The sequence below is a fragment of the Panthera pardus genome, unplaced genomic scaffold, assembly GCF_024362965.1.
Source record: "Panthera pardus isolate Hobbes unplaced genomic scaffold, ASM2436296v1 HiC_scaffold_26, whole genome shotgun sequence".
NCBI classification, from domain to species: domain Eukaryota; kingdom Metazoa; phylum Chordata; class Mammalia; order Carnivora; family Felidae; genus Panthera; species Panthera pardus.
The window spans coordinates 29,889,657-29,961,745 of NW_026526832.1; the positions used below are offsets into that span (position 1 = coordinate 29,889,657).

At 41.4% G+C, this 72,089-nt stretch overlaps 1 pseudogene; it reads left to right on the plus strand.

Moving 5' to 3' along the window:
- Positions 1 to 10,621: 10,621 nt before the first annotated feature.
- Positions 10,622 to 10,802, plus strand: LOC128773707 (U2 spliceosomal RNA; annotated as a pseudogene).
- The last annotated feature ends 61,287 nt before the right edge of the window (positions 10,803 to 72,089 follow it).

Genomic DNA, 72,089 nt, shown 5'->3' on the forward strand with positions numbered 1-72,089 from the left:
GCAACAGGGAGCATTATACTAAATGCGTGTAATAATGGCGATCACCTCTTCCCAACAAACTTTACTGAAACAAAGCAATTAAAATATTCATAAAGAACACATGTCCAGGATTTTAATAGCACACAGTAAACTTTAACAGCAAGTAATAAACTAAAAATATTCCTAGGGAAGAAAGAATACCTAGCTTTATCCTGTTTGTTCATTTTCCTTTGCCTTTGATTCTATTGTTCCTGTTTTGTGGTTTGAAGCTTCTTTTTTGTGTGTGTCAATGAAGCTCGTATGATGCTTTGAAAGCCCTGGATACATTTTAAATTCTATTTTTTTTCTCAGCTGCTTTACCTATGTCTGTCAAAAGCATATTTTGAATCAGACGAATGCACACATTCAAAGCCAGTTTTTAAATTCCTTCCTAAAATAAAATCAAATCAATTTTACGTCTTAAGGTATTCCCAAGTTGTCATCCCTTTGATTGTAGAGGCTTATTTTATGTAATAATTTTATGTACCATAATTCAAAAGCAGTCACATAGGTCCAAGTCTATTTGATGCAGCAGGTCTTCTAACTTTTTGGGACTAGATGTCCATCAATAGGTGGCCATTTCATGACCTCTGGGAAGGTTTTAGCTTATCCTTGATCTTCACATGTAGACACCAGGGTCATTGATGCTTCTGAAATTCACACATCAAGGCCTGAGATACCTTGCAGCTAAAACCTTTATGTAGCCACTGATAGCTCCATGGGACCACAATACCCGAGACTGGGTTAAGAAAGAGTGTCATGAGAATACTAAAGGGGTAGACTGAGCCCTGGTGAAGGGTGTGGAGAAAGGGACCATCTTAAGGGAAAGGCCCTTTCCCCATCATGCATTCAATGGTTATAGCCAAGTATTATTTACAATTATCATTTGTCAGACATCACTTCTGATTTCAAAAACACTTGATGACTCAGCATATCCCAGCCCTGGGGACAGCTGAGGGCTTAGATGACAGCCAGAATGGTCTTTTACTTTGGCCTCTTATCAGTTTGGGATGCTAGAAATATAGCCCCCTCTGCCATCTCCTGTTTCCCTCTTCTTTGAAGGTTCTTTCCACATGCTTTCTCTGAGGGGCAGCCCTTCCTTCAGACTTCTGGAGACCTAGACTTAACATCTGGTTCCACAGCTTACTAGCTGTGTGACCCAAGGAAATCACTTAACTTCTTTTAGCCTGCATAAAATATCATCATGTGTATGAAGGTTTGGTCCATATTAGGTATCTAATACTGTTTGGATTAATTTCATTAGTGTGGTGAATGAATTTTAATTTTAGAAGCCTCTATTTTTTATCTGCTTTCTTTAATGGAGCATAGCATTTGACAAGCATTGATTGACATTTTACATTTTTTTTCCTGTGTACAGATCTCTGTTAGGCATTGGGAGAATTGCAGAGTTGAACTAGAAATGTCCCTATGCTTCTTTAGATACTCCATCATGGGCATCATTGTGAACACTGGTGGTTGATGTGTCTAGTTGATGGAGATGCAAGAGCCATAGGGATGGACACTTAGCTTATCACAGTGAGATTTTATGCAATAGTGTCTTGGTATTTGACGATTTTTGTGCTCATGGTTTTGACGATCCATGACCCATGTAAATCCCATGACCTGTATAGTCATTTATAATCTGATGCAAATATGAATTTCATGAATCCGTGAAGTGGTGAGTAACCTTGGCTGGCTGTTCAGCATCCACATCTCATTGTGGTGTCGCTGTTTCATATTCATTGTTAGTAAGCAGTCAGGTTTGTGATGGGTGAAATGTTCTTTGTGGCACGTACCAGGAAGAAGGCCAACAGGTTGCTGGTGGTGGTGGAAGAAAAGAGAAAGTGAAAGGATTTAAGAAACAATGGCTCTGGCATTTTCACATCAATAAAATGATCAAATTATGATTGATCTACTACATTATATTAATGAGTTGAACCAAATTTTATGTAGAAATAAGAAAACAATTCAAGACATTGGTTCAGCAAGAGCTAAAATTTATAGCTATGAGAGAAACAAATAACATTTAAACCCACATTTTTTGACAATAAAGAGAGAATAGGAGGGGGCTAGTTGATCTTGCTATAATTCTTCCTGGAGATTCACTTTCCCTCGGAATGTTGTACCAGTCACTGTCACCACCCTGCTGGCCCCCGGGGGGCATTGCTCCCTCTTCAAGGATGATACTGAATAGGAGGCAACAGAACCTTGCTTTAATATCCCATAACATGGCTGTGTTGAAGCTGTATGAAATTTTATTAAGAGCTGATGGTGGCAGGCTGGAAATGAATGGCTCTCTATCTGGTCTCACAAGGGATAGCTGACATGTCTTCAAGTTTGGGGTCACCTAGCAGAGGTCTTCCAATCTGGCTCCCAAACTACCTTCATCTGGCCCAGTTCAGCTTTTAACTCCACTTGGAATGCTTCCAAGAGTATCAGATTCCTCAAATCCAGGCCCAAGACACCAAGGTCCAGAGAAGACTTCTACTCTGCCTGTCTGAGATTTGCCTACTCTAGTTTTCTACTAGAGAACCTGTCTCTTGGTGGTTTAAGCCAGGAATACCTGTGCTCTTTAGGGGAGAGCCTTACCTTTACCTTCGGGAGTAGGGTTTTGTTGATGGGATAAATTTCATTACAATATTTTCATGTTAACATAGGTTTTTTTAATAGTAGCAAACTTATTTTATTATTTTATTATGACCCAGGACTTGTTTCCACTCCTTGGAGCCTGTGCCCATACCTGGAGCTTCCCACTATGTCAACCCTGTCAACAGAGTATTACTTTCATGTTCCCCTTAAAGACTAGATGTTCAGAAAAGCTTTAGTGATCAATTTAGAGTTCTTATGGGAGAGACAGAGGAGTAAGTTTATGTCATAATTTCCCAGCAAAATGTAAAACTATATACTAGACATTTCTGTTTCTCAGAGTCCCTTCTTGGATGGACTATTCTCCAGGCATGAGGGAAATGGGGGATTGGATTACCTTTGCCCCTTTTCAGCCATGTTTGGTCTGGGCCGTCTCTTTATAATTTCTCACCCCTTTATTATGAAGAATTTATCACTAACATACCTGAACTGATCAAAGGGGTTTGCAGAGCTGATGGGGGTTCCATCATTGTTAGAAGGCAATGCCAGTTAAAACAGAATTTGGGGAGAAGGTTTTGTTGTTCTATGATCATGATATGAGCTCCGGTTTATGGAAAGTTTGCTGCTCATTAGACACGGTGCTAAATGCTTTTCATGGAGATGTTTTTCCATTCATTCCTCATGAGCATGTTGGATGCTTTTATTAGTCCCATCTTGTTGATGAAGATAGATTTAAATTGTCCACTGGCGGAGCATGGGTATGAATTCTAGCAATCCAGCTGAAAAGGTCTGGATTCTTAAACACTTTACTGTATAGCCTTTCATATTACAAATGAGTTTTATACTGTACATTGGAATCACTAAAGATCCAAATAGGTCATTGAAATTTTTAGTTATATTTTATATTCATTTACAAGCAAAAAAGTATGCATCAGGCAGTATTTCCTAACAATAGGCTCACATGGGATGCATATTAAACTTTCCCATGGAGAATCTGATTCAATAGGGGTCTGAGTTACTGATTTTTTAAAAGCTTATTTTAAGGGGTCTCTCTGGATAATTCTTGTCTTTGTGCAAGTTTCAGAAATTCCACTATTGAGTGTCCCTAGCTCTTATTGTATAAGGGACCCTTCTGTTGCCTTCATTGTCTCAAGAGCTGTTGTCCCCTCCCCAGTCTTGACTTTTCTTTTCTCCTGGTCCTTTGTTGTTGGGACCCGTTTTTAGTTAACTTTTGTATTTGGGACAAAGAACTATAGATTGAATTTCATCTTTTTGCTTACAGATATCTAATTTTCCCAGTACCATTTATTGACACAACTATCCTTTCTCCACTGAATTCCTTTTTTGTTGTTGTTGTTAGAAAGATTTATTTTATTGCGATATAATTTACATACTATAAGGTTCACCCATTTCCATAGTTTTAGTACATTTACAGTTACCCGACTGTCACCACAATCAATTTTAGATCATTTTTGTTAATCCAAAAAGAAATACCCTTCCCACTAAGCAGTCACTTCATGGTACCTACTTCCCTAAGACCCAGGCAAACACTAATTTGCCTATTCTACACATTTCATATAAATGGAATCGTACAGTGAGTGACTTCTTTTGTGACTGGTTTCTTTCACTTAGCTTAATATTTTCAAGGTTCGTCCATGTAGTACCACGTATCTATACGTGATTCTTTTTCATAGTCAAATGGTATTCCATTGTGTGGCTATACCACATTTATTTATCCATTCATTAGTTGATGGGCATTTGAGTCTCCATGTTTTGACTATTTTGAATAACGTTTTTACACACGTTTTTGCATGGGAGTTTGTTTTCATTTTTCTTGGATACATGTCTAGGAGTGGAATTGCTAGGTCATCTGTAACTTTATGTTGAGGTAATTTGAAGAGCTGTCAAACTATTTTCCAAAACAGCCGCACCGTTTTACATTCCCACTGGCAATGTGTAAGGGTTCCATTTTTTTCTCATTCTTGCCAAGACTTGCTATTGTCTATCTCTTTTATTATGTCATCCTGGAGGGTGTGAAGTGGTATTTTATTGTGGTTTTGATTTGCATTTCCCTAATGACTAAATATATTGAACATCTTTCCATGTACTAATTTGCCATTTACGTGTGTTCTTTGGAGAAATGTCTATTTCAATCTCTTGCCAATTTTTAAATTGGGTTATTTATTTTTTATTATCAAGTTGTAAGATTTCTTTATATATTCCGTGTTGTGGTGACACTATAGAAGTGTAATGTACCCCTCATCCCAAATTTGATTTGGATGTCAATACTAATATCACCACACATGCACCAAGAAGGTATGGGAAGCTTTATTACTCACATAATTAGTCTCTTTAGGGGGGAGGAAGTAGCCTTCCCCAACCTCTAAGTGAGTCTACATCTGGTTTGGGAGAGTAAGGAAAGAGATTGACTTGTCTTCTATTGCAGTTGGGGATACAGCTAGGAGGATGGTTCTTGTTAACATGTCGGGGCTTTCTTTGGTTGTTTGAACTCTTGATAGTGCCAAAGGAGGCAAGACCTCAGCTTTTTTTTTTTATCAGCATGCCAAGTGTGTGGCAGAAGGGGAAAGAGGAGTGATGAGGCTCAAGAGCTGTCAAGCACCAGAAGTGGAATCAGTCTTTTTAAACTTCTGGATACAAATCCCTTAGCAGATAAGTGATTTACAGGTATTTTCTTCCATTCTGTGGGTTGGTTTTTTTTTCAGTTTCTTGATGATGTTACTTGCAGCCGAAAAGTTTTTAATTTTCGTTAGGTCTAGTTTTGTTCTTTTGCAGTTGTGCTTTTTACGTTGATTCTAAGAAACCACTTCTTTAAATTTATTCCCATTTTTTTTTCTTCCAGAAAATTTATGGGTTTTGCTTTTACCTTTAGGTACGTGATCAGTTTTAAGTTGTTTTCTTAAATATTCCTCACTTAGATGATGTTGTACCTTTGTCAGAATTTGGTTGTTCATATATCTTCTTTTTTTTTCTTTTTGAATTTTCTATTCTATTTCCTTGATCTATTTGTCTACATGCCAATATCACCTTGTTAGGTTACTGTAGCTTTATAAAACGTCTTGAAATTAGGTACTATCAGCCTTACAACTTTTTTCTTTTTCAAAGCTGTTTTATCTCTTCAAGGTTCTTAGCATTCATGTGAATTTTGAAATTAGCATGTTAATTTCTACAAAAAAATATTACTGGTAGTTTGATTGGTATTGCATGAATTCATAGATCAGTTTGTGGGGGAATCAACACCTTAAAAAACAGTGAGTATCCCAACCCACATACACAGTTTATTTCCTCCAGTTTTTAAGGCTTTAATTGATCTCAGCAGTGTTTTATAGTTTTCACTGTATAGGTCTTGCTCACTTGGGGCAGATTTATTATTAAGTAGTTGACATTTTTTATGTTATTGTAAATAGTATTCTTTTGTTTTAATTTGTGAGTGTTTATTGCTGGAATATAGAAATGCAATTGATTTTTGTATAGTGATTTTGTATCCCATAACCTTGCTAAACTCTTATTAGTTCTAGTAGCTTTGTTATAGATTCCATCAGATTTTTTTTCTGTGTAGATGATCATGTTATTTGTGAAAAAAACATATTTTACTTTTTCCTTTTCAATATGTATGGCTTTTATTTCATTTTCTTAAAATGTTGTGCTGACATGCTCTTCCAATATGATGCTAGACCTTATTTCTAAATAAGGTCACATTCACAGGGTAATGTGGATTAGAACTTGAACATACCCTTTCAGGGAACAGAATTCTACTCACTGCAATCATGATGTACTATTTTTTAAAAAAGGTATTTTGGACTAATACACTAACATTTTGTTTGGAATTTTGCACTTATCTTCATGAGGGATATTGTTAATGTTTTTTTAATGTTTATTTATTTTTGAGCGAGAAGGGGAGACAGAGCATGAGTGGGGGAGGGGCAGAGAGAGAGTGAGACAGAATCTGAAGCAGGCTCCAGGCTCTGAGCTTTAGCACACTGCCCAATGCAGGGCTCGAACCCACAAACCACGAGATCATCACCTGAGCTGAAGTTGGACACTTAACTGACTGAGCCACCCAGTCGCCCTTATTAATGCTTTTTTTAATACTATTTTTTATTGTTTTACTATCAAGGCAATGTTAGACTCACAGAATGGTTTGTAGAGTATTTCCTCCTCTTCTAATTACTGCAATCAATTGTGTAGCATTGGTAATATTACTTCCTTAAATGTTTGACAGACTGCTTCAGTGAAGTCATTTGGCCATGAAGTTTTCTTCTTGTAAAAAGTTTTAAACTACAAATTTACTTAATTTATAGATATTGGGACATTTAGGTTACTTATTTCTTCTTGAGTGGACTTGGTTGTTGTGTCTTCCAAAGACTGTCCATTTTGTCTTACTTGTTGAATTTATTGGCATAAAATTATTTTTAGCATTCTCTTATTATCTTTTTTTTGCTTCTATTTTAATTTAATTTTTTAAAAATTTACATCCAAATTAGTTAGCATATAGTGCAACAATGATTTCAGGAGTAGATTCCTTAGTGCCCCTGACCCAGTTAGCCCATCCCTCCTCTCCCAATCCCTCTAGTAACGCTCTGTTTTTCTCCATATTTATAAGTCTCTTATGTTTTGTCCCCCTCCCTGTTTTTATATTATTTTTGCTTCCCTTCCCTTATGTTCATCTGTTTTGTCTCTTAAAATCCTCATATGAGTGAGGTCATATGATATTTGTCTTTCTCTAACTGACTAACTTCACTTAGCATAATACCCTCCAGTTCCATCCACATAGTTGCAAATGGCAAGATTTCATTCTTTTTGATTGCCAGGTAATACTCTATTGTGTGTGTGTGTGTGTGTGTGTGTGTGTGTGTGTGTGTGTGTGTGTATCACATTTTCTTTATCCATTCATCCATCGATGGACATTTGGGCTTTCTCCATACTTTGGCTATTGTTGATAGTGCTGCTATAGACATGGGGGTGCATGTGTCCCTTCAAAACAGCACACCGGTATCCTTTGGATAAATACCTACTAGTGCAATTGCTGGGTCATAGGGTAGTTCTATTTTTAGTTTTTTGAGGAACCTCCATACTGTTTTCCAGAGTGGCTGCACCAGCTTGCATTCCCATCAACAGTGCAAAAGAGATCCTCTTTCTCTACATCCTTGCCAACATCTGTCGTTGCCTGACTTGTTAATGTTAGCCATTCTGACAGGTGAGGTGGTATCTCATTGTGGTTTTGATTTGTATTTCCCTGATGATGAGTGAAGTTGAGCATTTTTTCATGTGTTGGTTGGCTATCTGGATGTCTTCGTTGGAGAAGTGTCTATTCGTGTTTTTTGCCCATTTCTTCACTGGGTTATTTGTTTTTTTGGGTGTTGAGTTTGATAAATTCTTTATAGATTTTGGATACTAACCCTTTATCTGATATGTTGTTTGCAAATATCTTCTCCCATTCTGTCGGTTGCCTTTTAGTTTTGCGGATTGTTTCCTTCACTGTGCAGAAGCTTTTTGTTTTGATGAGGTCCCAATAGTTCATTTTTGCTTTTGTTTCCCTTGCCTCTGGAGACGTGTTGAGTAAGAAGTTGCTGTGGACAAGATCAAAGAGGTTTTTTCCTGCTTTCTCCTAGAGGATTTTGATGGCTTCCTGTCTTACATTTAGGTCTTTCATCCATGTTGAGTTTATTGTTGTGTGTGGTGTAAGAAAGTGGTCCAGGTTCATTCTTCTGCATGTCGCTGTCCAGTTTTCCCAACACCGCTTGCTGAAGAGACTGTCTTTATTCCATTGGATATTCTTTCCTGCTTTGTCAAAGATTAGTTGGCCGTACGTTTGTGGGTCCGTTTCTGGGTTCTCTATTCTGTTTCATTGATCTGAGTGTCTGTTCTTGTGCCTGTACCATACTGTCTTGATGATTACCGCTTTGTAGTATAGCTTGAAGTCCGGGATTATGATGCCTCCTGCTTTGGTTTTCTTTTTCAAGATTGCTTTGGCTATTCGGGGTCTTTTCTGGTTCCATACAAATTTTAGGATTATTTGTTCTAGCTCTGTGAAGAATGTTGGTGTTATTTTGATAGGGATTACATTGAATATGTAGATTGCTTTGGGTAGTATTGACATTTTAACAATATTTGTTCTTCCTATCCAGAAGCATGGAATCCTTTTACTTTTTTTTTTTTTTTGTCTTCTTCAATTTCTTTCATAAGCTTTCTATAGTTTTCAGTGTATAGATTTTTCACCTGTTTGGTTAGATTTATTCCTAGGTATTTTATGGTTTTTGGTGCAACTGTAAATGGGATTGATTCCTTGATTTCCCTTTCTGTCACTTTATTGTTGGTGTATAGGAATGCAACCAATTTCTCTGAATTGATTTTGTATCCTGCAACTTTGCTGATTTCATGAATCCATTCTAGCAGTTTTTAGGTGGAATCTTTTGGGTTTTCCATATAGAGTATCATGTCATCTGCGAAGAGTGAAAGTTTGACCTCCTTCTGTCTGATTTGGATGCCTTTTATTTCTTTGTGTTGTCTGATTGCAGAGGCTAACACTTCCAATACTATGTTGAATAACAGTGATGAGAATGGAAATCTCTGTCTTGTTCCTGACCTTAGGGGGAAAGCTCTCGGTTTTTTCCCATTGAGGATGATATTAGCGTTGGGTCGTTCATATATGGCTTTTATGATCTCGAGGTATGCTCCTTTTATCCCTACTTTCTGGAGGGTTTTTATCAAGAAAGGATGCTGTATTTTGTCAAATGCTTTGTCTGCGTCTATTGAGAGGATCATATGGTTCTTGTCCTTTCTTTTATTGATGTGATGAGTCACGTTAATTGTTTTGTGGATATTGAACCAGCCCTGCATCCCAGGTATAAATCCCACTTGGTCGTGGTGAATAAATTTTTTAATGTATTGTTGGGTCTGGTTGGCTAATATCTTGTTGAGGATTTTTGCATCCATGTTCATCAGGGAAATTGGTCTATAGTTCTCCTTTTTAGTGGGGTCTCTGTCTGGTTTTGGAATCAAGGTAATGCTAGCTTCATAGAAAGAGTTTGGAAGTTTTCCTTCCATTTCTATTTTTTGGAACAGCTTCAAGAGAATAGGTGTTAACTCTTCCTTAAATATTTGGTAGAATTCCCCTGGGAATCCATCTGGCCCTGGACTCTTGTTTTTTGGGAGATTTTTGATTACTAATTCGATTTCCTTACTGGTTATACATCCGTTCAAATGTTCTATTTCTTCCTGTTTCAGTTTTGGTAGTGTATATGTTTCTAGGAATTTGTCCATTTCTTCCAGATTGCCCATTTTATTGGCATATAATTGCACATAATATTCTCTTATTATTATTTTTATTTCTGCTGTGTTGGTTGTGATCTCTCTTATTCTGATTTTATTTATTTGGGTCCTTTCCTTTTTCATTTTGATCAAACTGGCTAGTGGTTTATCAATTTTGTTAATTCTTTCAAAGAACCAGCTTCTGGTTTCATTGATCTGTTCTACTGTTTTTTTGGTTTCGATAGCATTACTTTCTGCTCTAATCTTTATTATTTCCTGTCTTCTGCTGGTTTTGGGTTTTATTTGCTGTTCTGTTTCCAGCTCTTTAAGGTGTAAGGTTAGGTTGTGTATCTGATGTTATTCTTCCTTCTTTAGGCAGGCCTGGATTGCTGTATACTTTTCTCTTATGAGCGCCTTTGCTGAGTCCCAGAAGTTTTGGGTTGTGGTGTTGTCATTTTCATTGGCTTCCGTATACTTTTTAATATCCTCTTTAACTTCTTGGTTAGCCCATTCATTCTTTAGTAGGATTTTCTTCAGTCTCTAAGTATTTGTTAACTTTCCACATTTTTTCTTGTGGTTGATTTTGAGTTTCATAACATTTTGGTCTGAAAATATGCACAGTATGATCTCGATCTTTTTGAACTTAGTCAGGGCTGATTTGTGTCCCAGTATATGATCTATTCTGGAGAACGTTCCATGTGCACTGGAGAAGAATGTGTATTCTGATGCTTTAGGATGAAATGTTCTGATCGCTTCTCGGCCTTTTGGCTAAGATCAAGTGTAGGATGAAATGTTCTGAATATATCTGTTAAGTCCATCTGGTCCAGTGTGTCATTCAAAGACATTGTTTCCTTGTTGATTTTTTGATTAGATGATCTGCCATTGCTGTGAGTGGGGTTTTGAAGTCTCCTACTATTATGGTATTACTATCAATGAGTTTCTTTATGTTTGTGATGAATTGATTTATATATTTGTGTACTCCCACATTTGGCACATAAATGTTTACAATTGTTAGGTCTTCTTGGTGGATAGACACCTTGATTATGATATAATGCCCTTCTGCATTTCTTGATACAGTCTTTTTTTTGTTTTAAGTTTATTTTATTTTTGAGACAGAGAGAGACAGAGCATGAGTGGGGGAGGGTCAGAGAGAGAGGGAGACAAAGAATCCAAAGCAGGCTCCGGTCTCTGAGCTGCCATTACAGAGCCTGACACGAGGCTCAAACCTACGGACTGTGATATCATGACCTGAGCCGAAGTTGGACGCTCAACTGACTGAGCCCCCTAGGTGCCCCAGATACAGTCTTTATTTTAAAGTCTAGATTGTCTGATATAAGTATGGCTAGTCCAGCTTTCTTTTGTTGACCATTAGCATGATAGATGGTTCTCCATCCCCTTATTTTCAATCTAAAGGTGTCTTTAGGTCTAAAGTGGGTCTCTTGTAAACAGCATATAGATGGATCTTGTTTACTTATCCATTCTGTTACCTTATGTCTTTTGATCAGAGCACTGAGTCCACTGATGTTTAGAGTGAGTACCAAAAGATATGAATTTATTGCCATTATGTAGCTTGTAGAGTTGGAGTTTCTGGTGTTGTTCTCTGGTCCTTTCTAATCTTTGTTGCTTTTGGTATGTATGTATGTATGTATGTATGTATGTATGTATATTTTCATCTTTTCTCCCCTCAGAGAGTTCCCCTTAAAATTTCTTGCAGGGTTGGTTTAGTGGTCATAAACTCCTTTGATTTTTGTTTGTCTGGGAAACTTTTTGTCTTTCCTTCTATTTTGAATGACAGCCTTGGTGGATAAAGAATTCGTGGCTGCATATTTTTCTGATTCAGCACATTGAATATATCCTGCCACTCCTTTCTGGCCTGCCAAGTTTCTGTGGATAGGTCTGCTGCAAACCTGATCTGTCTTCCCTTGTAGGTTAGGGACTTTTTTTTCCCTTGTTGATTTCATGATTCTCTCCTTGCCTGAGTATTTTGTTAATTTGACTATGATATGCCTTGTTGATGGTCAGTTTTGTTGAATCTAATGGGGGTCCTCTGTGCTTCCTGGATTTTGATGTCTGTGTCTTTCCCCAGGTTAGGAAAGTTTTCTGCTATGATTTGCTCACATAACCCTTCTACCCCTATTTCTCTCTCTTCCTTTTCTGGGACCCCTATGATTCTGATGTTGTTCCTTTTTAATGAGTCACTGATTTCTCTAATTCTTAAATCGTGCTATTTTGCCTTAATCTCCCTCTTTTTTTATGCTTCATTGTTTTCTATAAGTTTGTCCTCTATATCGCTGATTCTCTGTTCTGCCTCATCCATCCTTGCCACCGTGGCATCCATCCGTGATTGCAGCTCAGTTATACCGTTTTTTATTTCATCCTATTTTTTACTTCTTTTACCTCTGCAGAAAGGGATTCTAGTCTATGTTTGACTCCAGCTAGTATTCTTATTATCGTGATTCTAAATTCTGGTTCAGACATCTTGCTTGTATCTGTGTTGGTTAAATCCCTGGCTGTCATTTCTTTGTGCTCTTTCTTTTGGGGTGAATTTCTTCGTTTTGTCAGAAGGGAGAAAAGGAATTACTGCTAAATTCTGTGGCTCAGGTTGTGCAGATTGTTGTGTTAATCCTCAAATCAGTTTTCTAGGTGTGCAGGATGGTTTAGTGTTGGTCTGTTTGTATTTCATGGATGCAAGACACACAAAAAACTTCCATGCTATTCCCTCTTATTATCTTTTTAATAACTATGGAATCTATAGTGCTCTTGGTGACTTATGCCTTGTTTTCAGTTTTTTCTACTGACTAGTCTGGCTAAAGGTATCATTTTTATTAGTCTCTTTAAAGTTCATTTATTTATTTTGAAAAAGAAAGTGTGAATGGGGGAGTGAGAGAGAGGGAGACAGAGAATCTCAAACAAGCTCTGTGCTGTTAGTGCAGAGCATGACATGGGGATCAATTGCATGTACCGTGTAATCATGACCTGGGCCAAAATCAAGAGTCAGAGACTCAACCAACTGAGCCACCCAGGTTTCCCTATTAGTCTCTTAAAAGACTAGATTTTGGTTACATTGATTGGCTGTATTGTTTTTCTGTTTCAATTTCATTAATTCCATTATGATCATTATTGTTTCCTTTTTTCTCCTTTCTTTGTATTTATTTATTTGTTTTTTAGTTTCTTAAGATGGAAGCTTAGGCCATTTATTTGAGACTTTATTCTTTTCTAATACAGATGTTTAGTGCTATAAATTTCCCTCTTAGTACTGCTTTATAAGCATACTATGCCATACATTTTGATATCTTGTGTTTCTATTTTCATTCTTTTAAAAATACTTTTCTAATTTCTCTTTTGAATTCTTCTTTGATGTATAGGATATTTAGAAATATGTTGCACAGTTTCCTAATATGTGGGGATTTTTAAAGAGATCTTTTAGTTATCAATCTAATTTAATGTCATTTGATGGAAGAATGTACTTTTATGACTTGAATCCCTTAACCTTTTTGAGATTTGTTTTATGGCTCAGAATGTGGTCTATCCTGATCAGTGTTTCATGTACACTTAAAAAGGATGTGTATTGCACTATTGTTGTGTAGCACATTCCATAAATGCTGATTAGGTCAAGTTGTTTCATGTTATTTTTAACTTATCTATATCCTTCTCGATTTTCTGGTTATTTTTTAATCAGTCATCCACATCAAGTATTAAAACATCCAACTATAAATGTGGAGTTGTCTATTTGTCCTTGTAGTTCTATCACTTTCTCCTTCATGTATTTTGACGTTCTTTTGTCAAGTACATAAACATTTAGGATTGTTACGTGCTCTTGATGAATTTATCCTCTCTTTCCTCGGTGTTTCATTTTGAATAGTTACTGCTGCTGTGTCATTGCAGTTTCTTCTTTAATGCCTAATCTGCCATTAATCCTGTTTTTTAATTCTCAGATATAATTTTCATTATTAGAAGTTTGATCTGGATTTCATTAATATTATCCATGACTTTATTAAACTCTTTGGACATATGGAATAGTTATAATAATAATTACTCTAATGTCCTTGCCTGCTAATTCTAACATCTGTGTCAGTTATGGATGGTTTCAGTTTATTGGTTTATTTTATCTTTGGGTCCTATTTTTTTCCATCTTTGCATGCCTGGTAATTTTTGATTGGAGGCCAGGCATCATGAGTTTTTCCTTGTTTGGTGTTGGATATTGTATACCTATAAATATTCTTGACGTTTGCTGTGAAGATTAGCTAAGTAACTTGGGAACAGTTTGATCCTTTCAGGTCTTGCTTTTAAGATTTGTTTGGTGGAATGAGCAGTGTGTCGTCTAGGGCTAATTATTTTCCAATACTGAACTAAGACTCTTCTGAGTACTCTCTCCAATGTTCCATGAATGATGAGGTGTTCCAGTCTTGTTGATGGGAATGGGTGTTATTTTTGTCCCTTGTGAGGACTGAATACTATTTTATCTTGTCCTTTTTGCTAGCCTGCTGAATACGTGAGAAAGACCTTTGCAACTTTCCAGATATAATTGTGCAGTTCTCTTCTCTCTGAGATTGTATTTTGTGAAGGCTAGCTACTCAGGTTTACCTGGACTCTCAACTCCATCTCCTCAACCAGTAGGTCAGTGAAGTTCTGCCTGGATTGTCCCTTTCTGTGCTACAGCTAGGAACTTTCTCAAGGTAGTAACCTGGGGTAATCATAAGGTTTACCTGCTTTGTTTCCTGTCTCTCATGGACCACTGTCCTTTGTTGCCTAATATCCAGTGCCTTGAAATTGTTGTTTTATGTGTTTTATCCTTTATTGTTGTTTGAGTCAGTAGGGTAAATCTAGTCTCTGTTCATTTTGGCTGGAAGCAGAAGTTCCCATATGCAAAATTTTGTATATGTATGTATATGTGCACTTTTTCTGGAGAGTTATTACAGCTTTCACCAAAGTTTCTCAAGGGTATGTAACCCTCGATAAGATCAAGAAACACTTATTTTAGTAGTCATCATAGCCTTAAATTGTGTTTGTTTACCTATTTTTATAAATCTGTATATTACTTCACATATTTCTAAATTTTATAAATTTCAATCTCAACAAACTATAAATAGTGAGATTTTAAAAATAAACCTTTTATATCACTCTTAAATGTATCCAGTGGGTTCTAAACATCAGTCAAATGGTTACTCATAATTCTCCATTTTAAAAATAGTGAGCAAAATTTTCTTCAATAGTAGAAAATTTTGCCTTACTCCTTTTGCTCTTAGAATTTACCTTCCCCTTTCATTTTTCTCATAGAATGTTATCCTAATGTAATATATTTTATGCTTGAAAGTCTTTTTATTACTCTACTGTGTCTGAGGTCGCCAAGACCACCCCCAGGTTTGATTATTTGCTAGGAATTCTTACAGGACTCACCATATTGTTTGTCATACCCACAGCAAGGATTTATTTCAGGGAGAGCCCACAAAGAAAAACCAGTAAAGGGAAAAAACACACGTGGTGAAGTCTAGAAGAAATGGGGAGCAAGCTTCCAAGAGTCTTCTCTCAGTGGAATCACCCTGGCTGTACTTAGTTCTTTCAGCAATGAGTTGTGACAACACATGTGAAATGTTGTCAGCCAGGGAAGCTCATTAGAGACTCAACATCTGAGGTTTTAACTGGACACTGGTCATGTAGGCACCCTCTTTCTAGCACACACCATAATTCTAGATTCCCAGAATGAAAACATGTTTTCAGTAGAAACCATCATTTTAGTCTCTCTTTTTTTTTTTTGAACTACCTGACTTGAAAAAGTATGTATTACATCAAATTTTCTCTGTAAAGTGCCACAGAGTCAATATTATGGGCATTGTGTGCCAGATGGTCTTTGTCTCAGCTACTCAGCTCTGCAGTTGTGGCATGAAAGTAGCCATAGACTACATGTAAATAAGTGAGTGTGACTGTGTTTTAATAGAACCTTATTTATTAAAAAAGGTACAAGGTTGGGTTTACCTACATATTCCAGTTAGCCAGCCTCTATGTCACATAAGCTTAGAATCTGTTTCCTTTGGCAACAGCAACACCAATTTATTAGAAGCTGGCTATAGACACCAGTAAAGAAGATTCAGTGGCCTATAATGATGGCCTACTGAACATTAATGAAAAGATAGGTCTGAGTCTTCTGCAGACACGAGAGTCGATGGCTAATGACCTGAGACCTGAATTTTCACTGTCGTGAAGATTCTTCACTGGATTTTGAATAGTTTATTTTGTGCCCTGGTGGGTTTTACACATGAGCAAAGCATCATCTTCAGTTTGGGAAAGAGTGAGAAATATGCTTACTTCCATAAAATGTGAGAAGGGCAGTTGTGAAGAGGGAAAGAACCCAACCCTCCATCACCACCTTGGTCTTATGCACATCACTTTAACAAAGAACACATTGGAAGGTGAAGCAGAGTCCAGAGAGATTCCTTTAAATGTCACCTAACCATCGACAATTCTTCCGTCCCTCCAAGGGCACTTTAGTTTGAGTCCCATCAGATTTACAGAACATCCTTTCTGTTTCCCAGCAGTTCAGCCAATTATAGCGCACATGTGTAGCCCTCTCTCCTGTGCCTGACTTGGTGGCGGTTATTCTCACAGCCATAATGTGTGTTGTCATCTCGATTCCCTCGTGTCCCAAAAGACTTGTGTCTACATATGCTACCACCTCTTCTTCCGATGAATTCAACCGATACCTGAAACTTAGCACTAACACTTGCTTTCGACAAAAATATTCACCGGATTACACTCACCAATAATTTTGAGACATTTTGGAAAAATTTGGTAAGAGTTAAGAAATCACATACACTTCTGCCAACTCAACCTTGCTCTGCCTCAGTTTCTTCATTTGTAAAACGGGAATAATAACAGTGCCTATATCAGAGGGTTGTTCCAAAGACTAAATGATAATTTCTCGTATAATCCTGCCTGGTTCTCTTCTTTCCCCGCTCACCTTCCTTCCTTCCCCCTATTCCTCTGAGATTGCTTTCCTGGAGCAGTGAGTTTTTATTCACCTCTTTAGCTCTCCTCTGTAGAAGCTTGGGGGCAGCTGACCACCCATATCATAGGGACTCAACTCTTCCAAAGAAAACTGTCTCCCTAAGGGGAATTCTGGACCAGCAGTTGGGAAAACAATGTTCCCTCCATCTTGTTGCCTTGGATATTGATGGCCTTCTTATGCAGGTCTTTAAGTCTGTTGCTGTCAAGTTAACCTGCTGGTTCTAGGAAGCTGGCCTCTGGCAGGGAACCTCCCCCTACCTCAAACATAGCATATGATCAATGTTATTTGGTTATATGAAATGTTACTTTGGGTGATGGATTGGAAAGAAGCCCAGATTTTGTTCATTTCTTAAGAAACAATGTCAGATCCCCCAGAACCTGGGACAGATATTTGGCACAAAGTGATCATTCATTGAATACTGACTGAATGAAACAACTCAGCATTTAGGCCTACCTGTCTTACTTCTTTCTCAAAACTGATAAAAGGCTAAGAAGCTCCATTAGAATGGGACCCCTAAGGGTTTATTTATTCCACATGAGAGGCAGGGCAGGGTAGTGGTGGAGATACGGGCTCTCTTGCTAGGATGTTGCAATTCCAAATCAGGCTTCTACACAACCTTGGGGCCTTGGTTTTCTCATCTTTAAAATGAGGATAATTATAATGCCTAGCTCACAGGATTACTGTGAGAATGAAATGAGTTAATACACAAAAGGTGTTCAGGACACCGCCTGGCACATAGCAAGCACTCCATAGATGTTAGGTAGTATTATTCATTCCCTGAACATTTCTAAATTGAATGCCAGCCATGTCTCACAAAATGGGCTAGCTACTGGGGCATATGGAGATAAAGACATAGTTCTAGGCCACAAAGCATGTAGGGCCCTCTACGGGAGGCTGAGAAGTGGATAGCCATAAATAATGGGATGAAGGTTCTGCTAGAGCTGTGCATGGAGCACTGTGAAGGCACAGAAGGGAATCTTCAATGAGAGAGTGACTCTCCAGAATTAACAAAAGCGGGTGACTTCCCCTCTGTGATTCTCTTAGGTTTACAGAAATGTTCCATATAGCAGATGATGACCTACCACTCATATCCATTTTTTTCCCCAAGGCCACTTAGCCCTAGCAAGTAATGTAAAATAAAAGAAAACATCATTTCTAAAACACAGCCCTTGGAGCTGTTAATAAGGAAGAATTTTCAGGGCTATGAAGAAAAAAAGTAGAGAATCAAACTCAAAAAGCAGTTTATGGAACATTTTTTTTCCTAAGGGAAATGATAGAAATTACAGTGTCACCACACAAATGTTTTGGTAAAAATCAAAGGTCACAGAAATATTAAGGGCCTGGGGAGTTGGAGAAAGCCTCTCAGGGAAGATTGTATTTGAATCAGGTCTTAAAGGGTGATTTGGAACATGCCATATGGAAAGGGCTACTCCAGGAAAAGGAATAAGCATGTGATATGGCCTGGAATCATGAGAGATCAAGGTGTCTTGAGGGAACTCCAAGTGGATCAACTTGGCTGCAGGAGAGCATTGTGACAGCAAGGGGTTAGCAATGTTTGGAAATGGAGGGTTGAAGACAGCTCGTGAAGGGCCTCATATGCTTCAAGTGCAATCTAGGATGATGGGAAGGGTTGTAAGAAAGAGAGACACTTGATCACACTTGCAGTTTGGAAGTGGTTGATGATGGATTGAAATCACAAAATGGGAGGTGGTTGCAACGGTCAAAGCAAGGATTGTGAGGTCTAGAGAAGGGCAGATGCTGTGGAGACTGGTGAGTGGTTGGGTCGGATGCCACCAGAGAGTGAGCACAGTGACTCTTGGCTGTTTTAAGACACTGGATTTGTATGGCACATCTCAGCTTCTTAGTGCATTACAGACTTTACCTGCCGCTGGTAATGCTCCCTTAGATCAGGTAGGTATTACCTTTCATTTTTCAGAGGAAGAAGCATCTTCTTTCAGGTAAAGTGACTTGTTCAAGGCCTCAGAGCCAAGCCGTCGTGGTGGAGGAAAGGTGGGAACAGGTATCTGGAGCCCCATCCCAGTGCCCTTTGCTCCATGTGCATAATCGTCTCCACAGTTCCTTCCTTCTTCATCATCCTGAAAGACATGAACCTGAAATCCTGAATTTGGACCACCCAAACCTCTTTCATGTCACTTCGCCTTTCCTCCATGTCCCCTGTCATCCCCAGCCTTCCTTCCTTCCTTCCAGATCCCTTTTATAAACCTTGGGACTTACTCTTCCAATGCTCTGGGTCATCTGGTTTGTGATCTCAAAGCCCCTATTATTTCTGACCTAGTAGGACCCCATCATATCCTTGATGTGGGGTCCCATCTTCACTTTTAAGTTCAAGGCATATAGCTTGTGTATTCCTTTGATTACTTTTCAAAGTCACTCTCTGTGTATCATTCATCCTTCTTTCCATAATTGTCTACTTTTTCAAAAGGCAAGCCCTATAAAAGTATTAAATTAATAACCACCTTTAAGAGTAATTAAAGGCGGAAGTTTCATAACAGGTATCTATGTCCAATCACTCCTAAAACATTTTTCCTCTTTCAGGTCTCCGCCCTTCATTTTTCATTCCTTTAATATAAATCTCAGTAACCAAGTGATAAATTTGCTTCATTATTGCCACTCGGGCCCCCTTGGCTCCTTCCCATCTGCTAACTTATCTGCTGAGCTGGTTCCTCACAGTCCCCTGCCTGTGAACAGGTCAGCTCTGATGCCCCTTAACATTTGCTCTCAGGTGCTGCTGATTTAGTTGCCAAACACCAATAGGAAAGTTAGCTGTCATTAAACCCAAAGCTTTACAGATGGGAAAATAAAGACTCCAAGAAAGAAAGGGACCCTCCAAGGACACATGGCCATTGGTTGTTGGGGAGACTATGTCCCAGGTCTGCTGCTCTCATTCTGGGCTTTTCCCACTTTTCACCTTGCCTTCTGTCTCTACAGAGAAAATATTAACTTAAATTAAATATGACTCTAGGGCAATCACAAGAAGTGGAAGGTACAGCTCCTGACTTCACAGTCTGGCTTGATGACAAGTTTAAAATGTGGCAAGTTAAAGGACAAGGCAAATTTTCCATCCGTGAGAACCTGGTGGAGTCAGAGAATAGACCCAAGTATGACGGTAAAAAGGTTTAGAGGAGACGACCCTAGACTCCAGGGTCAGCATGACATGGGTTTGGATCCATATCTGCTACTTACCAAATGAGTAAATCTGGCATGCCCCTGAGTATAACTGAGTTTCGAGTTGCTCATAGTGTTGAAGACATGAAGTGACAAGTGTTCTGGGACTTAACTGGCACTCAATAAATGGCAGCTGGGGAGGCTTCCTTGGTGCAGTGGACGGAACAGGTACAGAGGGCTGAATTATATGTATTTATGAAGGAAAGAGGGACAGAATCATTAGGTAAGGCCAAGGCTTGGCACCAAGGGGGGCAGGTATAACATGGAATCAAGAAGAAGCCCAACCTGGTTGAAGAAGGGGTTTTGGAGGAGAAGTCATGGAACATGGCTACAAAGATGAGTATGGGATTGGAAACTTCCCCAAGAAGATTTTGAAATCCAGTTGATTAATTCACATAATGTTAGAATTGGAGGTGCCTGAAAGACATCCTAGTGCCCTGATCTCCTGTCTGATCTTTGTGTAACACTGGAGTTTGATGCAAAGTTAGTAGATGTTTTCTGGTCAAATATACTTAGGAAATTCCCAGGTTAAATATAGCTAAACAAGATTCTTTCCTCAAAAAATCTTTTGAAAAGTTAATATATGCTACAAATTGTCAAGAAATAAAAGCATCGCATTTCCAAAACTTATTTGATCACAGAGCTTTTTTTTTTTTTTTTTTTTTTTAAAACTAAACACCAATAAGATCTTGGGTATTGCCCAGAGAAACAGGGCCAGTTTCTGTGAATAGCTGGCTCCCCTCCCTCTGGACCCCAGATATGCTGGTCTGAGCTGCTTGGCCAACTGTTGTTGGGCCACGACTGCTCAGTGTGGATGGGACATCTATCCCTTAGGGCTCCCAGAGGGGATCTGGGAGGTTTTTGGATCTGCTTAGATCCTTATTGTTTTAGTGTCCCAGGACTGCTGTCAGGACCACAGATTGGGTGGCTTAAAGAACAGAGTCTCACAGTGGTGGAGGGTGGAAGTCTGAGATGGAGATGGTGGCAGGGTTGGTTCCTTCTGAGGGCTAGAGGGGAAGGATTTTTCTAGACCTCTCTTCTTGGCTTGTAGATGACTATCTTCTCTATGTCTCTTCTCTTTTTGCATGTTTCTGTGTCCAAATTTCCCATTTTTATAAGGATACCTGTCATCCTGGATAAGGGCCTACTCTAAGGACCTCACTTGAACTTGATTACCTCTATAAAGACCCTACCTCCAAAAAGGTCACACTCTGAGAGACTGGGATTAGGACTTTAAGATAGGAGTCTTGAGGAGAACACGATTCAACCTGTAACATTTATTGAGTTTATCCCCACGGAGGGTCAAAGCATGCTTCCAGGTACAGAAAGTCAAGATGCACAGCAGCCTGGTGGTCTGCGGGCTGCTTGGAAGGTACAGTGGTGCCGAATGCAGGTAGTAGTAAGGATCACACTTCCTCAGATACATGGTGACTGCGCATGCTCTGTGCCTTTGTTCCTGCCTCCTGCATCCCGTGCCATGCCCACGACATACATGCATGCACTCACACACAGCAGGAACTTGATTAATTCATTGTGGCACATTGTAGTAAAACACGTGGCCCATGGCATTTCCGCTCTGAACATTCAATTTGCTTTTTCAGGAGCTATTTTCATAGTGATTACAGGTTCATGAGATAATTTCTGCCTTTACATCAATCAGCACAAGGTTTGTGCACAAAGCACGTTGACGTGTGTCATGCCATTTCTGCTCCTTCTGACAACTTTAGGAGTGAAGCAGGTTGGGGATTGTGGTTCCACGTCACTGCTGGGGACTCTGGGGTTCAGGGAGGTGAAACATCCTGCCCTGGTGTTTGACCCCTGATGCTCAGGCACCCATTTGTGCCTATCCTGTCCATGGCACCACATTGCTTTCCATGAAGCATCACCTTCCATGGTTATATATTCTGAGACATCTTCCTTTTTATAATTTTATCCCTCTGTCCTCTCTGTCTCCCTCTGTTCACTTCCATCATGTCCAACAAGACTTCCTCCGCCTCCTATCTCAGTGCTCACAGCACAATCCACGCTGGGAGCCATTCTGGTGCTCTCTCATTCCTCATTTCCCATGGGATAGTATTTGGGGCACGTCTAAAGCCTGGACATGTTGGGTGGATGGAGCCCCTAGGAGACTGGTCTCAGTAACCGGCAGGGGTTCTTGCTGATTTTCTGCACCTGGAAAGGCAGGTGAGTAGCTGAACGTCTAGGAAAGTTGGTGGTGACCCAAAACAGATATTCCATGGGGGTGGGGAGCTCTCATCTCGATTGGCAGTCTTTCTGTCAGGAGATCCCATTGTTGGGATCTAGAATCCCAAGGGGGAGTTTGCCCCTTCGAGGTGGAGACCCCTGCAGAGGCATGTGCCCTGTGCAGTGTTCTTAAGGTTTTCTTGTACCTTGTACTCAAGTGGACGTGAATCCTGCCCCTCTGTCTGCTGGTGTCTTTGTGATGACCCCAACTTCAGTCAACTGGTCCCATCCAGTGCCTTCTCTCCATCTCCACTCTTACCACCTCGGTCCCAGCTCCCATCTTTCTTCTCCCATCAGACTCGCCTTGTTCTGGCGTCCATGGTCTCCTTGCCTCTATGCTTTCACCTCCAGGTTTTATGTTCTCCCCGCAGCCATTTCAGTTCAGGGGGATAAACGTGTCCTGTCCATTGCCGCATCCATTGTCCCGCTCATCTCAGCTCTAGCCACACCAAGCCAGGCCAGCTGCTGACTGAGACATGCTTTCTCTTGCCTTTAGCATTTGTGTATGCTGTTTCTTCTTTCCAGAACATTCTTCCCTGCTCATCTCCTCTCGTGCCTTGTGCCTCATTTTTTGGTTAACTGCTACCTCTCCATCATGATCCAGCTTATATATCCTGTCTGGGCAGCCAGGCTGACACTCTCCAGACAGGGTCAGCTGCTTCTCCTAAGTGAACTCATCTCCTAGCACTTAACAGCCTGTTTACGTGACTGTCTCCCTCTCTCAGGGCGGGGATTTTACTCTCCACATTATGTGTCCTTAGCCTGGCATATTGTAGGAACTCCATCAGTGTTACTAGAATCACTGACCTCTCTGTTGGGTTCTCTGCTGAGTGCTGGGTGTTTCTGACCTTAAAAAATGCTCGCTGCTGGAAAGATTATCCTGAAACACCGCTGACCGGGTCATTTCTCTGCTTAAAAGCATGCATTACTGGCAGCATGGAGACCAGTGTGGAGTATGAAATGCCCCCAACCTGGCAGGCCAGATGAACCTGCTCCTCTTCCGTTTACCCAGAGTACTTTATACAGGCAAGCCTTCCCCATAGCTCTTATCCCATCAGCCTCAATTTTCTGTTTTCTGTTCTTTCTCTGATCAGACGCTAAATTATCTGTGAGTTCTGCTTGCTTAGCACGGGGCCTAGAACCAAGAAGGTTGTGAACACATTTGCATGATTAAATTTCCAAAGAGCCAAAGGGAGAGGAAGGGGGGAAAAAAATAGATGTCTTTTATGGACTGCCTGTCCTCCGTAACTCCTATGTTGAAACCCTAGCTCCAAGTGATCGTATTAGGAGGTGGAGGTTTGGGGAGGTGATTTAGATTCCATGAGATCAGGAATCTTGTGATGTAACGTACAGCATAGTGACTGCAGTTATCAGTACTCTGCATCAGATACTTAATGTTGCTAAGAGAATAGATCTTAAATGTTCTCACCACACACCCCCACACCCCCACACCCCCACACCCCCACACCCACACTCATAAGGTAGCTAGGTGAGGTGATGGATGTGTTAACTAACCTTTTTGTGGTCATTGTTTTGCAATGTATACATATATCACATCATCATGTTGTATACCCTAAATTTACACAATGTTATATGTCAATTATATCTCAGTGAAGCTGAAAAAAGTTTACAAAGTGAAAAGAAAAGAGTTTATCTTGAGGTTATTTTTATAATATGTGAAAAATTAATTTTAAAAAATGGAAGGGATCGTATGAGGGATATAGTGAGTAAGAAAAGTGAAAAGTAAGTAAAAATCAAAGAATCCGAGCACCTAATTTTAAATTTTGAATCTGACATTCTGTGAGCTTGGGCAAACCACACCTCTTTTCTGAGACTCAGTCTCCAGAGGTTAAGTGGGATTGAGGATTATTAATTAATTAATTAATTAATTAATAATTACATAAAGATCTCTTGAATGTTTACAACATGCAAGGCACTGTGTTAATTATTGGAGGAGGAGGGGATATATTAATGAATCTAGACGATTTTCTTCCAGATATTAGATTCTGGGATTCTATGAATTCTCTAGGTTAACACTGCAGTGGAATTATGTAGCTTCTAGGAACCATAATCAGTAGCTAATTTTATAGCAGATACACTCATTATTTGCCAACTAAGAACGTTTCCAACTTCTGGATTAAAGTTAGGTTCTAATGTGGAAATATACATGAAGTTGCTAAGAAATTATACCCTTAGTGGCCCTTTGAGTTCTGCTTATGCGTAGGATTGAGGGAATAGAGAGGCTCTTTGATACAGGTGCAGAAAGCTTGCTGCAAAAGTATCTGACGGCCCTTCATTCTGAAGGTTTTGGTGAGCCATTGAGAGTCTCTGATTAGGAACGTGACTAGAAGCTCTGCTTAAATAGCATTTCATTTGCTAACTTATGCAAGTGTTTTCAAGCATGGAGGGCAAGAGCCTGGCAAATATGCGAATAGCCTCATGCTCAGAATGAGTACAGAAGGAACATAGTGTTTATTAGCTGCAATAAAACTGTAAGGAGACCCACCTTTGTGTGTCCTTTGCTGAAGTTGGTGTATTCAGAGAAGCCAGCTCTGCTGAGAGGCCCCTGGCTCCGTGCTCTTGCACTAGTGGAAGCTGGGTCTTACCATTCTTTACTGGGCTTGAGATTCCAAAGAAAGGGACCACACCGCTAACATTATGCTTTCAGCATAAATGAAAATCACTTTCCACTTCAGTTTCAGACTAAGCTGTTCTGAATTGAGCCCCTACCATGTGCGTGGGCCAGGCCTGAGCACAATGTGTCATCCTTCCTTTCTCCTGACCTTCCTCTTCCCATGTGTCAATAGAGGGTTTGGACTCCAGATCTGACATTCCCTATTTTCCTGTGAGAAATGGGACTCAGGGTCCCTTAAAGTCAGCTGGCAGGCCCTGAACACTGGGGGAAAAAATCCTAAATGAGGCAGCAAAATCACCTTGGCTTAGCTTAGACTCTCTGAGAAATTTTGGAAAAATCCCCTCCTTTTTCTCAGCCTGTTTCTATATGATAAAGTAGGGAGTTTGGAAGATAATCTATTTTTTAAAAGTTTTTAAAAAATGTTTATTTATTTTTGAGAGTCCGAGAGACAGAGGACGAGCAGGGGAGGGGCAGAGACAGAGGGAGGCACAGAATCCGAAGCAGGCTCCAGGCTCCGAGCGGTCAGCACAGAGCCTGACGTGGGGCTCAAACTCACAAGCTGTGAGATCATGACCTGAGCTGTGAAGTCAGACACTCATCTGACTGAGCCACCCAGGAGCCCGTGGAAGACAATTTCTTGAAGCATCATCCCCCAATCTAATATTCCATGGTTTGGGGTCTGGAATATCGGTGACGCTGCTGGAAAAGTTCCCAACTAGTCCGAGAGACGTAGTGAACCTGCCAGTTGCATAAAAGAAGCAACGGCCATTGCAACCCATCTTCACACCAGCAGAGAGTCTTTGTTCTGTGTGGGAATTATGTTTACATGTTGAAAAGTAAGTCGAGAAAGCAGAGACCAGAATACGCAAGAGTGTAGAAGGGACTGGAGATGCTAAATCCAACAACACTCTGCGGCTGAAAATAGGACCAATTCCTAAGACAAAAAAAACAGCAGAAAATCTTGACAATCAGATAATCTGTCGCTATGACAATTGAGTTTCAAGTCTCCTAATTGAGCGCAGCCCTCCCTGGGAGTGGGTGACACACAGTGGCAGCATGAACAGCAATCACCCTGCTTTCTATACTCCAGGAAGTATTTTGAGCCCTTCAGCAAACCATCCATCTGCTCTGCCTTCCTCCTTCCTGAAAAGAGCATCTGCAAGAAAGCCCAGGGCTGAAGGCCAGGAGAGGTGTGCATCTGAAGCGTCCACGTTCCTTTGCACTTAGATGAGGGTCAGCGATTTCTAAAAAGAGCTTTTTGTTCTTCCTGGGAGTAGCCATGGAAGAAAGGGCAAACGCTTCTCGAAGCTTGCAGAGGTTTACATGGAAATGTTCCGCTGAAGTGAGCTGCCTGTCCTCCTTCCCCTCATTGCTGTGGGTGGGAAGGAGGCCTGCCATTCTCCCAGAGCCCTCTGACGCATTTATGCAGAAACAGGACATTTGGAATTTCCACAGGTGCGTGGATTGTCACCGGAAGAACGAAGGCACTTACTAAGTGGGTTATGAGTCTTCCCTACCTTTCCCTTGGCCATTTACTCTATCCATTCATGAATGTTTTATTAGATGCTTACTATGTGACAAATTCTACCCTGCCTCGGTTCACACTCCATCCCTTTTGCAAAGTGCCGGGAGAGCAAATATTTTGTCAGTTTTGTCCACAGCTGAATATCAAGTGTCTATAAAAATGCCCGGCACATAGTAGAATTTCATACATGTTTAAAAGGACTGGGACAAAGGGCTGAAGGTGTTAAGATAAGGAGAGGATTGTTCCCTCTCTTGGGGGCTTGCAGTCTAGTGAGGGAGTCGGAATGTAGGCAGGCGCTTGTTGCTATGTGGTAAGTTGGAGAACGGAGCTATGTGTGAGGGAGAGGTGAGGATTCTGGTCTTTCCTGGGAGTTCTAGACTTTCCCCAAGTGGTATATTCAAGTCTGGACTCCATTCATCAGGAGCAGCCCTGACAACCCAGAGTAGGTCCCTAGGTAGCACCTTGTCTCTGGAGGGTCATGGTGGGTACTGGATTGTTAAAGACAGAAGGGAAGACTCAGGTGGCAGTGAGGACCTGCTTGCACCTGCCCCGTTGTCTGGCAGAGAAGGGTTTACAATTCTGTCCTGTGGCTCCGGTACATAGAACTGGAAAGCATTGGGAAAGTACATGCCCTTTCAATGTAAGAAATTCCTAGCAATCAGACGTCTGAGGCGTCAGGTTACTTTTTACTGGAGTTTCAAGCAGCAGCTGGAGAGGTCGTAGCGGAGATTTGTGCTCTCGGGAAGATGGAGTCTAATCAGAGATTTCAGATTCTGTTCCCTGTGTACTAGTTCTGTGGGGGTGCTGCCTGCTGGCTACTGCAGGGCAAGCCAGAGGCTGGAGGGCCAGGCCATGCTCTGGAATGTATTAGGGTTGAATAAGATTTCGTGTGAGCCAAAAATTCTCCTGAGTTTTTTTCCCTTTTTATTTATTGAGCCAGATATCTGTATGTTTCCTTCTAAGTCCTCTGACCTGTGATAAGACTAATATTAAATAAGACCATGCTAGCATTTTGCGTTGGTTTATAGAATGTTAGGGCTGGGAGAGACCTTTGACATAACCTCTAAAAGTGATTCTTAACCTTTTGGTCATCTTTGACCTATTAAAAAATTTCCCAGGGCGCCTGGGTGGCTCAGTTGGTTAAGCGTCTGACTCTTGGTTTTGGCTCAGGTCATGACCTCATAGTTTTGTGGGTTCGAGTCCCACATTGAACTCGGTGCTGGCAGTGCAGAGCCTGCTTGGGATTCTCTCTTTCTCTTTTTCTCTCTCTCTGCCCCTCACCCACTCATGCTATCTCTGTTTCTCTCAAAACAAATAAATAAACTTGAAGAAATTCCACAGGCACTGTTTCCCAGAAAAATGCATGTCTATCTTTATAACACATGTGGTCTGTAAAGAGGTTCAGAGGGTTTGCATTTCTCATGAAGCCCATTGAAGAATCCTTCAAAAGCCTATGAACTCAGTTTAAGGTTCCTTGGCTTAGTCCCACCTCAAACCTTGCAGATGGTGATATAGAGGCCAAGAGGCAGCAGGGGATAGGGAGGAAAGTCCACAGAGCCTGGAGCCAGAAGGTCTTTATCCAAGTCCATAGTGCTCTAGGGTGCTTTGAAATACTGAAGAAAAGCAGTAGTTTTACACCATTGTCTTGCACAGTGTACAGGAATGCCTTTTCAAGTCTTCCTGAAATAGAGATAGGAAACGGCAAACGATAGAACAGGAAACAGAAGTAGAGATGTAAAAACTAGACAGACGAGAAATTGGATGAGGGTGGAAGGTAGTAGTGACTTGTATGGAACAGAAATCCAGCTGTCAGTGTTCAACTTCTATCAGAACCACCAGTTCAGGGCCAGGCCAGGGCAACATGTCAGAGCCCTGCCCTGAGGGCACCCAACCAGTGCACCCAATCCTTCCAGGACTTCTAGACTTCTGTGGAAGGGTGGGTAGGGTCTGTACCCCTGGTGAGGAAATGACACTGTGTGTCCTTAATAGGGGTGAGTGGTGTAAGGGCACTTGTGATCCTGATAGGTTGGGTATCCTGATATCAGCAATTGGCAGTGGAAGGTGAGACATGGAGGGGTTTGTATCACTAAGAAAGGCTGTTCTGGATGGAAGTTACAATCTGCTTCCTTGGTTATGCCAAATGGAGAGGGCTTTGTTGAACTATGGTTTCCTGATCTATGCATTACTCCCGTGGCCACGCCACATGAGTGGAGGATTGCCTGGAAAGAGGGTTCAGAGTTAATAGGGCAGCACATTTAAATGCTATGGACCTTAATTTCTTTGGTTAGGTAATACAGATAATCATAATCACACTGCTTGCAATTGTATTGAAATGTTAAAGAAGGTTACTTGGGTACAGTTGCTTGGTAAGCTTTGTAAGAGAAAGGGGCAAGGAGCATAGTTCTCTCTTGTCATTAAAATTGCGCATCTATATAAAGAATTTATCAAGCTCAACACCCAAAAAACAAATAATCCAGTGAAGAAATAGGCAAAAGACATGAACAGACACTTTTCCAAAGAAGACATCCAGTTCGCAAACAGACACATGAAAAAATGCTCAACATCACTCATCATCAGGGAAATACAAATCAAAACCACAATGAGATACCACCTCACACCGGTCAGCATGGCTGAAATTAACAACTCAGGAAACAACAGATGTTGGTGAGGATGTGGAGAAAGGGGAACCCTTTTACACTGTTGGTGGGAACGCAAACTGATGCAGCCACTCTGGAAAACAGTATGGAGGTGCCTCAAAAAATTAAAAATAGAGCTACTCCATGATCCAGCAATTGTACTACTAAGTATTTATCCAAAGGATACAAAATGCTGATTCAAAGGGGCACATGCATCCCAATGTTTATAGCAGCACTATCAACAATAGCCAAATGATGGAAAGAGCCCAAATGTCCATCAACTGATGAATGGATAAAGAAAATGTGGTGTCTATCTATCTATCTATTTATATAGGTATATCTATCTATCTATATCTATATCTATATCTATATCTATATCTATCTATATCATCTATATCTATACATACATACATAAAATGGAATATTGCTCAGCAACGAAAAAGAATGAAATCTTGCCATCTGCAACAATGTGGATGGAGCTAGAATATACTATGCGAAATGAAATAAGTCAGTCAGAGAAAGACAAATATAAATTCTTAAATTCCACATAAGAGAAAAAAAACAGATGAACATAGGGGAAGGCAAGTAAAACTAAGATAAAAACAGAGAGGGGGGGAAGCCATAAGAGACTCTTAAATACAGAGAACAAACTGAGGGTTGCTGGAGGGGAGTTGGGTGGGGGGATGGGCTAGATGGGTGATTAAGATGGCCATTAAGGAGAACACTTGTTGAGATGAGCACTGGGTGTTATATGTAAGTGATGAATCACTAAATTCTACTTCTGAAACCATTATTACACTGTATGTTAACTAACTTGAATTTAAATTAAAGGAATATTGTGTCTAGGCATTGTCCACGCAGGACAGAACCTGGTGTTAATGATACCTTTCATGTAAATCACAGTTGAACTTTTAGAGAAATGTTTTGCCAATTTTTTCTCAGTGTACTCTCTGTTAGTGCATGGAGATTTTGAGATCTCATTTTGAATGAGACTGATCAGGTTCCAAATTTCTGACTGTCATTAGCAGAGCAACTTGTGTAACATCCCTTAATTTCCCTAACTCATGGTTTCCTCCTAGACATAAAAATTTCTGCTTCAAAGAGAAATGCCTGTTTTTCCCTGGCTCTCCCCTGCTCATCTGATGGGTTAACCCTAAGAGAAGGGGGCTTGCAGGACAGTCTCCCCCCTCTTCGCTCCACAGCCCTGCATTGTTCTTTTGTTACTTCTTTCTGTTTTTTTAAAATGTGAAATCTATATATCAGGGTTTGTTTTTTTCTTTTTAAGCTTATTTATTTATTTTGAGAGAAAGAAAAAAAGAGTGAATGGGAAAGGGGCGGAGAGAGGAGAGATAGAATCCCAAGCAGGCTCCATGGTGTCAGTGCAGAGCTCAATGCAGGTCTCACATGCATGAACCGTGATATCCTGACCTGAGCTGAAGTCAGATACTTAGCCAACTGAGTCACCCAGGTGCCCAATATCAGGATTTGTCTTAAGCTGATAGCCTTTCCTAGGAGGTTAATATACCTGTTTTATAATAGTGTTATGGTTCTAAGCCCACAGCATCAAGACTCCCTTGTCAATGATCTCTTAGAATTACATCCCTAGGTTTCTCTAGAAGCTATTCTCTTAGCAGAACCCTGATTCTTAATCAGCAGGGCTTCCCACACTTTCTGGAGATAGGTTATGGCCTTGGCCTGTAAGTGCCATGGGGTCCATTTCTCGTCAAAAGATTGGCTACTTGGTGGCAGGTTCCACTCTGGTGCCCTATTTCCTTCTCATCCCATCCATCTGTTTCTCTCCAGCACATCACTCTGCCTCCCCTCTGTCCACACTCCCCCACCATCCAAGCTCTTTCAATAAGTCACAACTTTGCATCTGCCCCAAACTGGCTAAAGATGAGAAAGTAAGAAAGACCATGGACATACCATATTTATCAGCTTGGTGGCCTTTTATTCCTGGTATGGTCACAGAGGACTTTAGAGATGAGGTGACCTGCTACATCCACATTCTTCTACCTTGTTTCTCAGAGAATGCTCTCATTGCCTTGAATAGGCTCAAGTTTCACCTGAAGCAGAATCCTTCTTCATTCTGCCCCAGACTGGCTCTCAGGGATACAACAGAGAAAACCGATGTAGGTATGAAGATACTTTAATATCCAATTCACCCATAAATCCATTATAATTGCAGTTTCCAAGCCTTTACTTCTCCATTCTCATTCCCCCGAAACTAAAAAATAAAAATATACGAATGAGATTTTGGTTGACAATGGATCAACCTGTGCCAATGGAAGTTTATTTATCTTCGTGGGAAGAGCAGAAAAATCTTGGGCCTCTCTCCTAAAAGATCCCCTGATTCTGCTGAGGTTTTTCCTGTTCAGTGCTTATTTTGGCAAGGGTGTGGTGCTCTCACATTGGTTTTTGGTCCAATTTAGTATGTGTTGACTTGCACTTTATATGTAGATATATTAATTCTTCTGATTGTTTCAGTAGAAACAACCTAGAAGTACTTCCAGGCTGGCACTATCTGGAGAAGGTTTGGGAGATGAGGTTCAGCACTCACATATTCACGTGTACTTTTATGTTTGGAAGAGGTTGAGTGGGCCAGGGTTTTACTGACAACAGATTCTCTTCTGGTGCCCTGCTTCAGACTGGCACCCAAGGGTGAACAAGAGGGAGGTCTAGCAGCAGAGTCAAGAATATGTGGGCATGATGAGCATCCTGAAGAAGACAGACCAGAAGGATCTGTGCCTGGGCACATGCAAAAATTTCTGCTGCAGAACTCTGAAATAGCCTGGAGATGTATTTCCAGCAAGCAGACAGGTATGGCACTTAGCCTGTTGTAATGGGCTGGTTAAAGGGAGAGGGTTATTGGCCTAACAGACTTATGCAACTACTGAGGAAAACCCTAACAGTACCCATAATGAGTCCATATTATCCTTCATCCATGAGTATAATTGGAAAACTAAGAATCACTAGATTTGAGCAAAACCCAATAGCATGAAAAAGGACCTAAATAAACAACAGAGAAAATTCAAGGTGCAATAAGACACTTAAAGAAACTATTCATTATCTTTAGATCTGAGAGTATATTGTGTCAATGTAATGTGAAAAGGCCCATATGAAAAAGTGAGCAGTCAGCAAATAACCAGACATTGGAAATTAAAGAAATATTATGATGAAATGAAAATATGTCAATGGGTGGCCTGGATAAGGACACAGATATGACTGACTGATCACGAAGATAAAGTCTAGGATGTAGGATCAACAGACAGAGGTGGAAAACAGGAGAAGCAAATTAAGACACGTGAAGGACAGATCCAAGGGATTAACATCCATCCAAACGCAATTTTAGAAAGAGAAAACAAAACCAATGCAGGAAATGAAGTCATCCAAAGGAAAAAAATGGAATATTATTTTCTGAGTTGAGCAGTTAAATCTTCACATAGAAAGGTGCACTGAAGGCTGAACTAGATTAGTCAAAAAATATATATCCTGGATTAATGAAAAATATATATTTCAGAAATCCCAGGATAGAAAGAAAATCTTATAGCCTCTGAGAGAGAAAAATACATGTCATCTACAAAGAAACAAGCATTGGGCCAACATAGATTGTTTTCATTCGCAGCTTTGGGGGAGTAGATATAGAGCATGGTCTTTAATATTCTGAGAGAAAATGGTTTGAATCTAAAATTGTATATCCAGACAAACCATCAATCAAGTTAAAGCCAAAATAAAAACACTTCCAGACATACATGATTTCAGAGCTCCCCTTTCACGTACCCTATATGCAAAAAATTTCTTTAGGAGCTATTTTAGCAGAATAAAAAAGAAATCCACAAAAGAGGATGATAGGGTATAAAAGAGGGCACAACTGCACTGACCTAAGTGAATGAAAAAAACTACATGGAAATGAAAAGAGGTTTCATTAGACCGTGGTTGCTTGGAAAATTCTCTTTTGTATTACATAGGACTTTTTTCCTTTACAGGTCCAGTTATGTTACTTGGTTCTTTCTATCTTTGAATTAACCTGTAGACTCAGTATTAAAGACTTACAGAAGTTACAGATGAGGGTTTCAGTATTATAAACCTTGACAGAGCATAAATAATCCTTAACTAGTGTCAAAGTAATTAAGCAAGGAGTCTATCAGACTAGAGTGGCTCCAATGTCGTGATAGTTTGTGTCAGTCAGCAAACCGAAACCCAAGCTGGAGTCAATGCACTTGAGTTAGAGAGTGAGACCCAAGGAAAACCGATCACAAACAGCCAATGAGACTTCCCCAAATAAGGTAACTGAGTAAGCTGTGACCAATCAGATACTTTCCTTGTTTTGCTTCTGTATCTTCTCTATAAAAACCTCTCCCCTCGCTCCCATAGGTGGGGCATTCTTAACCACTTTGGTTTGTGCTGCCCTATTCTAATGGATAGTTTCTCCGAGAAACTCTTCAAAACTTTAATGTGCCTCAGCTTACATTTTAGCACTAGTAGAAGCAAGAGGAAGAGGGGGGAGATGTTGAAGTTTGTATAAATGTGTAATTTCATCATTGTTTATATCCCAGTTTGATACTGGAAAATCGGACGTTTCTATCTAAAACGGACAAAGCAAGGCAGAGAGGTTGGATTACATTATTTGACATCACAGGAAGAGTTTTAAAACAAGCTGTGAGTAATGGCTGCCCATGGGGAGTGAGGGGGACTAGGAGTGGAGAAAATGGGGTCAAGTTTACTTTTCATAGTCCTCTGATAATATAAACATTATTTTAATAGAAAACAATCTTCCCTTTGCTTTTTGTAAAATCTCAGACCATTGAGGTCTGCTAGATCCTGGGGTTTACATTTCCCTGGGTACCTCATTACTTAAAATCAAAGTGCTTTATATGAGTCTCCCATATATGCACCCCTCAAAAACCAACTATGTTTTTTTGCTTTTTTTCCAATTCAATGAAGGGAAAACCACATATGTTAGATTCACCCTAGAATAGTGTACCTTCCACGTGGATACATGTAGATGTTATACAAACAAGTCTTTTCAAAATGAAATACTTTTATTTCTAGTAGCTAAAATTCAAGATGAAAAGCCGGTTATAGAATTTCTAATATTGGGACAAAAATAATTGCAAAGCAGCTCCACATAATTGAAGAGATTATCACAAACGTGGTGGTGCTGGGAAAACAGCTCGTGTATCACAGTCTCCTCTTACTGAATTCCCATCAATTCTGCTGACTTTGGATATCCTTCAGGAAACCTGCTCACCCCTGGCTTGCTAGGTCCTCCCTCACAGGCAAGATCTCTCTCTCTCTCTCTCTCTCTCTCTCCCTTTTTAAAGTGGGCCATTTATTCAGGATGCCAGAAAAAAAGAGGAATTAGCAAAACTAATGAGTTATCTGTGTACTTTGCATAAGACTGGAAGATTAATCTTTGTTAACTCCTTGTTTAATGTTACAGTTAATAATTAGTTACCTTGTCGCCCTGGACTATCCATCATTTTATTGAACTTGTGGGGTTTATGTTTTGTGTTTTTTTCCTCCACCTTTAAAGATGGTTGCTTATGGACAAAGAGAGGACTAGAAGGTTATTGAAAGAACTATTGATGTTTGAGGAGTATATTTATACACAAAATATTTTTGTTCTATCTGGCTTCAGTGAAGGTGTCTATTAATTAAGAGAAGGAAAGTGGAGGGGCGTCTGGGTGGCTCGTTCGACTCTTGATTTTTGTTCAGGTCATGATCTCGTGGTTCTTGAGTTCAAGCCTGTTTCGGGCCCTGCTCTTCTCTCTCTCCCTCTCTCTCTCCCTCTCTCTCTGCTTCTTCTCTCTCTCTCTCTTTCTCTCTCTCAAAATAAATAAACACATTTCAAAGAGAGAGAGAGAGAGGATAATGGTAGAGTGAAAAGCACATTGGTTTGGAAATTAGACGTGAGCCCCAGACTTGCCAGTTTGCACTGTGTGTTATCGAGCAAGTAATGTAACCTCTTTGGGCCTCAGTTTCCTCCTGTGTAAAATGAGGGGATTGTGGTAGAAGGCCTTGAAAAACTGCTCCAGCTTTCACACTTTATAACTGTATATGATAAGCGAGGAATAAAGCTCCTGCGTAGAAGCATCTTTCTTTTGACAAAAAACAGCTTGCAGGGAGCTGCCTGCCTTAACAGTATTCAGTGGAATATTAGTTCTAATGTCTCCAGTATCTCCAATCTCAACTAAACGTGCCTTTTTTCATTATCAAAAGTAACTATAGAAACCACATTGACGGTATCTATTGTAAGGAGACTTTAACATTTTTAGGGCTTTGGAAAACTAACAAAAAGGAGGGTGGGAGTATAAACAATGGCTTTTGCCATAACTGCCTTCCCTTTTAGCAGTCTGGCCATAACCCCAGCATAATTTAAAAGTACTGAGTGTTCCTGCAGTTTCTTTCGCATAGATTAGGGATTCAGTTCAGGAAATAGCATTCAGGAAGCTAGTTGATGCCTTGGTCGTGTTGGTGCCTTTAATATTATGCAAACTTGGGCAAGTTATATAAACCCTCTTCTTCAGTTTGGTCTTTGAAAGTAAAGGCAAAGCCAAACAAACCTGCAAAGCAGGAGCCTCCTCCTGGCTCGGTCATCAGCCAGCTGTGTGTCCCAATGTCCTCAACTGTGAAATAGGTTAGATGATGCCCAGCAATGGTTTAAAAGCTTTTTTTTTTTTTTTCCCACATCTACTGTTTTTGGAACCCAATCTATGAAAGCGATGAAAGTGTATCATTAGTGGGGAGCCGTGGACTTCTGCCTGTAATTCTCTTCCCTTGTTTTGTCCCTACCAGTCACTCTCGAGGCCTTTTAGAGGAGCTAGGTGCCCGGTTTGAAATCTTGGTCTCAAAGGTTACTCCATGCCAGCCCAGACAGGCATTGACAAGGAAGGGGGGAAAAACAGGACGAAGGGCCAGGTTGCTGTACAGCTTTACCCTGAAGGTCCTGAGATGCATCTGGGGTGGAATCGGGGACCCTCACTCTTCCAACTTCATTCTGCCAAGCTGCCACAGGAAGGGAGTAAACACCATTCTGCTGTAAGGTGATAATCTGGGAATACCTCACATTCTACAGAACTGTGCACTGAAAATCATGCCCACGTCACTCAACCTTGTTACCATACCACCCGAAAAAGTAATAAGATTCTTAACAGAAACACTAGCACAGTAAAAAAAAAAAATACTAGAGTATATATGGAATTGGACTGTAAAAAGTGTAGAAGTGCTCTGGTAGAAGGGGGTGTAAGGAAGGGCTGGGCTGCCTCTTGCAAGAGACAAGAGCAAAATGCACATAGGTCAGGCAGAATCATGTAGGGAGCTCTTACAAGCGGACCATGTGGCCAAACACACCCGGAGGAAGAAGGTGCATATGGTACATACCATAGCGCTGAGTGCTGGGTCCTCCCAAGTCTTGCTGCCCACAGCTGGGTCGTGGACTTATGTGCAGCTGTTGTTACTTGTACCACAAGACCATGCTGGGAGAAAATGCTGTGAATTGTGACTTCTGCACTATTTTGATATCATTCCCAACGTACCAATTGCTTATGAGCAAATTTGTGTCACACGCTGTGTGTGGTCACAGATCACCCAGGACTGTGGTGCACATACATTTGTCTCCTGTAGGCCTTCCCTGGAATCGATGATGTAGAAGAGATAGGAGTCTGTCTACTTCTGATTCTTTAAACCCAACAAGCCCACCTACACACCATGCCCTTGTAATTGCAAAAAAGGAACTACAAACACCAGGAGTTTCTTGGACAATTAATTCTTGGAGATCACCACCAGTATGTTCCCCTGGCTCCCTCATCAGGATGGCGTCTTCATGGATCCAGGCTATCAGTTCTTCCAATGTGGTGTTGGGGATCATATTCCCTAACATTCTTGTTAGGTATTCATCATTATTTATTCATTCATTCATTCATTCATTCATTCATTCATTCATTTTCTGGTCTTTTGGCCTCAGTACTCCAACATCATTGCCCTCAGTGAAGAGCTCCCTGCACCAGCCACTGTGCTCACAGAAACCCCATTCCAAAGCTGAGTTGACTTTCTTCTCACTCTCTGTTGGAAAAGGGTAGATATTCAGTTAGCAATGGAGCTCGTGAGATTTAGACAATTAAATACCTTCATTTTCCTACTCCTTCTCTGGTTTCTCCAGCTGCTGTTTTGTGATAATAATAATTTAAAAAGTGGTGTTTACTACAAAGGGTTGGGACTTAAAAAGCAATATTTCTGCAAGCAGTTGGTCAATAATGTGATCCATTTCTCTTTGGGATCTTTTTTTTAAGTCTCCAATGTCAAAGCCTGGCCAGCTGTCCTATGCTGACAACATAGAAAATATTCAGCTTTATTGTCCATTCAGGATTCATTGGCGAAAACCACACATGGGCTTCTGGTGACAACAGGGTTTTAATTGGTTTATTGAACAGGTGAGACTCCAAAAAGTGCAAGCAGAAAACGACTTTATTTTACCCTTTCCCCTTGTCAATCCTGCTCTGTCAGATATCACTTCCCGGTCCTTGGATGATTTTGCTGGCAGAGCCCATAGCTTTCAGCCATTCTCAGGTGCAAGGGCAGTCTGATTTTCAGATATTAAAAAGTCCAGTCCAATCTAAATCAAAACCTACATTGCTCATCCTATTCCATGCTCCTCCGGTCTCTCAGCTCATGCTGACTCTAAAATTCCACAGCAAGATGTGATGGGCACGACAGGGTCTGTCCTACACTGTCCCTCCATTGTATTCTTCTGATCCCCCTTCCTTGCCCCTGTGAAGTTTCTGTAGTTTTCAGGATTATAATTCAGGGTAAGGTAAAGGAGAGGGGCAAAGTCCAGCATGACTGGCGTTATTGAAATCTGAGTCACTTCCCTTTCTGCAGCAGATTCCCAGATGCTGACTTTTCCATGGGGATATTCAGAGACCCACTCCAATTCTTCCCCCTTTGTATTCCCTGACCCAGTAAGTGTGCTCACAGACAGACTTCTTATGTGTCCTCTTCAGCTGCTGCTTCAGTGGTTTACCTGCAAAGCCTCTGTCTTCTGGGGGCTCCTTGTTCTTCCTTGTGGTTGTCTTGGGTGAGGTCTTTTCAAGAGGGTGTACCTTCGGCCATGGAGCAGCTGCTCCCTTGGCCCTCCTTCAGTGAGAATACAGATTGCTCCTATTGAAGAAGCTCTCTTTCCAGTCTCTGTTTTTGGGGCAGCCCCAATCACCAGTCTTGGTACCATACCAGACTTTAAGGGTCAGAAGCCAAGCTGTCCCAAGAATTCTTTGTACCAAGTTCCTCTTTAAGCAGCTTAGGATGAAGCTGTGAATTTCTGCAGTTCAGCAAACATCCAGCCCTGGGGTGATCCCAATGTCAAAAATTAAATTCACTGAAGCTTTGCGTCTTACAGCTGCAGACTGGAGTGGTGAGCAACCTCCCGTGGGAAGGACAGGCATGGTGCCATGGTTCTCTAGGTTGACAATGCTTTTCAAAGAAACTCTCACTCTGATCAGTATCCTTTGAATTTGTAATAATAATAATAATAATAATAATAATTATAATAAGTTTGTATAAGTTGGAATTTTAGGGTGGGATAGAGTTGTAGCACTGATTTTGCTGTCTCTTGGCAAAGCCTATAAGCATTGGCTTTCTCCTTAAAATATGTGAGTATTGGTCATTTTTCTTAACATTGGAACTTGAACAGAAACTCAAAAACAAAGAAAAGTCCCATTTAATATGTGTTATATAAAGAACTATAAAAAAGTCAAACTTTTATTTCAACATTAAATCCTTTTCGTCATGGGGAAAATTGCTGACCATGGAAATGTCAGCGAACATTTTGGTATATAATTCTGACATATGTTAGCAGTTCTAGATCTCAGCCAGTGGCTCTCAAGCCTTAGAGTCACTGAGGGAGCTGGTTACAGTAGATCTTCTTCAAGGCTATCCTCAGGTACTCTAATTCGGTAGGTCTGGGATAGAACTCAGGGATCTGCATGTTAAATAACCATCCCCTCCCCTTCTTGATTCTGAAATTGCTGGTCTTGGACCACAACTTTAAAAAAACATCACTCCGGGCAATTCTGGTGCTCTCTAGTCCATGCTGGAAGCAGAGGTCCACATTATTCTAATCCTACACTGAGGACAAAAGGGCAGACTGTTTGAAACGATTGTCTGGCTCAGGTCTGACCCTTGTAAAGTTCTACTCCTAGGAGCAGGCTCCCAGCCAGGTATCTGTTGCACTCCAGATGCTTTAAGGTCACCTAGAACTTGCTCACAAATGAATGCCAGAGTTTTGTCTGGAACATGGGGACTAAGGGCTGACCCTGCGCTTACCTTGGGCTGAACCTCTGCCCTCCGAGAGCATAGTAATGGTAGGTGGAGAGGGTACTGATGCACCTGCAGGAACAGATTCCAGCTCTGGCTCTTCCCTGTCCAAAATTCTTTCATTTCTGCAAAGGGCACTGTTTCCCTTTGGTTCTTTCCAACTATCATAGGATTTATAAAATCCTATTGTGTGATTTGTATCGTAGCAATTAATGCCATGGTGACATACATGGTCTTTAAAAAAAATACCAACCTGACTAACTCTTTAAACTAAACTGAGTTTTCTTTCAGGTAAAAATCAATGAAGAAATATTTGAGTGACAAAAATATGACTCATGAAAATGATTGCCCGTTATATATACCAAAAAATGAGAAGTATGCTAATATTGCTACATTGAATTATGTATTTATTTTATATTACATAACCATATCTTATGTAAATAATCATTATATTTTTTCTTTTTTTCTACCAAAGCTCTCCCTAAGTATGATATAAGCTTCTCACAAACAAAAATATATCTAACTCTTATATTTTTTCTTTCTATTGTGAAAAGCATTTTGTTTGCCTCCTATGTGCTGTGGGAAGGTATGTACTTAGAAATAAAAGTAGTCACCCCAGGATTCCAGTCATTATATAGTCAGGAGACTGGCATTTGGAATCAAAGGCAGAAGATCGTGCAGCTAGGTCTTCCTGACATGACACTAGGGAGTTCTCAAGTCAGAAGAAGAAACTAGAAGGGGTTGTTTAGAGGAAGAAAACATTCATTTGAATGTTTCTGGTACAGCATGAGATTAACAGGAAGAGGCTAATAACCTACAAAACTAGCAAGTAGCAAGCTAACAAGTCTTGAGAAATTAAGACAAAGGGAAAAATAAAGTGGAAAACAGTAAACACGAAAAAGATAAAGGAATAAAAGACAAGATACCCTGTGGAAAAAATCCATAACCCTTGTTAATAATTAAGTTCTCTCTATAACTCCCATAACTCAACAACAAAAAACAAAAAAACCCAATTGAAAAGTAGACAAAGCACTTGAATAGACATTTCTCCAAAGATACTCAAATGGCCGATAAGTACACGAAAAGATGCTAAACATCATTAGTTACGAGGGAAATGAGAATCAAGACCAAAATGTAATAATACTCTAAACTTGTGATGCTATTGTCCAAAAACAAAACAAAACAGAAAATAACCAAATATCTTGACAAAGATATGGAGAAATTGGAAGCCTGTGCATTGCTAAAGAGAATATAACTGGTGCAGTCGCTGTGGAAATGATATAGTGATTCCTTAAAACATTAAACATAGAATTACCATACAAACTAGCAATTCTACTTCTGAGTCCACTCCCCCCAAAAGTGAGCAGGATCTCAGACAGATACTTCTACACCTGTGTTCACAGCAGCATTATTCACAACAGCCGAAAGATGGAAGCAACTCAGCAGTCCATTGACAGATGAATGGATTGACAAAATGTGGTATGTACACATGATGGAACATTATTCAGCCTTAAAAAGGAGGACATTTTGACACAGGGTATTACATGGATGAAACTTGAAGACAGTATGCTACGTTAAATACACCAGTCACAAAAGAACAAATATTGAGTGGTTCTCCTTTGTATTAGGCAGGATTCTCCAGAGAAATAGAACCAATATATGTTCACATGTATAAAGAGAGATTTATTTTAAGGAATTAGCTCATGCAACTGTGGAGGGTTGTCAAATCCAAAAGATTAAGGAAAGAGGTGCAGTTTGAATCCAAATGCAGTCTGCGAGGAAGTCAGCAACAGCCAGTGTTGCAGATGAAGTCTGAAGGCAGTTTGCTGGAGAATTCCCTCTTAACCAGGGGAGATCATTCTTTTCTTCTATTCAGACCTTCAACTGATTGGATACAGCCCATCCACATTATGGATGGCAGTCTCAAAGTCTACTCATTTAAATGGTAATTTCATTTAAAAACACCTTCACAGAAACATCCAGCATAATGTTTGGCCAAATATATGGGCACTGTGGCTCAGCCAAACTGACACATAGAACACTTATATGAGGTTCTTAGAGTAGTCAAATTCATAGAGACAGTAAGTAGAATGGTGATTTCCAGGGGTTGAAGGGTGGGAGGAATGGGGAGTGAGTGTCTAACGAATACAGAGTTTCGGTCAGGAAAGAAGAAAAAGTTCTAGATGTGTATGGGGTAATGGTTGCATAACAGAGTGAATATACTTAATGCCACAGACCTGTACATTTAAAATTGATTAAAATGGTAAACTTTAGGGGCACTCAGGTGGCTCAGTCAGTTAAGTGTCTGACTCTTGATTTTGGCTTGGGTCATGATTTCACTGTTTGTGGGATTGAGCCCCACATCAGGTTGTGCACTGACAGCACGGAGCCTGCTTGGGATTCTCTCTCTCCTTCTCTCTCTGCTCCTCCCCTATGCATGTGTGCTCACTCTCTCTCTCAAAATAAATAAATAAATAAATAAATAAATAAATAAATAAATAAATTTTTAAAAATGGTAAATTTTAGGTTATGTGTACCACAATTTTTTTAAAAAAGGAAGAAGAAAGCTCTCTCTTATTGAGCAACTATTATATAACAGGAACTATTATATGCATTTTTCCTTATCTGCACAACTGCTAACTGGAATAATGTTATTGCCCCCAATTTTTATACTCTGGGACAGAGCCAATCATTAGAGGAGCCTATTGGAATGAAGGTCACTCTGCCTTCAATCAGAACTCTTTAGTTTACCTCGCTGCTGTTTGAAAAGCCTTGCAGAGTGCCAGCACTTTCCAGGGAAGCCTAGAATATGACAGGTGGTGGCTGGATGAGAAGCTCTGAGTTTCAGGCCTCTTGAGCTTCAGGGGGACTAGGTGTGAGATCTCTATTAATTTCACCAAGACCATGTTTCTCTAAAGTGAGATTTGATGAGTTCCTGTATCAGGACCACTAACGAATTTGTTAAATTGTAGCATTTTGGCCCAATCACACTCTTCCTAGAAATATGAATTGAATACTTCCTGAGGGATTTCTAAGCACACTCAACTTTCAGACTCACTGCATTAGGAGGCAGTGCAGACTTTCCAGAACAAATGTGGCCAACAGGGGCAACAAGGCTACAGGATGAGTGGATTCTTACAAGTGAATCTCACATTCTCATTGACTTCTATTTTGAAATTAGGAGTGTATTCTCATGGGAAGAATGATCTGGGGGGGGGGGATTTGAAAATTTGGATGACTAAATTTCATTCCATTCCACCATATTTAATTTAGCTTAATTTAACAATAAGACACAGTTCTTGCCCTCTTGTGGTTCACAGTCTACTAAGAGGACAAGAAAATATACAACTAGCCATATGAGAACTGTAGCAAGAACAAGGATATGTGAGGATCACTGAGAAGGGATTGAATAAACCACTCCATGTGGGTGGGGACTCAGAAAATATTCCACTGGAGCAATGACTTTGAATGATTCAGAAAATATTCCATTGGAACAATGACTTTGAAGATGAATATAATCTTGTCATATGGAAAAGGGGAAAATTCCATTCCAAAAGGAGAAGACACACGAGCCAAAATGCAGAGGGTGATGCCGCTCACAAAGTGCTTTTCTGGACACTTTCTGAACTTTTACATAATCATAACCTAAAGTTTTATGAGCTTATTTTATAGGTCACAAATAAGGCTACATTAGATGATTTTGTGAATAATTGACAAATTGGGAGTGGGTAGTCTTGTTATGTCGTGGCAGATACCAAGAGAAGAACTGAGTTCTAGGGTTTGTGAATATTTCTAGTTGGGAAATTTCTAGAATAATATCTCTTTGTGTGGGGCGGGGGTGGGGGGGGGAAGAGCTAGGGACCGTGCCTAGAAATCTCCTTGTGGAAGTGCTCATGAGATATCTTTGTGAGAATTCTGTATATTGGAAAAAAAGAGTAAAAACATGAGTAATTATTATTGATACATAATTATAATAAAAAAATTTGTGAGCACCATGTAGACTTTCCTCATCTGCATGACCTGGGGGTGCTAGGCTCTGAGTCTGAAAATTGGTCTTTGTAAAAGCCATACCTTTTATGTCATGAAGCTATGGGGAAATAGAAGTCACTGTAGAAATGTACTTACCCTTGTCTAAATCTCACACATGTCTTTCCAATCGAAACTGTCAGTCCAGGAATAGGCAGCTTTCAGTGAGGTGCTGGAGAATCATAGAATCAATATACTTCAAATGAAGGTGGGAAAGCAGAGAAAGCTCTCCTGTAGGATATGCTTGCATTTTAGAAGTATCACGCGTGAATCTAAATGAGGTTTTCATTGGAGAAATGATTGTATAGGGGGAGGGAAATTCCTCCACTTCTCTGAACTGCCAAAAAACGAAGTGAGAGCTTCAGCACCTTTCCCTAAAAGGTTTCACTACTGCTGGCATTCATTACTTTGTAGGAGAAAATGAGAACTGAAGTTCACAGAAGGCCATTTTTTCTGGTCAAAAGGAAACCTCTAGCTTGGTCTTTTCAGATAACTAGGGGACGCTATTATACATGAAATAACAAGGAACCTGAGGGGATACCACTGGAGTATCTCTGCTCCACCGAGGACAGCATTTAGGATTTGCCTTAAATTTGCTCAGTTGTCAATGTCAATGTCTGATAAATGAATGCACGCTGGAAGCCTGCTGCATATGTCTGGAGAGGAGATGTAGCGGGCAGGCCAGTGGCTCTGTGGATTCAGCTGTGAGGCACTGGTAGTAAAAGGAATATAAAGCAACTTCTTTCTGGAGATTTAGTCTGAAGCAGAATTTCAAATGAGCACCAAGTAGTCCATTACATATTCCTGCATATATTTCGGGAGATGTTAAAATCTCTTATATCTTCTCAGTGGCCGTAACCTGCATTCAGTGTTCTCTGAAGGTTCCGGAGAAGCTCCCTGGAAAAAATTATTTGATTGTGTTGTTCTTGGATTGATCTTAGTTTGTATCACTCAAAATCTCTTTCCCCTTAAATTTCGAGATTGTTCCACCCTCCACATTGATGTGCAGACTCTTGGGAATATCAGAAAGGGGATGTGTCCTTACCGCGGCAGGTGCATTGTATGTGAGTTTCATAGAGGGTTGGCTGAACGTGGCATGCAGAAATGACTACATATGCAAAGAAAGGTCCAGGCTAGTGAGGTAAAAGTAGACTAAAGAGAGTCTAGTAGCAGTTCTTTTCCAAAATTCACCTTCTTAAATGACTGCAAAACTTTGCTTTCAGTCTTTTTTTCTTCCAAACTAGTCTCTCCCAGCTGCAGAAAAGATTTTTCCAAAAAATGTACATCTGATCAGGCCCTCAGATCTCCAGCTTAGAGAACTTTGATGCCTTCCTGTGCATCCCCTTCCTCAGCTTGGGTGGTCCACAGGGCTGCACGGCACGGGGCACCTGCCTTGTCCCTAAACTTCATCTCCTCTCCCTCCTCAGAATGCATGCTTGGCTGGGATAGGCCAGAGCAGGTCACTTGCAAGCTCCTTAATGTCCCTGCATCTTCTACACTGTAAGCTGTGGCCTGTGCCATTTCCTCTGTACTGGGATATCTTTGTTTCCCTTGTTCAATAGATAAATCTCTACTTTTTCTTTTGAACTCTAATGTATGCTTTTTCACTGCAGAGTATGGACCTTGTCTGGTTCACCTTGGGACTGTAGAGGGCGGGACTACCACCTGTTCTGGAGCAAACACTAGAGAAGCACATGTTGGATGGATGAAGTGTCACTTCTGGTGGGCCTACCTGCCATACTTAGCCCTCTTGGCATCCACTGAACTTTGTACAAACTCCATCAGCACTTACCATCCACTGCAGTGATCTGTGCATAGCTCTGCTCCCCATGAACTCCGAGCTCCTAAAAGGAAGGGGAACCCGGAAGTATCTATTTCCAGTGTCCATGTAGAGTTTGGCCCGAGATTGGCTTGCAGTAGTGAATGAATAAGTAAACACTGTTTACCCAAGATGAGTAGTAGGGAAAATAGTAATGTGAGTTGTAGTTGATATTTTTTTACTTCCTGTGAGTAACCAGCCCCTTTACCAACCATTTCTCAAAAACTACCATCTTCCCAACAGGGTTTCAGATGCCTCCATCTCACCATCAGTAAAACTTAAATGATCTCTAATCTATGTCGTTATTTTATGGATGAGAAAGTCAATGTCTAGCAAAGGAGAGTGATTTACTCAAGTACACCGGGGAAATAGTAGGACCCAGAGCAGACCCACCTTCCCCCACCCATAGCCTGTGCCCTCCTCCTACAACTTCCCTCAGTCACTGCTGTCTGGTCACTCAGGTCCTGCCAGGGTCCAGGCTTCCCAAATTGGTAAAATACCAAAGTCACCTTTAGTTTCATATGCTTTATCTCCAAGGTGACATCTTCATTTTAATAGGGACCTTCAATTTCTGAACACACAGGTACCTACCTGGGTTCCTGGCATGTAGCAGATAGTCAATAAATATTCCTTGAATATTAATAATGGCAGGCTAGAAGATTTGAGTTTGAAAAAGGGTGTGAGTGTGGGTAGATTTTGGTAGGGAAGATGGAGAAGCGTTTAGCAACATATTTGTCATTATAGCAAAGATGAGTTGTAAAAAATATATAGTAGAAATTATATTTTGCAATTCTATGTGTCACCATTCTTTAGATTCCAGTCAGGTATAGTGCTCGGGGAGGATGACTTCTGAAGCTTACAAATCACACACACACACACACACACACACACACACACACGCTCACACACACACACACACACACACACACGCTCACTCACACACACAGACACACGCTCGCTTACACTCATTCACTCACTCACAACACATGACATGTAGATGGTCCCTTAAGTCCAGGTCATTCCTTGCTCTGGGTTTGAACTTGAAAGGCATCTCATGCTCAAGGAGCAACTTCTTTCTCTTAGCAGCTCGGAACTGACATCACACCTTCTAGGCTCACAGATGAATAAGAGAAACCTCATTTCCTTTTTCTGCAACAGTAAAAAGCTAAAATCCAAACATTCATTCTTAAGTTTATTTACTAAGACTCTATATATTTTTAGGTGGACAGGCCTAAAACCATCCTCTCTGGGAGAAAAAAATTATGATTTTAAGAAAGTGGCAAAGACCACTACCCTGAGCTCCAGACCTGTGCATACACCTGTTCACTGTTCATCTCAACTGGAATAAGCCACAGGAACATGATGTTCCACATGTACAAAAGCAGCTTTGACATCTTTCTGCTCAAAGGTGCTCCAGGTTCTATGCTAATTATTCTGGAAATTGGTGCTACCATCTACTGAGTTGCCCCCTATACTCTCCTTTCTCCTTCTAAATGGTTCTGAGATTTTGGCAGGAACTCTTTTTCTGGCTGCCTCTCTGCCACCCCTAGTCCTCCTGTCCCAGTGCAGGCTAGCTTCTCACCATCATTCTCCCATCAACCCTGCCCCTTGACATCTCTCCATCCATACCTCACCTCCCTCCCCACTGGATCACTAAGGAAGCTTCATGCCTGGCCCAGAGCTTTAAGCATGACCTCTCTAATCTGTCCCCACTGAGGCCATAGTGAGCTCTATAAAATGCCAATCTGATCATGCCTGTGGCCTCTGTCAGAAGCTTTTCAGGGGCTTCTTGTTGCCCATAGGGCTAAGTGCAGACTTGTTAGTATGGTCCAGGTGACCCTCAGGGTTGGGGCTGCAGCTCTCGGGTGGCATCAGTCTCTTGCATCTGTCTTACAGATATGGCCACTAAGAGGACGCTCCTTGACTTTGCATGCTCTCCTCTGGCCCACAGTACTTCTCTTCACTTAGTTTTAAAAGGCTTAGTGAAACCAAACATCTCTTCCTCCCTGAACTCTTTTCTGACATCATCCCTTTATGCCCCAACTCTGCTTGGGTCAGATTGAGATTATGTACAGAGAAAACTTCATTGCATTGATTTCTCTGCATGGATTTCTTCCTTCTCCAGGGCAAGAATCTCATTTCCATCCTTCTATAAATGCCTCCGGCAGTGTCTGGTACAGCGTAGGTGCTCAGAAATCCCTCACTGAATGGATGAAGCACAAAGAACTAGGATGCGAGGCAAGATGATTCCATGGTAGAGTGAGGTCAGCAGTCTAAGACCTGCCTTCTAGAGAGGGCAGTCCCTACTCCATTACTCCATGGCTGGCTCTCGGGACTAAGCATGGAAGGGAACACAAATTCACAAGGACTGTGAACCCTCTCCCCTCCCAGAAGGAAGGGTCTGAATCTCAGGTGCAGCAAGCTATACAAAAAGGGTCACATCTGGAGGCCTTGGCTGTGTTTGGCCCACACATGTGATTTGTTTGGAAGAGGCTGTATCTAGGAGGTCATGGTAGGAAGAGGTGGGGAGGAAGAATTTGAATGCCTTTGGGTGGGAGCATTACCTTGCCAGTTTATCATAGACCCCACCTCTTCCTGGTTATGGAGGTGCCCCTCTCCCTAGGCATGTGCATTTTTGACTGGAGGCTACTTTTAGTACATATGGTACCTTTGTGTAAAATGTCAGATAAATTGTATTTCTTATCCAGGGTGGCCACAGTGCTGCTTCAGGGCATGTGGCTGAGGGAGCAGAGCAATGTCCAGGCTGTATGGTCCCCACTGCCTAACCCTGCGTGGAAGCCTAGTTTTGACTTCTGCTGTGGCAGGCAGACTCTAAAATCTCCTTCAATGATCTCTGCCTCCTCGTATTGACACTTTGTGTAATGATCTCCTTTCAACTTGTTTCTAACCATAGAATATGACAAAGGTGAAAGGACAACACTTCTGTTATTAGGTTATAGAAGTCAGTAACTTGCATCTTCCTGTAGACTCTCCCCCTTCTGGCTTGGATGAAGCAAGCTGCCATGTTGGTGAGGCTCATCTGGCAAAGGAAATAAGGGTGGCACCTGGCCAGAAGCCAGCAAGAAACAAAGGCCTTCAGGGACTGAATCCTACCAACAACCTTGTGAGTGAACTTGGCGTAGATTCTTCCCCAGTCAAGCCTTCAGATAAGACCTCACTCATGGCCAGCACTGTGATTGCAATCTCATGAGAGATTGTAACAGAGGAACCAGCTAAATCATGCCCAGTTTTTGACCCACAGTGACTGTGAAATAATAAATGTGCATTATTCCAAGCTGCAAATTTAAGGTGACTTGCTACGTAGCAACAGGTAACTGATACATTCATTTAAAACTTTCTGACCCTTTCTATGTAGATCAGAATCCTTGGGTCTTCTTGCACGTGCTCCAGCCAGCACATGACTTGTTTCCGGGAGGAACATGAAAAAGCACATGTGTTGTTTCTGTTTTCTCATATTATTCATGGGTGACAAAGAAGGAATATGTTACAATCTGGCCTACCTTATGGACAGGGAGTTGAGAACAGGCTTGGGAAGAGAACAATAAACATTGTACATGTGATGCACTGTCTGCCTTGCTGGGATGACCAGAAAGAAAATAACCTCAGACTCAGAGACTGTGGGCTTAGCCATATCTGCATACATGAGGCATCTGCTGAGACAAGGAAGCGCCAATAAATTATCAAACAGGGCTTAGCAGCTAACCATCACACAGTGGTCCATCTGCTAGGCAAGATTGCTGTGGCACCTTACAGTAGTTACAGTGAGAAAAATTGCTCTTTGGACTTGATGTATGCTATCTTTCTTATTTTTTTTTTTACTGAAAGCAATCCAGGCATGATATTTAGCAATGCTACAAAACAGACTGTCAGCGGGATAGAACTTAGATGCGATATGCTTTATCTTGGTACTGACAAGCAGCTCTCTGATATTTTTTTAAGGAAAAAAATCCAAGAAAACAATGAAAATTTCCTGTAAAGCTGCAATACACTTATTTAAATGTCTTTTAAAAATGCACAGAATGTTTTCGCCTTATAAGTATTGAATACTTTGCTTTCATAGAATGTTAGTGTTGCAAAGGGACTCAGAGATTTTCTAATGGAAACTTCTCATTTTGCAGTTGGGAAACCAAAGTCAGAGAATGGGGGTCTGGCTTTTCTCTGTATCGTAAGGCAGGTTAATGCAGAGAGGATACCACCAACCCCCAAGGCATGTTGTCAAGCATCTTGATTTAATCTTTATGACAATCTAATAGGTACCATCATTATCCCCATTTTACAGATTAAAAAAAAAACCCACACAAGTCTCAGAGAGGTTCAGTAACTTGTGCCATGTCACACAGCTTATAAAAGAGAAGCAAGGAGTTTACAGTCAAATGCAATTCTTTCTGACCCCAGAGTCTCAGCCTTTAACCACTAAACTATACTACCTCCTGACACAGGGCTCCTAACTTTTGTTAAATGCTCTTCCACAAAGAACCAGCCGATATATAAATAATAATTTTTCTCACCAGAAACCTTTGATAATAAGCTGATTGTCTAGAAAAATAGGAAGGAAATTAAACTCGTCACATGCACTTGCTCTGTCTCCATTATTGCCCCTCCAGGGTCAGTCCCGTCGTTCACTGGAAACTTGGCTCTCATTCTTACTTTACAATGTGCATGCATCGTTAGCTTTTGCTGCATAACAAACACTCCAAAACTTGGTAGCTTAAGCCAAAAACCATGAATAGGGTGTATGTAAAGAGAAAGAATTTCAGAAGGTAGAGAGTGAAACTTCCCTGACCTTCCAGATATCTATATGCGGTTACTTATTAGGCATCTCCAACTTGACCTATGAACTTCATACTCTGTCTCTTCATCTCTATGTGCTCAAAGTGAACACATGATGATCTCTCTAAAATATGCACCTTCTGAACCCTTTATCTCAGAGAAGTGTATCATCATCCCAAAAGTCAGATATCCCAGAGATATCTGGACTTTCCTCTCTCCTTCTATGTTCTTTCAGTAACATGCTATGGTGTAGGACCCAACATTCTGACTCACTATTATGTGCTTCTTTGACATCCGGTAAAATCAGGAAGACCCTCAAATGGCTTAACCATTTGTTCTGTTCCCAATTCTGTTCTTGCAGATAAGGTCCCCTAGCTAAATAATGCTTTTTATCATGGGACAAGGCATGGTTCCTGCTCATACCCGAGTAACAGGTTTCATCTCCCTGCCAGCTCACAGAATTGTTCAAACAAGCCCATTACATCCTTCCATGGAAAGCACAGGGCACCTCACCCTACTGATACTATAAAATCTGCCTCCCATGATTTCTGCTGGTGCAGTCTGTTCCCAGGCACTCCCCATGTGGCCCTGTGCTGTGTGTGATGTCCTCTGCCCCGGTTGTAAACATATGCGACTCATAAATGGCTGTCTCATCTGCTGTCCAGTGTCAAGTGTGATATGTTTGGTCATCTCCACCACTAGGGCAGAAATCCTTGCCTCAGTGATGGGGCGAATGGAAGATGATAAAACACAAGTCTTTGGTGTCTTTCTTCCAGTTACCCTCAGAGCTGTGCCTGCTTCTCCTTTCTCACATTCACTGCCTTTTCTTCTGGCCCTCATCACTTTTCACTGGATCATTATAGAAGCTTCTTTACCGGTCTCCTTTCCCGTGCCTTAATGCCTTTCACTCCACTACCCACACTGTAACCAGGTTATCCCTTTACAACCCAAACTTGAAGACATTATTTCTTTGCTTCAAGTCCATTATTGGCTTCCTAGACCTGTCAGGATAGAAGTGAAATTCCTTAGTTGAGGTTCCATGTCTTTCCCTGGTCTGGTCCTGGCTTTTCTCTCTGGCCTCATGTTCTAGCGCTCTATGACTTTCATGTTTTACCCTTGCTTTCTTTCCCGACCTTTGGGCCTCTGTGGTTTTAGACATGAGTTCCTCCTTGTAGTCAAGGCCCTTTTCTTCTCTACCTAACTCTTACAGGTCTTGGGATATTCTTCCAGGAAGCCTTCCCTGATCACCTTTCAGTGATTGGGGTATGGAGCTCTGAACTCCACTCACACCCATGCCTGCTTCTACTACAGCACATGCCTATATTCTACTTATCTCTTTACTTGTCCTTCTTTCCCGACAGACTATAAACTCCAGTGCTGATGGCAGCCTCTGGAATATAGAAGGCATTCCACACATATCTGTGAATTAATGAATGAATGGAAGTTAAATACATTCCAATGCCAATGAGTAGCTTGTTTTCATTTTCATGAGGAAGATACAGCTTCTTATAAATGCATTTTGTAAGAGGTTTAATGTTCTTTCCTTTCAAGTTTTTTTCTTTCTCATTTCATGTTCATATTAACCTGATTTCAGAAGAAAATGTTTAGCACAATTCTATTTTAAGAACATAAATTCATAGGGGCAGGAAATGAGAAATTGCTCTTTGAAATGCTCTTGGGAAATTTCAGTCTATGCCTTGTGTTGTTTAAAATAAAATAGCTCCAGACCAGGATATAGAATAGGAGGCAAAATGAAACCTTGGCCTATAACATTATTTCAGATAAAAATCCCCTTGTAACAGATGAACACCATAGGACTTCTAAATTGACTTGTTAAAGGGATTTCTTTTTTTTAAATAAATACCTGGTGAGAAATTTTATAAGTTATCCAGAGAAGCTCAGTGTGTCAGAGGATGGATTCCCAGTTTCTGCAGTGACTAAGCACATGAAAGGAAAGATCTAAACCAGAGAAACAAGAAGAGGGCTGTCAGACACATCCGTGTCTCCCCTTTCACTTCTTTTCTAAGCCACCAGGTCATTTGGCATGGTGGTGACTTCATGGGATTCTTCTCTCTGTGTTTGTTCTGTTTTGGGTATGTGCCTGTGGGAGGCAGATTTTCCTGATTGGAAGAGTTCGTCTTTTTGAGGTGGTGATGAAGGTCAGAGTTAGGGTTACCCTTTCCTATGATTAGTTCTGTCTACTAGTGCAGCTTGGGTAAAGAAGAGATGTGTGTTCGTTCTTGTTAAAATGACTTGACAGGTAGCACTTACCATGGACAGCATCCTTCTGTGCACTTTTTAAATAATTTACTCATCCTTATGACTATACTACAATTCTCCCTATTTTACAGATGGGGAAGTTGAGACACAGAGAGGTTAAGTAACTTGTCCAAGACCACACAGCTGAGAAGTTCTATAGGGTGTCTGAACCAGACCGTCGGTAGAAACTGGGTGCTTAACCACTAGACTAGAGAAGGAGATTTTTATGTTAGCTATTGGGGTTTAAATCATTTTCTTTGATCTTGACAACAAATGAGTGATATCTTACTTTTATTTTATAGCAGAAAATACGGCTCAGAGGTCATAGGAGAGGGTCTTCAATGGTAGAACTGGGGTGTGATCTCAGTGTGCCTCATTCTAAAACCCATGTACTGTCCTGTGCTACCACTGGGCAATTGCCTCATGATCCCCGGCCCTGAGGAAGAGCCAGCATGATTTTGTAAGTGATGAGAGTGTTTCATATTTTCCTGGCACGTATCCTTCCCATCCCAGATGATCTTCATGGATTCCTGAGGCAGAAAGGGGGGGTGGGCAGAGGTCCTTGCTCTTCTGTCTTATAGGTGAGCAAATCCTTGAGTCAAAAAGGGAAGTGACTTGTTCAAGGTCAAACAAAGTAGAGATAAAAAACAAAAGCACATTTTCTGACTTCAAGACCAGTGCAATTTCTGCCTTTTTTTTTTTTTTTTACAGCTCCTTCAGAGTTGTTGAGTGACAGCTAAGTTGAGTGATCTTGAAAAGCTGGTAGATTGTTCGAAAATTTGCTTTCGACAACATTTGAGAGCTAAATTTGAGGGGAAGGTTCAGAGAGGTAACTTTGAGCTTCTTTGTTCAAAGGAAGGAACAGAGACACAAGTTTTCAAACCCTCAAGTGACTGACTTGGGGAAAAGAGGTTGATTTTGCTAAACTTTTCCCAAGTTGTAATCCAGCCAAGTCATTCTTGGTAATGCACTAACTTAGACTCCTCTCACCCTGCTTCACGCTGTGTGGGGAAATTAGGAAGGAGTGTTGGAATTCTTATCTTCGGATTCTTCACCATCCCAACACAATTTCAAAGGCTCTCATAATTTTGAAAGCCTGCCTTCTCAAATGGCAATAAACAGCCCCACTGAAGACACATCCAATTAAATTGGCTCAAGGGCCATAGACTAAAAAGTGGGGATGGGTGGGTTATAATCTGATGTCAAATCCTTGGGTGCAGATCCTAGCCACTATAAATCAGACCTTGGCTTCATTTTGACGTCCATATCATCCACCAGCTTTCTGGTCTCTTTCTCAGTGTTGTCTCTCAACTACCCCTCCACTCCTTAGCTGGGTCAGAAAACCCAGGCTCGGACTGGCTGAGGGGTCTTGATTCTGAGATGGCAAAACAGGTTTAGGCGGGAGGAAAAACAGTCTATTCTTCCACAGTGGGGTGGACCCGTGTTCTGGACGGGGAGGCAAGAAGGAAGCTGAGGATAGCGTGAACTCCTCATTTTGTGAAGGAGTTGGAAGCTCAGAGCAGGAGAAAGCAGCATGGTGGAGATATGAAAGCACAGGAGAGCTGGATTTGAATTGTGGCTCGTGCTTACCCAGTAACTTTGAGCAACGGGTCCCCTGGTACCTCAGTTTCACCTCTTTAAGTTTGGAATAAAAACAGGCTTAAAGGAGATAGTGTACAATGTTATTTATGATTGTCCAGCTGTGTAAGGTCAGACAGAGGCACTGAGGCAGCTCTGGAACCCGAATTCTGGCTTGCCAGCCGCAGCTCGCTCTTGCCCGGGAGCCTTTAAAGCAGCCGCGCTCATTCTTTGCTACTTTTTGCCTTTGCGGCAATAGTCAAGCCATTTTCTCTCCCGGAGAACAGCTAAGCACATATAATTTTTTTTCGGTTCTTTTTATGAAGCTCAGGTGAAACCGGAGTTCTCACATGCAAATGAAGCCAGAACACTTCCCCCTAAACTGACTGCCTGTGGAGATGGCAGTCTCCAGGACAACCAGGCCTGAGAAGGCCTCCCAGCCTGAGTCACAGGCAAATGCACCTGTTTTTAATTAGCATGAACAAAAGCAATCCTGCCAGCAGCAGGCAGAGCCTGAGAGCATCAGTTTTGGAGTAGGTTAACCCTTCAGTGCTCCTCACTCCAAAAGGTTGGGGAAGAAGCTCAGTAGGGCTGCTGCCGCCACCTCCCCTCCCAGTGCCACCTGACTCTTTGAGGGCAAGCTTGTCACCAGCCTCCCACCGAGATGGTCAGTGGGCCCTCATCCCCCCCCACCCCCTCCCTGGAGCATCATTGTATCACCACACCTAAGTGCCTCACCATTTACAAATTCCTTCATTGGCTTCATTTCCTTCTCAGCATGTGGACTCTCCTTTTTGTTTTTTGCTTTGTTTTTGTTTTAAACAAATTTTTTAACGTTTTATTTATTTTTGAGACAGGGAGAGACAGAGCATGAGCAGGGGAGGGGCAGAGAGAGAGAGGGAGACACAGAATCTGAAACAGACTCCAGGCTCTGAGCTGTCAGACAGAGCCCAACGCGGGGCTTGAACCCACGGACCGCGAGATCATGACCTGAGCCCAAGTTGGCCGCTTAACTGACTGAGCCACCCAGGCGCCCCTGTTTTTTTTGTTTTTGTTTTGTTGTTTTGTTGTTTTCTTTTACCGCCAAAGAAACCCCGTTTGCAAAGATCATGAGATTCCGGGTGGTTCTGAGAGCAGGAACCGGCAAAGCAGGGATCTGAGCTCATGAATGAATTCTAATTCCGAGTCCTCATTTACAGCCCTTCTCCCCTAGCCTCTGCTGCTGCCTCTACCATTTGATAGCAGGGTCAGTGGCGGATACGCCTAAAAGTGACCTGGTTTTGTTGCAGTGCAGGGAGACAGACACAATAATTTTTGAGAAACACTCCCCTCAATGCCTTAGAATCACTTGGGGGAACTTCTAAAAATAGAGACCAATTATGGAGGAGTCTCTGGGAGGAGGCTCTGCCTCTGGTACTTTCTACAATTCCCTAGTGGGTCTTAATACATAGCCGGGGCTCGGCTGAACTCGGCAGACCCTCCTACCTCTGAGAACCTATGATTTTTGAGGGACGGAAGGGGCACTGGCACCAGGGTGTGGGGAGGGACAGAGGTCTGGGATGGATTTCATCCTGGAAGCAGTTGGCAGACTTATGTAAAGGCTGTTCCATTTGGGGGGCTCCTGGGTGACTCAGTTGGTTAACTTTCTGGCTTTGGCTCAGGTCATGATCTCAAGGTTCGTGGGTTCAATCCTCATGTCAGGCTCTGTGCTGACGGCTCAGAGCCTGGAGCCTGCTTCAGATTCTGTGTCTCCTACTCTCTCTGTGCCTCCCCCACTCACCCTGTCTGTCTCTCTCTCAAAAATAAATAAGCATTAAAATTTTTTTTAAAAAAAGACCATTCCATTTTGAACTCCACGTTGGCACATTTTCCTGGTCCCTTAGCTCATGTTCGTCTAATCAATCAGCATGGCAATTAGGCAGCATTTATGTTCATCATCACATGTGCTTCTTCTTTCTAGTAAGACTCAAGATATTTTTTATCAGGAATGAACTGCAGGGCAAGGCTTATCCAGGGGTGTCCACCTCCTTTTAAGGTCATGAAACCTTTGGGAATACAATGAAAGTTATGCAGACTCTCTTGAGGGAAAGGACATGCGAGTATATATCCATACTTGCCTAATTACATATTCTATACTGTGTAATATATAGTATATGTGATCTAGTATAAAACATAGTATACATATACAAACATACTTCACTTCGCACATGCTGTGTTTTTTATGAGTTGGTTCAGGGCAACTCTGCTTCCAGCAAGTCTCATGGTGCCATTTTTCCAATAGCATTTGCTCATTTAATGTATCTATATCATATTTGGTGATCTGTGGTCAGTGATTATGAATCGCTGAAAGCTCAAGATGTTGGCTAGAATTTTTTTAGCAATAAAGTGATTTTTTTTAACTTTTTAAAAGTTTATTTAGAGAGAGAGAGAGAGAGAGAGAGAATGAGTATGCATGAGTGAGAGAGAGAGGGAGAGAGAATCCCAAAAAAGGCTCTGCACTCTCAGCACAGAGCCAGATGTGGGGCTCGAACTTACGAACCATGAGATCATGACCTGAGCCAAAATCAAGAGTCAGATGCATAACTGACTGAGCCACCCAGGCACCCAGCAATAAAATGGTTTTTAATTAAGGTATATACATTGTTTTTTTAGGCATAATGTTATCGAATAATTAATAGACTAGAGTATAATGTACACCTAACTTTTATATGTACCGGGAAACCAAAAAAATTATTTGATGCTATTGCAATCCTTGCTTTGTTGTGGCGGTCTGGAACTGAACCTGCACGTGTGTTTGTGTGTGCTCACACACATGTGCACTCACACACACACACACACTCCACACATTGTTTGCATACAACTCTGGGAGTCCTCGGAAGCTCCAAGGTCAGTGGTTCTCAATCTTCAATAAGCAGGCATCAGAATCACCTGCAGGGTTCAGTGAAACACAGATCTTTCGGACCCAGCGCTAGGATTTCTGCTTCAATAGGTGTAGGGTGGGGGCCTGAAATTTTGCATTTCGAAGGAGTTCCCAGGTGATGCTGGTGTTGCAGATGTGAGGAGGACGATTTGCAAGCTGATGGCCTCAGACAGCAGCCTCTTTTCTAGCCTTGCCCTCCTCTATTGTAAGTACGTGAGTTTAGGTACAAAGAGAGGTCACACAGCAAGCTCAGGGTGGTGCCAGTAGTGTGAAGTCCTATCCATTTCAATCCAGTGAAACTCCATACACCTGCCACAAGCCAGAGGAATAAGACAAGATCCCTGTCACGGACTCAGAGATCCGTGAATAGTAATAACGAAACTCAGAATGTGACCGTTGTCATGAGAAATTATGAGTGTCAATGAAACATCTTCATAATTTGGGCTGGGGTGGAGAAAGGCACTCAGCGAGGGCTCGGGGAAAGTGACTGCATTGCAGCTGCCTCTGGAGGGAAGGTTGGAGGGGAAGGAAAGAACTACTGGCCACCGAACGTCTAGTATGTGTCCATACACCGCTTACTGCTTTGTGTGTACTTTACTATTTAGCCTCACTGACTTCTCAGAACCATGGTGGATATTATACCACGTTTACACAAGAGGAAATGAGATACTGTGTTCTTTCCAGTATCGCACTGTGGATAGAACAGGAAGGAACCTTTGGAATTTTGTTCAGGCCCTGTGTTTATGTGCCAATGTGCCTCATTCATAGGGACAGTCAAGTACTTTAGGAACCCATTACTGGGGTTCTGATAGATACCATTCCATTAGGTACGCCTCCTAATGGAGGTGAGATGAACTGATCATGAGAGAAAGGGGGCAGCAAACTAGCCCGCCCAGAGACCCACCTTCTCACCTGATGCCAGTAGAGGGAACAGGCATTCTTTACCCCACAGCGGCCAGGGCAGTAAGGGGACACAAATTGTAGCGAAGAGGGACAGGAAGCAAATGCATTTGGCAAGAGGCCTAGCTGTTAATTTCATTGACCAGGAGGTTGGGGGCAGGCATGGAAACCCAGCTCTCAGCTCTGTAATAAACAGAGCTTGTAAGATTTTTTAAAAAAAAAAATTTAATGTTTATTTATTTTTGAGAGAGACAGAGACAGAATGCGAGTGGGTTAGGGACAGAGAGAGAGGGAGACACAGAATCCAAAGCAGACTCCAGGCTGTGAGCCATCAGCACAGAACCCAACGCGGTACTTGAACTCACGAGCTGTGAGATCATGACCTGAGCCTAAGTCAGAGGCTCAACTGACTGAGCCACCCAGGGGCCCCAATAAACAGAGCTTCTGTTTGAAGGATCGCTGTCAACTCACAGACAGTAGGTGTGGGGGTGGAAAGGACAGGAGGCAGGCTAGAGCAGGGGAAATTGGCCGTGCTGATGGTGTTTCCCTTGTCGTCAATGCTAAATAACAGCAGCCCTGGACTCTGACATCGTGGACTGAGCAGAAGGCAATTGTTCTGTGCTTCCGCATGGGTTTTCTACTGAGCCTGGCATCTCAACGTCAGAAAAACTGAGGAATAACAAAGAGAGCGTCTGGCCTCTGGGAGCCAGGTTACCAGGCTGCTGCTTCTTTTCAGCCCCAGTGACTTAGGCAGGCTGTGAACTTCCAGGGCTTCTGTCCCAGGTGAGCTTATCTCCAAGGGCCTTACAACTCCCAGATTCTCTAAGATGGAGCACGGCGGCCCATTTAGGAGCAGTGGAGGCTGAAGGTGGGTCTCCAGGAAAAGAAAAGTGGTGCCTTTGAATTCAGGATGACATTGAAGTCAGGTTGACATTGCAGCCAGTGGCAGGATTTCTGCACCTTTTAGTAGCCAAGCCAGTGCACCCATTTGATTAGAGAGCAGATTCCGATGTCCGTGAGCCGTGGGTGTGAAAATCCTGGCTCTGTCGCCTATAAGTAAGTTATTTGATCCCGCTTATCTTTCTTTTTTCTTATGAGAGGAGAAGCCTGTAAAAAGGAGATACTAAACACACACTGTTTAGGGTTGCTTTTAGGATTAGGTGAAATAGGGAGACACACATTGTGCGTAGTGCCCGGCAGAATAGCAGGTGTTCAGAGGTGCCCCGCTTGTGATGCTGCTGCTGCCCTCAGCTGTGTGACTCACCACGATTCTTATGAAGTCCTGCTACTCTTACCACTCTTACGACCGCTCTTACTGCTGTGGTCTGGAAATCGAATTAGGGAGCACGAATAAAGTGATGAGTTCGGAATATTTCCTGCCCTCTGGAAGCTTCCGATGGACAACACTGCACAATCAGTATATAGAGCCAACTGTGACAAAGGCTAACGGTAAGACCAAGAAGATGCCTTGTGAGTTTAGAGATAGAAGGTACTTCTGACTGGGGTGTCAGACAAGCCCCCTTGGGGAAGCCACCTTTGGGCCCAACGGATTTGGACTTGAGCAATGAAGGCATTCCAGGAGAGACTAGGCACCTGCTCAGAAGTCACCTCCACTCACAGCCTCCTGAACACACACCTGAGCCGCGTGTGGTCTGCCCTGCCTTCATTGTGATGAATACCATTTCTTCCCAGACTTCAAGTGCTTCAGCTGGGCCGCTTTCCCTGCATGGCATTCAGTTCAAGCCACATAAGGGAAGCAGGTGAATAGGTCAGTGGCATTACGCAGATCCTGCTTATTTCTTTGCAGGCCAGGCTCTTTGTTGGTTAATTATTCCCTGAGGAGGAGCCCACAGGGAACAAGAAAGGGTCACCAAAGAGAGTTGAGTTTTTGGTCCAGCTCTCCAGGTGCCTCTCCATGAGGCGGGTGGGTGCTGGCTGGCATGGGGACAGCACATGTGTTCCTGATTATAGAGTCTCCACTCTGGTTTCATAGTTACATCTCGAGGGTCTTCAACAATCTATTTTTGGAGTCTTCACTTTGTTCATGTATCCATTTATTCATTCAACAAGCATTTACTGAGTAGCCACTTGGGTGACACCATTTAATAGGGTGTAGTCCCTCCCTTCATAGAACTCGCAGTCTGGAGGAAAAAGAGGAGAGGACAAGTCAGGGTGAAACAGGGTGAAAGCAGAGATTGAGAAATGCCCATATTTCTCTGAGTGTCCAGAAGGGGGCGCCCAACCCAGCCTAACAGGGCAGTGGAGAAGGAGAGGCTCAGAGGAGCTGGGGCAGATGATAACTTCACCCGGATCTCCTCTTGCAAGCCCTGCTGCACGCTCCTGGGTGAGGCTGTGTTAAGTCTGACATCCCACCAGATGTGGCTGCGTCATCGTGGGACAGCCATTCCTCCCCCGGAGCCTTGATTTCTCTGACTATAAAAAGTCAACGTGGAACGCCAGCATGGACCCCTCTGAGCCTGACTTCTTTGAAACCGGGATTTTGATCATTATTTTGCTCTGATGAAAAACAGCTGCATGATTTTTGTATGAATGTGAAATTTTTCCTCAAAATGTCCCTTTTGCATTCTAGTGAGAAGCTGACCCTGAGGGGGTGATACTGACGGTGTCTTTCCTAAGGGGCAGTGTCTTCAGAAGCCAAATTAGGGAGGGAACGAACTGATCTGATTCCAGTGGCAAACCACCTTGTGAGGGCTTTAGGCTGTCTATTTAAAAATGATAAATTAAATTTAATGAATATTCCCTCACTAGATTTCTATCCCTATTAAGTATTTTGCAAGATTTTTATTACTTGCTCAGAATCTAAGTTATTTCCTCTCATTTTTCTTGCAAAGGATGAGTTCAATATTTCAGCTCTTCTCATTTATTGTTAATTCTCTTTTCCCACTCATTTATTAGAAGACCCATTTTTCTCTGTGGTTTATCTTTTCCTCCCCTAAAGTGTTTATAAAATCCTTTTTAGCTCTTTTACCACTTAAAAAAATTACCCATCCTTTTTTATTACCTGAATCTTTTTGGTTTGACCTTTAGCTGAGCAATAATCAAATTCTCTCCTTTATTCTTCTCCTTTTTCATGACTAAACTTCTTTAAACTTATAATTTTCTAACTCTCTCTGCTGAAGCTATAATGACAGTTTCTATTTTTGCGCTAGATAGGATGGAGCTGAAATTCCATTCATTTTAATGGCATAAACTCTCATTGGAGCCTACTAACTGATGTATGTGAAGTGATTGGCACAGTGCTGGGCACACAGTAAGCACTGAATTCCTGCCCATGTGGTTATTTCCAGGCACTGTGTTTGTTGACCCTAGGTTACAAAGATGGACAAGAAATGGTCCGTATCCCTGCTTAAATCCCGGCAGTGACTCTCCATCACTCCCTGGGAAGTTCAAGTTCCTGAGGTGGAACCCAAGACAGTAAGTGGTCTGATCCTTGCCTTCCTCTTGACCTCTAGCATCACTTACCATCTCGAGAGCCACTTGCAACCGCGGACTTGGCATGGAGATTCAGCTCTTCAAGCCTTTGCGTGTGGTTAGTATTGAAGCATGGTCTGCCTTCTATTCAGAACTGTATCCCCACTTCCTAATTTGCCATTCAGAAAATTTTGTCAAAGTAATACCGGGCACACTTAGAGTTATTCTTTTGGAAGTAATGATGAAGTGATTGGATGATCTAGAGAGAAGGAATTCTTTATCAATCCAGAGATTTGGGAAGACTTCTGAAAACACATGGTGTTTATAATCAAACCATGACAGAAGAATAGAATTTCAGTGGTGCAAGTTCATGGGATAGAACACATCAAAAAAAGAAGGCAAAAGTAGCAAAACTCTGTGTTTTTGTTTTTTTGGGTCACAGTACGGCTTTCCATGTGGCTGGAGCAGGCATGTTTAGTGGGAAAGGGATAGTCTCATTCATGCCTTTATTCCTTCCACAAATATTGTGGCACACTGCTATGTGTCTTAGGAGGCTAGAAAGACAGCTGGGTCACTGAGGGCCTCTTGAATATTAAGCTGAAAAATCCCAAAAACGGGAGAGAAGAAGCAGAGTCAACATTCCTTATGAACTTGAGCTTGGAGCTGGCTTATCTTTTGGCAGTGGTGTGGCTGGGAGAAGGATGTAACCGAAATTTTGTCTCAAAAAACTCTCATTTCCATGCCCTCTTCCTACCTTTTAGGGATCCCTTTGTTCTGGTATCATCTCTCCCTGTTCTTTTATAACCTGCCCTCCTGGGACGTTTATCAGTAGTCATGGATACATGGTGAGGATTCTACCCACTCTGTCCTCCTTCTAAACCAGATGTGACTTTATGGAATGAAATACATAGTTTGCTCCCAGAAAACAATCAGCAGGTGAGAAATCCACAGATTTGGAGGTCTGTCTCTTTTCCTGGGCCCCCGAAATCACAGGCTCTAGGTGGCCTCTTTTCTAGGGTAAACCTTGGCCTGATACATGGGCTGGGGAAAAAAAGCCACATCTTTGTTTTGAAAAGACTCTGACATAATGAACGGAAATATTTTGAAAATAGCAACCACACATCCCGTTCCAAGTTATATTGGTTATGATCATGTCAGGGCATATTCTTTTTTAAAATATTGGGTGGTAAAATCAGCAACGTTTCTACTGAAAGCTCCTGAATGGCCTATCAACACAACTGCTAGTTAAGCAGGCATGGAAAATAATCTCCCTGAAGAGCCCGTGGGGCGCCGAGCCTGACAACATTCTAAATGGCAGCTGCTACAGGTGAGCCAGCCACAAACGTAACCCTCCTTGATTTTATTTAACCAAAAATGAAAGCATTAATCTGGACTATGGAGAATTACATGTTCATTCAGTCGTTTGACATTATTTGGTGAGTATGTTCTGCAGGCAGGAGATGGAGCTAGTGTTACCCAAGCACATCAGCCATTCGGACTGCACAGAGGCCTCTGAGGCCTGTCTGGATAGCTCTTTTGACCCCGCACTCTGAATCTAGACTGGGCTTGGGACTGCTTTAACATGGAAGGTGGAGCAAGTAATATTCTTGGGCGTTGAGTCCAAGCTTGAAGAGGGCTTGAAAGCTTCTATTTCCTTCCTCTTGGACCACATGTGTTTGGAAGCACTGGGCTGCCATGTTAGAAGCCCAGCTGTGCTGCTGGGGAGAGCAGATGGGGGAGGGGATGCCCTGAAACTGTGTGAAGGGGGAGAGGGGCCCAGTTGTCCCAGTTTCCCAGATGACTCCCTGTTAGCCACCATGTGACTGAAATCACATAAAAGACCCTCAGCAAGAGCTATAGAACTTACCATTGGGCTCCAACTATAGAACCATGAGAGATAACAAGGCGGTTGATGTTTTAAACTGCGGAGTTTTAAGAGGGCTTATTATGCAGCAAGAGAAGAGTAGTTCCTCCAGTCTAGAACCCCTTCTCCTCTGCTTTAATGGCATATTTTCATAGATGGATCTATTTCATAGTGACCTTCCATGGGAGACTGATTTCTGTAGCACCTCCTAGGTCTTACTGGGAAAAACTACTCCATGCCTTTTTAGAAACACACACACACACACACACACACACACACACACACACACACACATATATATATATATATATACATAAAGATATACAAATATCTTCCTCCAGGAAGAAGAGACTTTACATTTATTAAGGATTTGTAGGCATATGTTGGCATTTAACTTGAATTATCTGTTTAAATTCTCATGCCACCAATACAAAGGTAGCCCTTATTTATCTCCATTGACAAATGGGAAAACTAAGCAAAGGTTAATTAAATTATCCAGGGTCACTGAGATGGTAAGCAATGGAATGGCCTTCTCATTCTTCCGGTTTTTCTGATTCTAAATCCTAAACATATTTCATCAGTTCAAACTCCTCCTGTTTTATAAAGAGATTTGAGAACTTCCATCAGCACTGCTCCCTATTCCAATCTGGCACAAGCAGGAAAGTGTCCACCATGGAGCCTCTGGGTGTGCTATGAGGGGCATCTTACCTCCAGTCTTTTCCAGTAGCTGAACTTGCACCCCCCACAGTGGAACCTCTAATGATTCCTCCTCACCCCCAAAGATCAGACTCTGCTTTTTAGCCACTACCATCTAATTGAAGCTGTCATCTCTTGGGAATTAAAAGATCCCTTCGGAAGCCAGTTACTCAAAGTCCTTGGCGCTAATGAAAGGTGAGGCCCCAATAGGAGCCGTCTTGAATAGCAGCTGACATGCTACAATGCTGGTACCCAGTCCACAGTCGATGTAATATTCTTGTCTTCAAAACAAATGTAGAAGCATGTTTCTGAATTAGTGCTTTCTCAACAAAAATTATTCTGGAGTTGTAGGACCATTAGAATAGGAATGGGGTGGAGATGACAGAGCAGGCAATCAATATTTCATTATAATATCTCCAGAGGTTTCCAAAGCAATGGATATGGGAGAAGAGAAGCTTTTAAGAAGAAAAATGTTGCATATAAATGGCTCAGTAATATGTGTTTTCACATTTTACTTAGAGAAAAACACAGTGTACATTTTAGCAGAGAAAGGTGGATATTTAAATAATTTATCAAACTTCTTTCCTTAGGGAAAATGCAGGGTGGTAACATCTCCATCATTCTCCAGAAAGGGATACGTTTTTTGTTTTTTTTTTTTTTTTTTTAGTTTCTATAAATAGACACACCTAAAATAGGAAGGACAGCAAAAGACACTGCTGAAAACATTGAGCCCGGAATCCAAACACCTAGATTCGGTTCCAGCCACCTCCTTTGCCACCTGCTACTTGTATATTAGATGAATTTCTTCCTCCTTCCTGGAGAACTTAATTTTTCTATGTGTAAAATGATGGATAAAATAGGACTGCACAGATTTGGGGCGGCTCAGGGGTCACATATTATCACTGCTCACCTTTCCTGATTGTCATGGAGACCCCTGATATATTTGCTTGAACTCGAGGGTCCTCAAAATAGGACTTGGAAATCTTGGAGCTAGATGTCCTTGCTTTTCTTTTGCATTATGTGCTCAAATTTTACATGAATTTTTACAAAAACACCACATTTATATTAAGTTTATAAATTATCAACAATTTGTAATCTTCAACAATGAAGCTCGTCATGATGAGTGAACTATAGTTGTTTCCTGTGGTCATACCCCAGGTGTTTAAATGGGGTAAGGTTTCTAATGTTTTATTATTTATTTTTGAGATAGAGAGAGAGAGAGGGAGGGAGCAAGAGCCAGCACAGTAAGAAGAGGGGCAGAGAGAGAAGGAGACACAGAATCTGAAACAGGCTCCAGGCTCTGAACTGTCAGCACAGAGCCTGACATGGGGCTCAAACCCACGAACCGTGAGATCATGACCTGAGCGGAAGTTGGGCACTTAACAGACTAAGCCTCCCTAAATGGGGGTAATGTTTCTAAATGGCCTGCAGACTCCCATCTTAATGGTCTGCAGGTCTGGGGCTCTCTCCCTCTTGTACCTTTAATGAGGTCCTACAAAGTCTAGAAGGAAGTTTTGATAGTTGCAGTACCGACACGCTGTCAGTGCTCCATGTTTTGCTGGGCTATTATTAAGACAGAATTTAAGTCAAAATAAATGGCAAGAGAACCCTGCAGTGTTTTTCTTAGCAGCTAATTGGCTTGTTATGCTGAGGATGGGCTTCCAGATATATGCTCTGGAGCCATCCCCCCGAACGCTGAAGGAAGATTTGTTAAGTGCCAGAGTGTAGGAGGGAGAATGACTAAGGGAAAATGAAATTGCCATAAAAAACAATAAAACTGCTCTCAAGTCTCAACCAGTAAATTATCACATCTGAAAAATATTAAAAAAAAAAAACATACTAGTTTGGTGTTGAGAATGTAATGAACCTTGATATGAAAACTATAAGACCGTGTCTTAGCTGAGCTGAAGCAAGGTCTCTATTATTCTTGAGGAGCAGAGTTAGGCTACACTCCCTTCCCACATGTCTGAAAGAGCCTTCTAGGGAACCCTGAATTAGTGGACTGCTGAGATAAAGACACAGGAGCTGGTTAACACAATTCATACTATGGTGTTCATGGCCTCATTTTCCCCAGAATGTTTTTGTTGTTTTGTTCCCAGTTTCCTGGGTGAAGGAAACCTGAGTTTCTTAGCTTTTTTGGTTTTCTATTTTAAACATTTAACTTCTTATCAAAGTGATATATTTGCATAGTTGAAAAAGTCAAAGAGAATAAGAAGGCTTACAATAGCCAACAACAAGAAAACACCATTCCTCTGTCCCTCTCATCTACACTCCTAAATCTTGCTTCTCAGAACCAACCTCTTTCAACTTTGTGAGCTCTTCTTGGTATTTACCCCCTGATTCTTAAATAATATGCTTAATATGCCACTTTTTTGAAATGTCAATTTACATACTGTGAGTTGACATTCTACTATGGAACTAAGGATTTTGCACCCTTATAATTCCTCTCCATGCTCCAATTTTTAGTTGGGATAATATTCAGTGTTTATACCATTATGGTCATTTAAACATATGGTCACACATGAGCCATGTAGTATTCTATGATATTTCCTTTTCTGTACAATTTTTCACTTTTCTGTGAATGATTAGCTCTTTTTTCTATTTGCTTAGTTGTCTAGGTACTTAGCAATAAATTTTTTTCCAAGCTTTTTTTTTTCAATTTGAGAGAGAGAGAGAGAGAGAGAGAGAGAGAGAGAGAGAGAACGAAGAGCACATGAGCCATGGAGACGGGCAGAGGGAGAGAGAGAAAATCTTAAGTAGGCTCCAGGCTCAGCATTGTGCCCAAGGCTAGACTAGATTCCAGGACTTTGGGATCCTGACCGGAGTGGAAATCAAGAGTCAGATGCTCAACCGATTGAACCAAACTATTTAAAGTACCGAAACATGTTTTCTTAATGCAGACACATCAGATAAGACATCAGTCCCAAATATCCACATACTGTTAGAAACACCCTTTTGTTGGCCACCAACTCCTTCTCTACTCTGGGTTGTACTGCTGGCATCTGAGGGCTTCCTCTCCAATCATCAGGGAAATCTGTTAGTCTCCTGCCTCTTGGATACTGTTTACTGTGCCTCATGTATTGTTTCTTGGTTTGCTTTCTCATCTTGGTGCACACCCTCCAGCAGCTTACTAAGTAGACATGTATGAGAGCTGTTTTTTAAGTCCATAATTCTAAAGTTCATTCAAAACAAGATGACAACCACAGTCTTAGGTTTTAGAAATGAAGAGATACTCTCCTAAGTAAAATCTGGATACTGGATAAAAGAAAAACAAGTTTGAATTAAACTATTTCGAGAACAATGACTGCTTTTTACCAGAGTTCCACCAGGAAACAGAACTCCACTCAGATGGTTCAGCTGAAGAGATCTGAGTAAAGTAATTATTTTAAAAGGTTTCAGCAAGGCTAAGAGAATCAAGGCACTCAGAGACTAGCAACAGTGGAAAGGTGTTCTCACCCCGAGGTTTGGACTGACAAAATTAGCAACTATGTTAGAGAACCCCAGTATGAGCTGAAGTCAAGGTAGGGCCCCTTCATAGGAGAAGTATAGTTGCTGCCACTCCAAGATTTGGTGGGATGAACAGGGGGGCAGTCAAGGCACAGCTTTTCTTACCTGTCCTCCTATTTCCTGTTGATGTCTCTCATTGGTCAAACCCAACTGACGTCCATCCAGCAAGAGGATCTCGGTGATAGAGCCCATTGAGGGGCGGTTCCAGGAGCATGAGGTAGAGCAGAGAAAGATGGAAAATGAAACTACTGAGTGCAAATGGACAGCGACAGGATCTGCTTCCTGCCAGAATTATGAGACATAAGGTAGAACTCAAATAAAAGTATATGGCCTCAGACATATGTGTCTTAAAGAAGAAAGACAAAGATACAGGAATTACTGCGTATCGTAAAAAATTAGAAAATACAACAGAAGAAACTAGGAAGAAGAAAATATTAAAAGGGAAAAGTTGGAATAAATGTAAAAAGCTAAACAATAGCAGGAGCAATGTGTAAATTCAAAAGCAGTTTTTCTTGAAAAGGCCAGAAATTGGATGAAGGAAAAGAGAGAATAGAAATACTTAAAATTAGAAATGAAAAGGTGATAGTCATATGCGTGGAGGAGAGTAAGAACACTATGACGCACAACTCTTTCTTCGCACATGCAACTTATTTATTTATTTATTTTTACAAAAGTCACACAATCAAAACCAACCCTAGAAGTAGAACCCTTGAAAAATTCAACTACTGTAAAAAAAAAAAAAAGACATTAGAAAGAAAATTAATGATCAACAATTAGAAAAAAAAGCATCAGGAGCAGATGGCTTCACAGCTGAGTTTTATCTAACCTTTAGAGGACAGATGATCCTCATGTTAATTAAATTATCCCGGGCTTTAGAAAAAGAGCTCCAATTCATTTAAAGAAATGAATAAAGTCTTAGGACTTGACCCTGATAAGGAGTGATCCTTCACCTTGCCCTCCCCCCCCCAAAGGAAATCTTAGACCAATGTTAGGAATAAAGTCGCTAGAATTCTATATAAAATAATACAAATACAATATAAACAGACTAACAGACCATTTAAAGAATAAATACACTATGGCAAGCAGGACTTCTCTTCCGAATGCAAAAAAATTTGATGGCAGCCATAAGACAATTTATTACATACACAAAAGAGAAAAGAGCTCATATTATCAAATCGATTGTTGCTGAAAAGACATTTGCCAAAGAGAGGCTGAACTTCCTAATTAAAACTAAGTTAGCTAGAACTAGGAGGAGTCTCCATAAAATAACCACAAGGACCGTATAGCCCAACACTTCACTGAGTAGAAGGGCAAACGGGGTTCCAAGAAGATCAGGCAGTGATTTCGGAGCAGAGCGGGGAGAACTCAGGTGTCCTCCTGCATGGTCTGGATCTGCTTGCACCGTGACAGCCTCCTCCTTCGCCACAGGTGTAAGGCCTCATTTTGGTTCTGCTTCAGCCTGAGGTGCTAACATCTTACTGGTGTGAGCTTGGGGTATGTTTCTTTCTTTCTACCCTCAGAGGAGACAGAAAGCCTGTGCTGCCCTCTGGGTGAGTATTGTCATAAGTGCTGCCTCCTGTCCCCTCTTCTCTGTTTCCTGTTTCCTCCACACTGGTCGGCTTCCCTCTCAGTGACCCTGGGCGGGAGTCTCAGTGCCAGGTTGCAGCAGAAGAAACCGAGGCTTAATGAAAGGGTGGGTGAGTTTGGCCGCCACATAATCGTCAGAGCTGGGATTTGAATCTCCATTGATTCCAAACCTCCACTACTTTTCATACTACACCAACAGCTCCCTCTTGCCTCCCTGGGTGTTCCAGAAAATGGTAGGAGCTGGGTGAGGGCAGAGCAGGTAGCGTCCAGGGCGCCCGAGGAGGGGGGATGGGGAGTGGGGGGGACCGGGCCTTGTGCAGAACAGGATTCTGGGAAAGAGTCATGGCGGCACCCAGCCGCGGCGAGAGGCGCGGGTTGCGGCCTCTGGCTCTGCGGTGGTGCTGCTCCCAGGGATGCAGCGGTGCTCAGACTACTCCCTCTGCCCCCTCACACTTAGTTCTTAAATAGGGATGGCAAAATCAATTTCACAGGTAAGTCTGAGGATTGAGGAAGATCCTGTATGCTGGGCAAGTGTCTGGAAAATACCCTCATTCGGTGAGCGTCTTCAATAGACATGGCTTCCCTTCCTTCAAACCGGGGCATCCACTCTTCCTACAAACGCTTCTCGAGGGCTTTTCTGTGTCAGAGCCAGGTACCTGGACGTGGAGGGCAGTATTAGAAATTAAAATGGGCTTCGGGTTAACCTGACTCATTTTATGTTTTAGAAAAAAAAAAACAAAACAGTTTACAATCCTTTTTCTCAATGGTTTTATTTTTATATGATATCGATTCAGTGGGAACTTTTTTCTCTATAGGGTTTGTCTGGGTTTAGAATAGGGGCTCCTGTCCCCCCATCCCAGCTCTGTGCTCTGCCTTTTTGTGTCTCTCTGGCAGTGGCCATGAAGGATTAACAAAAATTTAGATGTGGCACATTTATGCTAATGTATCTATTGCAAAATCACTTTCCCTTCAATTTCAAATCTCCCAGGGAATAACTTGGCAAGAAAGAAGGTGGTAATTTTTGTAGAAATTGGTAACTCTAAACCTTTTATTCTAAAAAAAGGTTTGCTGCTCATAATCTTTCATTCACCAATGGGTATTTTTGAAGCTGAAGTCTAAGGCATTTACTTTGGTTTTAGGGCCTGCTATTCTGAGAGACCATGATTACCAACTACCATCAATAAGTTTTAACTTCACAACTTTCAGCAAAATAATTTTCAAGTTCTTATAGATAATGCGTAGGTAATACCCTTATCAGTAAAAAGTGCTTAGGATTGCTAAAAAAAAAAAAAAAAAAAAAAAAAAAAAAAAGTTAAAAATTGTGAAATATGCCATATGCTAATGATTTTTTTTTTTTTTTCCTAAGGCCATTTGCCAGTATTGAGATAGGGTTTTTTGCTGTGTGGAAGATATGGAAATTTATATCTTACATCATGATACATTCCACTTCCTTGGTTAAAAATCTTTCATTATCTCTTTTGTAAAATGCATCTTTGGGCTCTAGGAACAAAAACCTTAGGAACTATGAATAAGGGATAAATTTTCCTTTTCAGAGTTTTCCCTCCTCTCCCCATCCCCCAAAGGGCAGAAATGATTCGGGAAAGATAGGTATTGACATTTGCAAACAGTAGGTCTTCTAAAGAAAAAAAAAATCTAATTTCTTTGGAAGATGATGTCGGAGTTTGTACACTATTACATTTCAAGTAAATTGCTTGAAGTAGCTCATTACTTCAAAGCACATATTCTGAACTGATCTTAGTTTATTTAAAACTTACATACAAGTACATACACATGTTAACACCTTCCAGTTTTAAAATGTTAGTGCACTTAATTGTAGTATGTGGTTTCCTTGGTGAAATGATGCATAAATTTATTGATCATCTAATTTTTCCAGGTGATTTCATGTTTGTGTTTTCCTTATAACCTAGCCTATAAGGCAATTTCCATAATTTCCATTTATAGATTTGGAACCTCAGCAGGGCCATGAAATGTAGTCAAATTTACACATCTAGCAATTGGAGGAATTGCATTTCTAATCTCACACATATTCCACTTCCTTTCCTCTGACAAGCTTGGAAATTAAATCTAGAAAGACTTTTCTCCCAGACCAATGTATCTGTTCCTCAAAGCTCCATATGTAGTAAGGCTGGGAAGTCTATACCTCTTTCTTGGATTTTAAGAAATCGTAGAAGTGTGTTCTAAGTGTGAGTTATGAAGACTCATTTTGGTGTCAAGGAATTCTTTTAGTTTCTGTACTTCCACAGGATGTCCACCTTGGATTTGGAGACGTTCAGCCTTGATTTTTCTCCTCAAGGGTGTGTTGAATCAGTCGGTTCAATGTTTTTCTTCAGAGTATTTATAGAAAATATTAGCAAAACCTGTTGTTTTCTTGATGGCACTATGGCAATTTAAGTGGTGGGTGAAGGAAATGTTTGTTGAGCAGCTATAGTGTGTAAACTCATAGGTAGCGGCTGCCCAGGTATAAAACTGGATGCCTCTGTTCTTACCAACCATATAGTCAAGCTTAAATCACTGTCAAACAGATGATCAAATTGGGTCACGACAAGGGCATACAAAATGTCCTAGGAATTGAAAGGGGGATGGATGCACTTCTGTTTAGGAGGATAAGAAAATACCTTCTTTAAAAAAAAATATTTTTAACGTTTATTTTTTGAGAGACAGAGCATGAGCGGGGGAGGGGCAGAGAGAGAGGGAGTCACAGAATCCAAAGCAGGTGCCAGGCTCTGAGCTGCGAGCTCAGAGCTCGATATGGGGCTTGAACTCACGAACCTCAAGATCATGACCGGAACCACAATTGGACGCTTAACCGACTGAGCCACCCAGGTGCCCCAGAAAATACCGTCTTGAGTAGAGATGTGTGATGGGCCCTGCTGGGGCAAATAAGATTTGAGCAGGTGGTGATGGGGTCTGGTTGGAGGACACTATCCAAGCATAGACCCATAGGGAGGAAACTGTGGAAACATTTCAGCCCAAAGCAAGCCCTTACCCTTAAGTGATTATTGCACTCTGCTCAGAGCTACTCACTTTGGCCTCAAACTCTACTTCCAAATCTTTCCTAGTTTTCCTGCATCTGACCTTATAACTGGTTTTCTCACTCATGTCTTCACCTTTCTCTTTGGACTTTCTCTTTGGACACACCCAGCTACTTTTATCTGGCTTTTACTTTAAGAATGAAATGTCCTTCTCAATTACTCAACATTTCAGACTCTTTCCCTACATCTTTATACATTGACCATTGAGGGAAAATAGCTTGTCTGGTCTAGTTCAGCCCCCAGA